Source organism: Xylocopa sonorina, chromosome 13 (genome assembly GCF_050948175.1).
Source record: "Xylocopa sonorina isolate GNS202 chromosome 13, iyXylSono1_principal, whole genome shotgun sequence".
Taxonomy (NCBI): Eukaryota; Metazoa; Arthropoda; class Insecta; order Hymenoptera; family Apidae; genus Xylocopa; species Xylocopa sonorina.
Window position 1 is genome coordinate 1,646,298 of NC_135205.1, and position 70,214 is coordinate 1,716,511.

Genomic DNA, 70,214 nt, shown 5'->3' on the forward strand with positions numbered 1-70,214 from the left:
CGGGTAAACTTGGAAGACGTCTCTCTTACCTTTTTCTAAGTCTTTAACAAGCTAAGAAAATTCTTGATCAGTTATTGCAGAAATTAAACTCAGTTACGCAAAAGGTAAAAACGTGTCGCAATTCTTTCAGAGAATTGAAGATATTTCGCCTCAAATTCTTGTGCCTATGCACGTTGGAACAAGACAATAATCATTTGTCAAGAAGCAATGGTAAATAAAATGACCCTTAACCACTTCAATTATCATAGCCATTCTCACATCTCATAAATTTCAAACGATTAATCAGGATTTTACTACCACCTCAATAAAAAAGAATTGGCACTTCGAATTCCATATAATAATTTTTCAAGTTGCACTTATCGTAGTAGAACCAGTCACGTAAGTAGTTATTGCCACTTCAAATATTTAGGATGTAATCCTTCCAGATCTCAACTAGATCGATTCATTCTAGATCGACTGATTTTTCGTAACAAAATCGAATTAATTCGAATTTCGATTATTTTATTAATTAATTTAAATTTCGATTATCGAATTAATTTTAATTAATGAACTTTAATTAATCACAGAATTCAATTCGGTTTAATAAATAATCCAAAAATATGGGCCATTTGATTGACGAATATATAAACAGACTTGTCGCAAACGTTATCGTAATAAAACAATCACTAACATCGACCTCGTCGAAAATATACAAACCAGAAATTAAATACGAATTATTACGAGTTATTACAAAATTATTACAAGATAAATAAATAAATTTTTTATTATTACACACCAAATGGTACACGAGCACTTTTGAAGTACTCACTATTGTGTTGATAATGTTCATAGTTCTGAAATGCTACGGATATTTTTCCTGGTTGCACCATTTATGTTATACATATAATTACAGACTTAAAGCGAAGAAAAATCAACCCTGCGCTGATGATAAACTTCGTTGACTACATCTTCGAGTAATCATCATCGTTAAATTTACTATCCATACCATTGGACCAGGTAATCAACTACCAATCAAGACGAAACCAACCAGTCATCGCTAGCTTAATAGTGAAATCTCTAAAGACGAAGAAATGGCTCCTGTAGTTCGCCCTTAGGATACATAAAACTACCACACCACTCTAAAGTATGTGTATGTATATTTTTTAGGACCCCATATGCTTTTAGTATTAATCTAAATTTGTTATTTTAAATTGTTCCACACTTAATCTCTAACTATTACTCTAAAAAATGGATATATCTTAACAAATCCAATACCGACGGTTTAAAACAAGTGTCTTCAATAGCCTGCAACGTTTGTATAATTATAATAAAGATTAACTGAAACTGAAAAATATAAGAATAAAAAAAACACATTTCAGTGTTACCATTATTATTGTCATGACCAGGCGCGCCTCGAGCGTACGCGCTGCAGCCTCCTCGCCCCGTCTGGTATTATCGCAAACATTTAATATATAATTAGTCTCTTTTTTCTTTAATTCTATCTTTATGTTAAAAAAGAAAAGTCGTTCTATTTTGTGAATAACACCTACACTAATTGTAGTCACGAGCCGCCACTGGTTATGACTTACCGTTTGGATTATCGGTTATTGGAAAAAATTTTAATATCAGATGAGCGATGACCCACATGGCGAGTCACCGGCTATACGAATAAGATTTTGCATGATCCACGTGATGAGTCGTCGGTCTCGAATGTGTTAACACGTTAAGTGCATAACCGATTTTGCTAAGCATTCGTTCGACAAATGTTTGACTCATATACATATACTATATAATATATATAGTCTAAACGGAAGATACACGTATATTGCAATAGTAATTTTATTTCACTTTCCGTACGAGTTATGGTAATGGCGCAGCGAATAAAGAAGTATACAAAGTATAAATAAAACGTAGTTATAGTCTATAACAAAGTATAAGAAAAAGCTTACAAAAGTGTAAAGATTCTTTAAGCAGAAAGAATAAATAATATTTTTTCTTAGAATATATTAATAAGCTCCTTTAAAATTGCAACACTTATTTTTTAATCTTTATACTGCTAGTTTCAGGGATCGATGCCGCCCGAACGTAAAGTTCACTGTTAGTCCCCAGGTATCGACGTGAAAAGGTATCGACGTGACGCTTAACGTGTTAATCTTACAATTATACTATGCTTGTACGATAATTGATATCATATTATAGATTTCTAGTCTTACAATAATTTTATTTTACACAGTAATTTAACCTTATATCAAGTAAGAATATTATTTCTACTTAACACCGTAATAATTTTGATTAACATATATATAAAAATATTGGAACCAATTTTTGCAACGTGTATGGTATACACAATTTACTAATTCTGTTAACAATCTTGTGATGAAAAGTGTTGTATACCAACGTTATCTAGTATCTAAAGTTAGTTATAGATAACCGGCTCCCTGTTTTCCATCCAGAACAAACATCCCGAAATCTATTGTATCTTATTCAATGATCTCATTCCTGATTCCTATTCATCTTGGAACTACGTCGTTACTGTATCACCCTCGAATATTGTCCTCAATATATCAACCCTTGTAAAGTCTAAGCTTAAAACGATTGTCATCATTTAACCCACAAAATGTACGTTATAAGTCATTCCTTTCAACAGTAACACTTTAAATTTTTCGACTTACTTCAAATTTCTCTTCGAATCGTCTTAACACTTACTTTGTGGATAATCTACTGATCAAACTGCACTGTTAAACGCGTCCGCGTTTAATTTCAGTTGCACGTCTGTTGTACGTAATTTTTCTCAAATAAAAGATATCCATGGAGTGTAACACAAATAGATAAAAACTGTTATCGTTTGTAATGAAGATAAAGTAGAGTACACTAGACTCACGTGTAACGCAGTTAATACGTTGTGTTGTAGAAAATCGTGCTGTACGGAAATTTTTCTCGCGTAACGCATATACTGGTATCGCTATATGAAGTGTGATTGCGTAAAAAAACAAACTATGAAGTAGAAGTCGGTACTGATGAAGAAAACAATGTAATGCTCAATTGAACATCTTTGTACGAACATGTAATTAAATAAATTCATGTATGCGTAACGTGGAAGTATGTAAATATCTTGTTCGTGCTAGAGTGGAACCAAACTTGGTAAATTTTTGCTAAATAGATTCTTGCATATATACTAGAGTGGGATCAAACGAAGTAGATCCATATTTTTTATTAAAAATGGCTGCGGGGTGTACCTCTTGTTCTAAGATACGATTAAATTCCAGACATACACTCTTATTTTCTTTCTGGTGTCAATATTCCGGCTAATAATACGTTACAACCAATATAAGCCTTTCATCCTGACCATTTAGATTTGCGTCTACCGCCCCCCTCCCCTGGCTTTCCCTCTTTTAAGCTCTATATGTGTAAATAATATCTGACAAAATAAATATGAAAAATAGATCAATTCTCAGCCGATGTGAGCTTAGATGACGGATGAAAATACGGAAATCACTAGAGTGTTTAATGATGGTATGTACGGAAAAGGGTGCTTTAAACTTATGCGAACCAATCAAATTATGTGTACAAGTAAATATATAGTCGTATATACGTATACATGTAAAATGCGTAAAAATTACTAATCATATACACACAATTTTTAAACCAGTGGATTTATAAAATAAAAAGCTGCATTTTTTAGATTCTCGATCGCGCATCGAGTAATATTAGATAATATAAGAAAAAAGTTTGATCCCGCAATGTAAAGTTTACCCTTTCGTGTAAAAATAATGATACAGGAGTATGTATTTGCAAAATTCACGATAGACTTTTATTTAGACTTGTGCAAGTAGATACGGTTCTGTCTGACAAAAAATGGATCGATGTAGAACCATCATGTGATCACACATAGGTATATTTGCTCATTCATAACGCGATTGAATGAACTGTATATCGATATAGGAACGAACCATTACATTACTAGGGAATTCAACGGAACGTTAATCATGAAAAAATACTTTATTTAAATATATACATATTTATTAATAAAATTCAGAAATTCTTGAAAATTCATTTTCGTTATTATAGTACGATCTAAAGGGGATAATACGGATCCTGTTGAAGCGCCTCCCTTGTCAGCTTTTAAAGCATTACGATAGGATTCTATAGTGAATTGTATTGCAAACAGCTGTTTGCGTCCAAACGTTTTGTAAAATTGATGAAAACTTTTTTTATGCATCTTAAAATAACCATAATAGAATAATTAAAATAAATAACATCTGAGTTATAAATGTCTAATTTAATCAAAACGTCTTATACTTTTTAATTCTGAGGATATTGTCACTTGCGTGAAAGGGATCAGAATGGTATTTTTGAAGGTTTTATTCATGTTAACTGTCAAATAGACATATGTAACCTAAAACGTATGAAGTTGAATGAATTGACGAGAAATTATAGAAATGGATGTTGTAACAACAAGCCTAGAGGCTCTGATACGTAAGCTAACATTTATTACATTCATTGCTATCTATAAATGTTTACATTTAAGTAGAATTTGTCTGTACGATAAACACCAAATTTTGGTTAGTTTATTAATTACATTTCCCTTCTTCTTTTTTCCCTCTTTCTGATTAGAAAGAGTAACAAATCCACAAAATCAAAGACCTGATGTAGCAGCGACTGAAGCATTCTGTGTAATGCTTACCAAAGAGCCGGAAGGTATTCAAATTGGCACTAAATTGTTAGCATTACGTATTCAGTCATCTAATGAGAATGAAGCGCTTCAAGCTCTTACTGTAAGTTTCTCCACCGAATAATTTTTTAGTAATCTTTAGTAATAATTTAAGGTTATCTAGTTGTTTTATTGTAAAGAAGAAACCGTAAAAGTCATTTTATTTTTACCAGATTTTATTCAGTAGTTATTTAATAGTTTATATCTACTAAGAACTTAAACTGGAAAGTAATTTTTGCTAATAAATCAGTATATATACATATTAAGCTAATAAATAAAGTGATAACTTTCATCTAATATCTTTGGCTTTTAATCGCATGGCAGTTATTGGACACGTGTATGAGAAGATGCGGGCCATCTTTTCACGCAGAAATTGGAAAATTTCGTTTTTTAAATGAAATGATACGTCTAGTTTCTCCAAAGTATCTAGGTGGTAAAACTCCAGCCATGGTGCGCCAAAAGGTATTGCAATTGTTATATGCATGGACAAAAGAGTATCCAAAGGAATTAAAGATTAAAGAAGCTTACGAAATGTTAAAGAAGCAAGGTGTCATTGAAGTAAGTCCACTGTAACATTCTTGCCTTAATTTAATTTTCTTCTCTTAATTTTTTTTTTAATATTATTTGTAAATGTTCATGTTTTTATGTATATATATATATATGTAAGCATGTGCGTAAACATGTCTATAATATATGTATATACATATATTTATATAGGATGATTCTATATCTATAAATAACACACAAGATGAGGGAATAAAAGCATCGAAAACTAAAAGTACAATATTTGATGATGAAGAAAAGTCCAAATTATTGGAAAAATTACTTCAAAGTAAAAATCCTGATGATTTACAAGCTGCAAATAGATTAATTAAAACTATGGTGAGAGAGGTGTGTTAGATACTTATTATTTAAATTATAGAGATTTATTTATTAATTGTCATTTCGTATAATAAGATTACTTATTGTATGTATAGGATGAGAAAAGAGTACAATTAAACTCGCGTAGGATAATGGAATTGGAATCAGTCCATAATAATGCAAAATTATTATCAGAAATGTTAGATTCATATAACTGTAATGAAACTACTAAAGAAGATCTTGAATTGATGAAAGAATTATATCATGCTTGCGAACGATTAAAACCAATTGTACTGAGGTTGGCAAATGAGATCCAAGACAATGAGGAGATGCTTAGTAAATACCCTACAATATCAACATTTTTTCAAAGATTCCCAGTAATTTACAGAAGCATCAGGATATAGTACAATGTGATTTACTCGTAATGAACTGAAATTTTGGTGGAGTAGGAGGGCTAGTGGTGAGGACGCTACATTACAATTTTTATTTTCAGTATCTAATTTCAAGATATTAATAAAATATGTTGGTACAGTACATAAGACGTTATAAATGCAGACGTTACTAATAAACCGTTTTTGCTCATAGTACTAGACAGTTTAACATGCATACAGGGACCGACAATATATATAGCCCAACCGATACTGCTCGTATTTTTCTTTAATTGAGACACTCTATAAATACTGAGACTGATATCTCTGTTTGAGTTGTCGGACACTCGGTACTCTCGACAACTGACGGCGATAACTAGTACAATGAAAAACGTTTCTATTAGTTATGTCTGTATAAGCAAAATTCAATGTATTGTACGAGAACTTTTTTTATTAATATTTTATGAACGAATAAAGACCAGCAACTAAAATTTTACATTCAGGGTACTTTGCCACTTTCCCCTAACTTCTTCAAATTTCGTTTCATTATGATCTACGAGTTATACTATATACTAAAGCTTCTTATTAAGTCAATAAATTAATTAAATACAAAATTGGTAAAATGATTTTACCATTACTAATTAAACCAATTATTAAACTTGTATCATGTTTGAATAATCTGCGCTAGGTGATGTACTTGCTGCAAATGATGAATTGAAACAAGTATTTGAGAAGTATACTGCAATCATAATTCGTGGTGAATCTGTAAAACCTAAAACAGGTTCCAATGTTAATCCGTATTTATTAGACTTATCTTCTCCATTGGAGGATGTTCCTCTTGAAGGTGGTGGTACAGATGCAAGTTTTAATATGACAACAAACCACCAATCAGATATGGACGTTTTAGGAGATATTTTCAATTCATTAGGAAAATCAGAAAATGTAGAAATATCTTCAATTTCAAGTGCAAATCTTTTAATGACTGATTCAGTTATGCAGCCACTTAATGTTTTACCTAAAAATAAAAAAGGTCAGTGAACATAAAATGTTCAAATTTTCAAATTTTCAAATTGTATCATTAAAATGATACAATAATATATCCTTTTGATTAAACAACACTAATACATTTAATGATTGACTATACCAAGAAGTAACTAATTCATTTATTTTCAGATGAATTAATTAATACATCGGAAAAGAAAATTGATAGTAAAGCAAGAGCATTGGAAGAGTTGAATGAATTGGGAGAATCAATGCTTAAACAAAGTTTATCAGGCACAGTATCAAACACGCGTTTAAAGTCAGGAAGGTTGGTAAAAACTTGATGTTACACACTTTAAAGTATTAGTTTTTTTTTTTATGATATGTTACATGTCTCTTTTCTATTTGTTCCTTTTACTTTTGATCGTTGTAGTAAACAAAATGTAAATCGCACACCAAATACCGAACCTCTTTCGGAACATTACGTTTCGACGGCATTTCCTCGCAGTGGTAGTTCCACCAATTTTTCTGATCTATCGGAGGCTACAAATATAAAAAATAGCAAAACAAGCGACGTTCGTTTTGAAGTAAGCAGTAATCTTCCTTCTCACGATGGTGCAAATTCTCAAAACATTATCGAATGTAATGCAAATGACAAAGCAGATAAAAATCGATGCAATGATCGACTAAGCACATTCCACGCTGTTCCAATAACACTGTCATTAGAGAACTCAATTAGCCTAGAACCTGAAATTAAACCGTTAACCGATATTAATATTAACCTTCAAGATATTAAACCAGGTAATTCCTGTTGTTTTTTTGCTCGTTTTCATTTTATTAGAATTCTAAACATATATTACATAAAGTTATAATATAATGTATAATAATTATTTACTATTTAATCCCAGATATCCAATTAAATGTACATAATAATAATAAGCCAAAACTACATATACATATTTCATTGTTTCTTTATAGGTATTACTCCACCTATGACAGTGATAGAAGAGAAAAATGGTATATCGGTTGTGCTTCATTTTGCTCGAGATAATCCAAGAGAAGACGTATTTGTGATAGTGATTACAACAGTGAGCAAAAATTCGAAACCACTTAGCAATTATTTGTTTCAAGCAGTGGTGCCAAAAGTATGTTCTGAATACTTTTCTAATTACGAGTCATTTCATATTATCTAGATCATTTTGGTGTTTGTTATATGGATTCTGAAGTATCGTTCCTATATATGTAAATATATTAGGAGTTGAAATTCATGTCATATTGCTAATTTTACATATTTTAAAACATACAAATTTTCAAAGTATAAAAAATATTTATCTTTCTAACTGACAGCGATACTGACTTCATATTTTTTTCTTCTATTCTTAAAAGATTGTTCTATTTCGATCAATTGTTCATTTCATATATAAACATTATATCATATTTCGTACATTGTATTTTGTGATCCAAAAGTATTTAGTATATGTTTATTTTGCAAATTTGACTCCCAAATTCAAATCTAATAAAATGTAGACAGATATGTTCGTATTGTGTAGTTTTTTTTTGTTTTCCTTTCATTTAATTTGCGGATTGTTGTATTACTTCTGAAATTGTGATAAAGAAATATTGAATTTGAAATGTCTGATACAGCATGAGAAATGAAAAATAAGACATTTAAGCAGTAGACTGAAGAAATGTAGATGAAAAAAGTGGTTGATCATCTAACAAAGTCCAACTTTATATATTATACACTGCACCTTTTGTCAACCAACTATAATAATTCCAGAAGGTCTACAAATTAATCAAATGGAATTTATTTTGTAATATTTTTAGCCTTTGAAGTAAAATCGATGTGAAATATACGGAGTAAAAGTATTTTTAATTTTATTAGTTATTTTACAAATGAAAAAAACAAGAAATTTGTATCTTTGCACTAGATATAATTAAAATAAAAAATTATTTATTAAGATAGTATTTGTGAAAAGCAGTGAAAATTTCAAATTCAATATTTTTTAAATAATTTCGAAACAAGCAAAATTATGTTAAATACTACATATACATTTTTATACAAAACTGAGTACGAAAGTGATTTTAATATGAAATGGCTCTTACTATGTATTTGTTGGTAAATTATTGGTAATAAAATTAGTAAATAGTGTTATATATTCGATAATTTTATTGATAACGTTCAAAGATTGATCGATTGTGCATTTTGTTTTCAGAGATGTAAATGTAGACTTCAGCCACCATCTAGGACAGGATTGCCTGGTCATAATCCATTCCTTCCACCATCGGCAATTACTCAAATTATGTTAATTGCAAATCCTACTAAGGTGAATTAGTATTTTTGCTTTTGATATCCTAGTATTTTCAGTTTATAGTTTTTATTTTAACTTGGTATCTTTCTTCTGCAGGAAACAGTATCATTAAAATTTATGTTAAGTTATACAATGGACGATGAAACCTTCACAGAAATGGGTGAAGTAGAAAAGTTACCCTTGATTTAAAGTACTTAAATTATGATTATAACAGATATACTTAAAAGATGCAGAGTTCAATGGTGCAAAAGAGAATATGTTATTTTCCAGGATTAAAAACTTTACTTTTTCCTATTTTATTTATCAGATTGTAAACTACAAATAATTTTATGTTCATTAACATATTCGAAACTAAAGTTAATGTTATGAAAATATTTACAAATTAGTTGGTGATTTACATGTTTTTGTGTTTAAAGATCTGCAAATGTGTATTAAGATTGGAACTTTGAACTCGATAGTATATGAGGCAACACGTTGTAAGATCGTATACAATGAAATCGAAATAAAAAGAATTGAAAGAACCGCAACAAGGAAAAGAAACGAGCACGACAACTAAACAGCTATTTTACTATAAGCTATGGATTACGACGATATATATACTTTTACTATATATAAAACGCAGTGATTTTCCTTAAAAATTTAAATGAAGAACAATTCTTCTAGGAAGCGGATAGTACTTCGTCGCGAAATGCGAGAGCAGTGACAGCTTTTTGATGACCTTGATATTCTCTTTCCACCGCTCCTGTAGATACGTTCCATAATCTTGCAACACCGTCAGATGAAGCTAAATTGAACAAAAAATGAAAATATCTATAAAGAGGGGAGAGAGCGAGAAAGAGGGAGAGTGAAAGATTGATATATAGAAAATAAACAGTAACTTATATTATTACCGGTAAATATGTATTGCGAATCTGCGCTAAATGCTGCATCCCAGACCCATCTTTTTGCCTCGTGTTGAAGTACTTGAACTTCCGAAAAGTCCGTAGTTTTCCAAACTCGAGCACTTTGATCTGCGGATGTAGTTACTAAAAGCCTACACAAAACAGGTACCACATAAATAATAAATAAATTCAGTTTATTGTCCTATTATATGCGTTAATTTACTCTACTTACGTAGAATCAGGACTAAACTTGCAGCGAAGTGCGTAACGTTTATGTGCAGAAAGCTTATGACGAGGATTAAGACGCGTAGGCTCATCACCTATACCACCTGTGAGTGTCCAAATATAACAATGACCTTTGTTATTCACTGCTGCCATATAAGTACCATCCTGATCAATTGCAACGTCTTGCACAGATGCTTCAGCTTCTGGTATCTGTCCATAGAAAGCAAATTATTTTGCATGTAGAAAGAAATGCGATCAATAATTAATCGATCGATGGTTAATGCGAAGAAAGAAAACATTTCATAAATATGTTGCCCAGTTATTTCACAGATTTACCAATTGTTCATTGTGGTCTGAACGAAGATCCCATAAATGTATAACACCGCTTTGATCTCCTACGATAAGTTCTGCTTGATTAGGATGTAAACATACACAATTTACAGGAGCTGAAACTTGAAATATTCTTTGACATTGGAAGCTACTCGACCTGCAACATTATTGTTGTTGTTGTTTTTGTTATTTATCTCATTACCGTTGTTATATTTTAATCTTTTACAACATATGCATTTGGCAGAAGAAGAAAATTAGTATAACATTTAAATTATATTCATGTTTACCTAAGATCCCAAATCTTTGCTGAGCAATCTTCACCACCAGTATACATCCATTTGCCCTCTTCCTAAACAAAATGAGATGCTTATAAACGTATAACATAAACGTATATCAACGTATATCAACAAATTATATTGAAAAACACCTGAAACCCTAAGCCAGTAATATTTTTTGATACACCTTCATAATTGATGATCGGATTTGGATTATTCGAAAGTAAATCGTACATCCTGATATATTGGTATCCAGCAGCAGCTATTAGATATTTGTCTGGAGTAATGTCCAACGCATTGACTTGCTAAAAAGAAAAAAGTTTTAAAAGAAAGAAAGACTTTAAAATATTCAATATTGGACAATTACAGAGTCTGGGTGTTCTAGAATACGTTGACAAACTCCTGTGTGAGGTTGCCATATTTTAATAGTATGATCATAACCACCAGTTACAAGGATAACTTGTTCGTTACTGTTGGTATTATCCACAGTCATTTGATAAAAAGTAAAGGTGGCTTAAAAATTGATTTCAGTATTTGATATATACTTGTAATTATAGATTTTTACAATTTATATTGTGGTACTTTTTCTCCCTCAATTATTTTCATTGTTATAAATTTAACGAAAGCTTGTTTTTCACTATTTTCAAATACGCGTGACTGAAATATAATCTCAATATTATTAACACTTTTCCTTTAATTTTATCGCTTTTTTATGCTTTGTTTTAGCGTAAACTTTAAACACACTATCAATATTATTATCACACAGGAGGGCGCTCGCACCTGAGATTTAATTGTCCCTTAGGACAAGTGCTGCACCAAGCGGCTAATATTAAGAAAAGTAGAAATCTACTCTGTTTGGTTCTACCACTGATATGGTACGCGGATAGACCAGTCATCTCATAAGACTTCTTAGACAACACACGGCAAGATAGTATCGACGCCATACCGGCATTGCATTGCCACTTCCGAGGAGTGTCGATAAATCCGTAGCCATCTGTGACCGGATTCGTTAGCGCGCCATTCGCTGTGTTGTCTGGGAATTTGTATGGAAAAACGGGTTCCTCATTAACTAATGTGACGCTTACGCTGGTGCTGGCGCTGTGCGATTCGCACGGCGTGTTACGTTGGTGACTGGAACGTGCTAGCAACGCGTGCACAGATGGCTACGGATCTGCTGACACTCCTCGAAAGTGTCGCTACCATCTTATCGTGTGTTGTCTGGGTAGTTTTGTCGAATATAATAAACATATATGGATTTCTTTTTGTAATTATTCTCTACGGACCATATTTCCGTATGTGTTAGTTACCCAGACAACCAGCGATTGTAGATATATGATATGATGATATACAATAACCCAGACAACACAAGATAAGATGGTGGCGACATAACGACACTTCCGAGGAGTGTCAGCAGATCCGTAGTCATCTACGTCCGCACTTGTTAGCTAAAATGCCGGCACGCAGTGGCAGCACGTTCTAGTCACCAGCGTAGCACGCGTGCGAATGACACTGCGCCAGCACCAGCGTGACACGCGTGTCATCGTTCCATTCAAACATTTTTTCTGCATTGGCGTAGGCGTCACATTTGTTAATGGGGAACCACCTGTTATTCCGTACAAATTAAATACGTCAGAGTTTAGATATCCGCATACGAGTACTGACAGACGTTTTGGTAGTTGTTTGCCAACATTTATAGTTACTGAGAGAGCCATATATATTTTTTCAATTCGTCAGGAAAATTCATGCCAATAGAGAGTATTAAATACGATTGCAGCATATTGCTTAAGGAAAAGTAATAAATGATACATTTACTTATAAAATGTTGAACTAATTAAGTTACGTTTACTTTACTAGCGTATCACTATTTTCAGGTGAAAATATTGAACGTAATTATTTGTTTTCCTTTGGTACATATATTCTTGTGGTAAATGGTTTTATCGTTTGTAAGGATTATTAAATATAAAATATACCTTTGTTACATGAATTTTTAACGATGAGTTGAAAAAAATACTTATAAAATAAGTGTATGTATTTTTGCGATAAAGTAATTAACGACTTTTCTGAAAAAATCGCTGTATTAAGTTATAGTTTACAGAAAATAGTAAAAAGAAGTTTTTATATCTTTCTTTCGTGTCAGTGTATCTATTTTCGAACCGAAATAAATAAATTGCTTAGTTTAGTCATTTTTAATATTTGTTTATAATTTTCATGCAAACAGCTTCTTCATTGGTATATATTAGCCTACGCCACTGCCACGCGTGTCACTATGGTGAGCTGATAGTGTCATTGGCACGCTGTGTCGCCCCTGTGCTATATCGCCGTGCCTTGATAGTGCCATGACACGCAGTGTCGCTCCAGTGCTAGCCCTGTGCTGTTACGAGAACTGAGAGGCAGCACCGTGCTAGCACAGTGCATAGAGTTCCACCCGGTGCCATTGGCGCTACAATCGCTGGTTGTCTGAGAAAGGTTTAAAAGCTCTTTTCCTATTAAAATTGCACAATATATAGTATTTATTATTAATTCTTATATAATTTAATTTAATGTTAATCTATTTTAGAATCAAAACAAATAAACTACTTAGTTTTGTCATTTTTAATATTCGTTTATAATTTCGAAGGAAAAATGTGATCCTACGCCACTGCTGATAAAATTCAAGAATGAACGTCATTGGCATGCGGTATCAGCACTGGAACAGCACCGCGTGCTGTTCTGGTGCATTACAATATTGTACATTACAATATTTAATTCTGGTGATATCTTTATGGCATAATGGAACGTGGAAGCGCCAACGTGATACGCTGGTGCTTCTTGAACTGTTATGTGTTGTATGGTTATGCTAGAATCTAACCTAGTATAGCCCCAACGGATAAAACCTAACGAAATCGTATTTTCCCGAACCGGTAGAGAAGAGAAACCAATTGCAGGTTAAAAAGCGTTCCCTGGCACACCGCTTGCCGTTGAAATCGCTTCGATAGCGTTTCGATTAGCCATAAACATCTGCTGAGATCTGACGGTTTTAATTTGAACGGAAACAGTTCCTCCGTTAACAAATGTCATCCTACTCCACTGGTTAAAAAAATTCACGAATGAACATATAACACGCGTGATACGCTGATGCCCTAGAACGTGCAGTTACCGCGTGCCATCGTAATCATTGACGAGTACGGACGCAGATGGCTATGGAAGTGATATCACAGTGCTCTTACTGTGACAAACTTGTGTTGTCAGGGTATATTTAACTATACATAAAAGATTGCAAACATCTGTTTAATGAATTCAAAGTAATGTTGATGTTATTTTAAAATCGAGCCAAGTATTACTACAAACTAGAAATACAAAAACTATTAAAATGATATACTAATACAAGAAATGTTGTTGAATCTGTGTTTTAAAGTTAATTCCGAAACGTGATTTGAATTCTTGAAATTTTTGGAAATTCAAACAATTCGTTCGCGAAATATTGCCAAGAATTCAGCTAAGAAATCTTAATAAAAGTCCTCGAATCAACCTAATGTGGCGAATAAAGTTAAATGTATTCATATTTTATGCACTCCTGATTAGCATTTTCAGATTCTGAGGATTGAGAATGATCCAATTCATTCATTCATCCATGCGCTCGAAATACAATGTACCCTTTAAAGCTTAGTTTTAAGATAAGACATTGCTAAAGTTCTTTAATTAACTGCACTACACACTTTCACATGTTCATGTGTTTGGGTATAGGATAATGGATTTCTAAAAATAAAAATGTTTAATATAAAAGTGCAACTAATAACTGTTTATTTCAACTTACAAGAATTATTAAACCAACTAACTCTGGATGAATAAATTTATCATGTGCGTTTACTAATTACAAATTATAGCAACATTTTTCAACGTCAAAGGAAATTTGGAAAAATTCTTTTTAATTTCTTGCGTATAATGATAACACATATTATAGTGTACATACTATACATTTCACAGTAATATTTGAATACATGTCTATTCGTAAAATAAAAATATTTCAAAAATATTGGTAGCTAACAAAGCATTATATATAAATGTCTGTATAGGTATACATATTCATAAAAAAAAGGAAAAGTAGTCCCCTTTCGTATTAAAATGTTTTTGTTTTGTTAATGTTTCTTTTTAACCTATTTAACAAAAGCTGTTGTTAACATAAGAAAAATGTATAACTAACAAAACACAAAATAAGAAAAAGGAAATCAATGCAATGGTTGGTTGATTCCATAATTCTTCTTCCTTAGCTTTTATTCTTCTTTGTTTCTCCCCTTCTTTTTAGTTTTCTATATATTATATACATATACATATCTTTCGTTTCCGTTCATACACTTTTGTCGATACGTATGTCGTTATGTCGACAGTACTAATGATATATGTACTTTCAGAATGCTGTGTCCTCTTATATGGAAAATTAAACGTCAAATCAGTAAATGAAGTAAAACCAATAATTAAATCGGACAAATCGATTTTATAGAGATAAGATAAATATGTCGCCGTATGAACATTTAATTGCGTTGCGCGAGTTTGTGTACATATTTATATGAAATTCGCTATAATTCTTCCGTTTGTATGGGTACCATACAACTTTAAATAAAGAATGAAATGTTGCTTTTTTAGAGAATGTAATATTTACAAATGATTTATAGAATATGTTACAGTCTTTTCTTTGGTAAAGATCCAAAAGCAGATATTACCGTTGCTTTGGTGCCAGTTGCGGATGATGTTAACGTAGTAAGAGTCGGCTGAGATAACAGAACAGTTGGTTTTACCGAGGCAGGAGCTCCTGTTGCAACTTGATCCCATTTACTTTTCCGTTTCTTAGCATCATCTTCTGTTATGTTAGAGCTATTGGGCCGCTTAGCTGTACCAGAAACAATCTCAACTTTTGCTTTCTCTTTCCTAGCTTTTTCAAGTTTATCCATTTCAGCCTTTTGAACTTTAGCAAGTTCTTCGTAATAGGAATCCTTACCCCACTTGAATGGGTCAAATCTGTCTGGAGGATAATTAGTACCTAGTTCATTGATGCTACAAAACTGAATGAGTTTTTCATAAATGGATGGATTTCTGAAATCCTTTCTTTGCTGTATAACTTTGTTCATATCCAAACCACCACTCTCCATTTTCCTAAAAAGTTTTGTTATTTTCTCCTGCAGCTCCACAGGGCACTGTCCCGGTGGCTCGGGTGGTATAGCGACGCCATAAGGATCCACCTCGCCATCTGAAACTAACTGTTCTCCTTGACAACAGGGAGAGCATTCCATAATCGTGGAAGGCCTTCCATTTTCAAAAGGCTGTCCATCGATCTGTGTCTGCACTATTCCCTCGTCATCGGAGACTATTGTATCATCAAAGTACGAAACCAATCTTTGCACCTTAGACGTAACATTTGTTACTAAGGTGGGCGCATTCGACAAATCGTTATTAGACTTGCCACCGACGTTGGGAGCAACAACGGGACTATTTGAGGCTGATGTGCCAGATTTGGGACTGGTGAAAGCCTGGGGCTGACCGACTTGGGCATTATGCGGGGCGGCCCCCTGGGGAGTGTTCGAATTCTCCTGAAGGTCGTCTTCCACCCCGTCTTCGCCCTCCGAGTCGGTATAGGTGGCCGTGAGAGATGCCAGAGCAACACTTTGTACAGACATGGTTAGTTGGCTTTGAGTGTCCGCCGTACTACCAAGCAATATTTTGTGTTGGAACTCACCAGTCTAGCGTAGAGTTGTACGCCTTTTAGTTGTTGGGCTTTTCTAATTATGTATATAAATATGCTTTATATATGACAACGTTAACTATGCCCCAATGTTTTGGTGGAATATGTATTACCATACCATATCTGAAACAAGAGGTGCCAATTAGAATTTCTTTCGACATTCTTCTTACCTTCTTTAACGCAACGATACGTAAATAGTAAGATTCTGAAAAAGTTGTACATTACGCAGTGATAAGTATATAATTGTCGGTCTACCTATTGATCAAAGAAAGAAAAAAAGCGAAAAGGTAGCGAGTGTCTTGTGATAAACACGATTCGATCATTGTGTATATCATTTGATTTCATTTCTGCTACGTAATTATTCTTAATTACTATTATTCTTAATTAATATTTTCATGAATAATTATCTTCTCTCATAAGAGATACCACACCAAAGGTATTTTAGGCCCACCAATTAACGGATGAGCACATCAGGTTATGTTGCTAGACATCAAAATTCTATGCCAATAACCACAACCAACCTGAACTGTTCGAATCCACAATTTACTTCTCTGCTTGCACTATACCTGATTTTCCGTTCATTACGCTAAACTTACGGCGTGTTCTTCAATCAATTATTATTTCCTTAATTGAACAAGTGAAACTTTAACCATCAACGCTATTAATGCATACCTGTCATGGTATATTCCATTTAAGTTCCCAAACTTTTTTACCAATTATACTACGCGTGCGCGTAAATTAATAAAATCCAGTACATATGTGTAGACTGTTATGTTCATTCCTCGACGACCAATCAGAATAATGGAAATAGATAAAGCTAAAAATTCCCGACTAGTTTTACTTATTTACGTATGGCCGTTATCGCTGCTCCGCATTCGTATTTTACCGATTGTTATCGATCGATTTATGCTATTGACCATTCAAATTTTATACAATTTATTCACAGAGGGAGACAGATCTTCCTGGAATTAATTTTCAAAGTTTATAAATTTTCCTTATCGTTAGATTCCTGCCATTTTTGCATGGAAATGTTGTGCATTTTAATGGAGTAAGAGCGATATGCGTGTAACGAAATAAACTGACTACAAATTTAAGACACGAGTTATCGATAAAACATATACATAAATAAAAAAAGCACAATTTGAACAAATTAAATGTTTTTAGTAGAAAGCGAAACACTTTGGTCTCAATTAAGTTAACTTAAAAGAAATATATATTTTAAACACTTTTTTAAAAATGAAAATGAGGTCAGAAAAGAATAAAGTACATGGAATCACAATATCTCATAAAATGATTTTACTTATATGTAATAATAGCATTTTTTTTACTAACATGTTTCTTCTTTGTTAAGAATATTTCTATTCGACGACAAATTTTAATTATATTTATAGAGAAAAAAAAATCATTTAGTAGCGAAGAAAAAAAGTACGGTTGCAATTGTATTCTAGTTGGCTTAACCTTACGTGTGTTAATCTTACGGCTCGATCGCACGTACACACGTAATAGGTATTTACCTATGTTAATAAAAATGATCGATAGTCAACTATCGATTAAAAAAAGCATCGATAGTTTTCGATGACGTACGTGATTGTCGATAATAATCGATATTTCTCACGCCACTATATATATATATATATATATATATATATAGTGTCAGTATCAGTCAGTGAGAACTGTATAGTGAGTCGAAAGAATGTGTCTTTTCACTGACGTATAGTAAATCGTACAATCCACGTGTAACTCTCTAATAAGAATTACAAGTCTGTACTACAATTTTGACACTTAATCATGGTACTAGATTTAGATCTTTTTCGGAAGGATAAAGGTTTCGATCCGGATGAAATACGGAAGAACCAAAAGAATCGTTTTAAAGAAGTAGATTTGGTTGATACGGTGATTGAGAAAGATAAAATCTGGCGTCAATTACGGCACAAAGCCGACAATTTAAACAAGCTGAAAAATGTATGTAGCAAAGAAATCGGGGAGAAAATGAAGAAAAAGGAGGCAGTGGACGGTGACGATATAGTTTCAGAGGATATTCTTGAAAACTTGGAAAACTTAATGCCTAGTGACCTGAAATCATTAACGGTCGCACAAATTAAAAATATTCGTAGTTTTATCGACGACACCATCCGAACAAACGATAAAAATTTAGTCTCAACCGAATTGGAAAGGAATTGCGCTCTGAAAGAGATAGGTAACATATTGCACGAGTCTGTACCAATCAGTAACGACGAAGAAGAAAATAAGGTACGTAATCGAATAGAATCGATTGTAACTTCTAACTAAAACAAAGTAGGTGAATTTAGTGCTGTTAATTTTAGGTTGAAAGAACGTACGGAGATTGTACACAAAACAAGAAATACTCCCATGTTGATTTAATACACATGATCGACGGTATAGATAGCGAACGTGGCACTAACGTCTCAGGTGGACGTGGCTATTTTCTAACAGGACCAGCAGTATTTCTCCAACATGCATTAATACAATTAGCACTTAGGCAATTATTCGCAAAAGGTTATAAACCGCTTTATACACCATTTTTTATGCGTAAAGATATCATGCAGGAAGTAGCACAATTGTCTCAATTTGACGAGGAGCTGTACAAGGTGAAGAATTAGTAATTACGCGTACAAATGTCTAAATATTAACGATCGTGTGTAATAGTTTATTCGTGTAGGTTATTGGTAAAGGCAGCGAACGCAATGATGATAAGGAAATAGAAGAAAAATATTTGATTGCTACATCGGAACAACCAATAGCTGCATTTCATAGGAATGAATGGATTCCTGAAAATCTTTTACCGATTATGTATGCAGGATTGTCAACGTGTTTCAGACAAGAAGTTGGATCCCACGGACGTGATACCAGAGGCATTTTTAGAGTTCATCAATTTGAAAAAGTAACTGCAACCTCACTTTTATTCATAACATATTATAAGATATAATTCAAATTTACGTATTAAATATGCATGGGTGATAGGTGGAGCAATTCTGTTTAACATCACCATATGATAATAAATCTTGGCAAATGATGGAAGAAATGATTTCAAACGCAGAAGAATTTTACCAAGCTTTGGAGATTCCTTATCGCATTGTAAACATAGTTTCAGGTGCATTGAATAATGCTGCTTCAAAAAAATTAGATTTAGAAGCTTGGTTTCCAGGATCAAATGCTTTCCGTGAACTTGTCTCGTGCAGCAACTGTTTGGATTATCAAGCGAGACGTTTATTGGTCAGGTAATAAACTAGACTAAATACTGAGACAGCGTTTGACTAAGAACTTATTTTATTTTATTTCATTTTTGTTATTTAATACTTATTATTATTACTTAAATCACGAATATGTACAAGTTTTAAGTGTTGCTATTGTTTTAGATATGGTCAAACCAAAAAAATGAACGCTAATACAGATTATGTTCACATGTTAAACGCAACGATGTGTGCGGTTACTCGAGTTATATGTGCAATTTTAGAAGTACATCAGACTGATACCGGCATTAAAGTACCAAAAATTCTCGCACAGTTTCTACCACCAGAGTACGAAAATGAAATTCCATTTGTTAAACCAGCCCCTATCGATGAAAGTAATGACGTAAAAAAGCAAAAAAAACGGAAGGAACGAAAGGACGTCATTTTGACTTAACTTTTAATTCTGTTGTAAATGAAGATGAATATAATAACAACTAATTCGGCTTATAGTTGCTTAAACTTCGACGTGTTCGTTACTGAACCATCAAATAATTACTATAGGACAAACAAATTTCTCATAAACGTATTACGGTATCGCTAATCGTAATATTTACTTTATTAATTATATAACAGCACAGTACACAATTGAATACCCTTTTTGCTCGTGATCTACTACTGTACAATTCGGACATGGGAATTGTACAATAAAACCTAAATAGAGCAACGTAATCGATATGTGTGTACCTATATGGATACTTATCAAGTGCTTTCTGTCGCGCGCAACTTTTCCAAAAATCGTTTCCTTTCTTCGGCTCTTTTTAAATTATTCAATACAGAATGTTCGAATTCAATATCCGACATACTTTGATCTACCTGTTATATAATATTTCTACTCAATAAATTAATCGAAAATAATGGAAGATCCAACAACAATTATTGTAAGCTTACCTCATTTTTTCGGAAATGAATATCATTGTCAGCAGCTCCTTTGGTAAAAATAGACTGTTCTCTTTCTGCATCCCATAATTTTTTAAGTTTAAGCGGATTTTGTGCTAAACCACGTTCTGTATTGAAAGCCACTTCCTAATCAGAAAAAATCATTCCATTACATTTAAATATATACAAATAATTAAATAATTTTAAAAAAGGACGATAAGTATATTTTTATCCTTTTAATTAATGTGGAATATTAGTACTTACCGCATCATTTCTCTTTTTAAACTCTACCAGCGCCCTGCCTTCTGTAGTAGAAGAAATAACCAGGGCAGTTATATCACCATACTAAATATAAATATTTTTATGAGTAAAAATGTTTTAAAATTAATATTGTATATATAGAGTGTTTCATTTTAATCTCTCGGAGCAGATATTTCAAAAAATACAAAAGAAATGAAAAAGTGATTTTAGATGAAAGATGGACAATTTCGAAGGAGGCAGATTATGGCGTCGTCATTTCTTTTACCTTTACACGGCATTTTTTAATTAGAATCTATACTTTTAGCTTGTTGCTGGCATTAAAGAGTTTTTGAAATATTATTTAATTGTAATTTGTGCTTATGTTATCACGTACTCTTAAAACAGACAAACTGCTAGCATTAAAATGGTATAAATTCAAAAGATTTAGCAAATTACTCTCTTTATTATGCTCTTCGCGTTAGGCGACATATTTAGACTTTGATTATTGAAATTTTTGTTAATTGTCTGTTTACTTGAAAGCGAGTAATGTTTACATAACGATGGCACATATTTATGCATTACATTATCTGAATAGAAGACACTTAGATTAAAAAAAAATTAAAAGAGCAAATTGAAAGAGCAAAATTGTGTTGACAACACGTTCATTTTGTAATTTGTATCTGGAGAATTTCTTGTGCAAAGATTATGTTTAGGTAGTGTTTCGAGGATGCTTTGATGTCAACAATAGCAACACGAAATAAAAAGTATAAATTCAAATTTAAATATTTAAAGTTAACTTTTAGTATCACAGTATTAAATAAATGGCGACATGATATGATCTATCTCCCTTGCAACTATACAATTTTTGTTTAAAACCTTTCTCATATCTTTCATAGTTTACAGGATACCTAACCTGGAAGATTAAAATGGAACATCTATATATATGTATATGTATATTTATAATTATATACAAAATATTCTACCTTTGAAAAAATTCGATATAACGTGTCATAGTCATATCCACCATTTTTTATTTGATTTTTATCAGATGTTTTCCACTTTATCTTTATTCTATAAGAATCATTATCAATTTTAGATTCTTTTTGGAATGATTGCTTTTCAAAATATTTTTTCATAAGTTGTATTTCTTCTTTCAGCTGTTTTGATCCCTCTTTTTGCAATCGTTCTATCTCAGCCTACAAAAGTGACAATGAAGTAATAATAATAATAATATATATATATGAAGAATTTAATTTACAGTAAATACGTTTACAGACAGATTCTACAACTACACAATTTTGCTAATAACACAAAAATAAATGTACAAATGTTTTAGATTTCCATTATGGATAGAAAATAAATTTTCCATCCATATGGATGGAAAATAAATAAAATAAAATATTTTAAACACAAATAATGGATCTGTTTGTGGACAAATGGTTGATTCTGTGCATTTGTAGCAGCTACAACTTTGCCTCCCAAATATTTTTTTTCACTTCTTGTAAACTTCCAGTAATTCAATTTGAAGTCCTTCAACAAATTTTTGGAATATCTCATACAATCTTAAAAGATCGTAATACAACTACCAATGTCTTTTATTCCTCCCAGTTAAACTTAAAAATATATAACTATCATTTTTTCTGTTGTTGCTACTCCACTTTTGGACATATTCTTTAAGACTGAATGTATCTTGGTGTAAATATATTTTTTGTTTTAAACAAATATTTACAGCAAAGCATGAAAAACTGTCTCTATACATTTACTTTCATGTATGGGCAAATACGTGTGTTTGCGAATATTTCTGTGCGACAATTATACGTAGACGTAGACTAAAATTAAGGCATACCTGTAATTTATCTTTATCACTTTTAACATTATAATCTACGTTTGAAGATTGTCTGTAAGCATTCTCTCGTGCTTCTAAATCTTCTTTTAATTTCATACGCTTGGAATCATATTGTTTAGCACGTAATTTTGCTTGATACTTGGCATTAACAACCTTGTCGTAAGCTGCCTTGTTTCATAAAAAATAAAATAAAATGATATTAGCACTATAAAAAATAAAGAATAATTATTAATATTAAATCACGAGTTTTAGTTGCTTAAGTTCACATTACACTCTTAATGTCTTCCATATCATGAATACACAGAGGGAGAGAGAGCAAATTGCCTTCAGCAGTCAAGATTCATAATGTTAACTTTATATTTACCCGAGCAGATGTATCGGTAAGAACTTCCAATGCTCGTGACAATTCATGAAATAACTCTGCTGCTTTTGGATTATTTGGATTTTTATCAGGATGGCAAGATAATGCTTTCTTACGATACGCTTTCTTAATCTGAAACGATACTATATATATTATAAAAATATTCCTCCAACTTTATTGAACTTACTATTATAACATATTATATTATATATGCACAATATCTATGCATGCATGTAAAAGTATACATATTTATACCTCTTGAACCGAAGCTGTTTTTTCTACCCCAATCAATTCATATAAATCATCTTTCATCCAGGTGTCCATTTTCGTTCCTCTTTACTTATATTAAATTATTAAAAACTGTTTTGTCTTGCACAAAATGGTATTCAAGTATTGAATTTTTATGAATATTAATTTTTTATTTCAATTCATTGCACGAACTGTTCGTTTCTCCTAACCAAGATGCACATGACTATGATAAACACAAATGCCATATATAAATATAAATAAACAGAATAATGATAGAGTGCTATAGAGACAGAATAATGATAGGTATAGAAATTTTACATGGCGCCATCTTTAAGATTATACGCTTACTAAATATACCTGTATATGTTATCATATCAGGTACAGTCATCGACGAGGTATAAGCACAGTATACAGTAGCGAAACTCTCTGTCGGCACCTTTGATGTCGGTGTACCATAAAATTGATTGCGCATGCGCGACAGAAGCATCCAAATCGCAGTGCCACCTGGATTTCAATCGCACTTGCATTTTTTTACTCTCTATCTGCCCAACTTATTTTTACGTTTAGTTAATTAAAATTTAATAAAAATAATAAATGTATTATTTCTAATACACTGAAAGACAAGGAAAGAAAGCAAAAATCGAAAAAATATAAAATACACATGTTACTATGACTATAAAAATGTAAGAACATAAATATTATACAAGATAAACAAGAGAAAATATAATGAAAAATTCTTCAATTCTTATAGCCCCTTCTGCATATGTAATACTGCAACAAAAAATATGTATTATAGAAAATTACAAAACAATATAAAATATTTATATAAATTAACAATTCCCTTAAATTATTTATCAAAATACTTTTAGAAATTAACAATTATTTTAAATTGATTCTTTCTCGCTTTCTTTCCTTTTTCTCCTAAAATCTTCGAAATAGCTCGAACGTGCTTCAACGCTTTCAAGTAGCTTTCAACAGATACTGAATTCCCTCCAAATTCAGCTTCAGGTTTGGTTAGATATTCAATCGTCTTTTTGTTTGCTAAGAAAGAGAGAGAAAGAAAAACTAAAGAGCAAGTGAGGCAGAAGTTCAGATGGCACTGCGATTCGGAGCCTTGTTTCGCGCATGCGCATTAAATTTTATAACAAAATCGTGCCAGTTGCGCTACTGTATACTGTGGTATAAGATAGATCACTCTCCCAATGCGTTTTTGTGTACGCGGAACTCGAGAGGCTTGAAATCTCTGTACCATTTTAGCCCTTTGCACTCGAGGCCTTTTTCGCTTGCGCGAACCAGCAACTCGAGACGATTTCGGCCAAATTCGGTGAACACATTACAAATAATTGAAAAACATTTATAAGCAAACAAATGTATATAAATAATAAAATTCACTAGTTTATTCATTTATATGTCGAAAACAAGAAATTTGAATAAGTATTACAAAATTTTAATAAATATTACACTCTGTAATTAGTTTTGGTGTGATATTTTGTGAAACAATATCCAAGATGCATCCTAGGTTTGTCAGGACACGTATCACAGTAATACGAAATTTCCCGCCTATCTCCAGGCGTGTTGCGGTCAGAACAAACCTTACAGTCCCTTTTTGGCTCTTTTAGTATTACGTGGAGCTTCCCGTTTAATCGGATTTCATCGAAATGCTACGCTGAGACTAACTAAATTGAGCTAAGATTTGGCCACAATGTAAGCAGAGCCTAGTCCACGAAAGTACTTCCGAGAAAACTATCTTATCCCATATTGTAAATAAGGAGATCCAGTTGCAAAAGACCATAGCGTCGTAGCAGCGTAGTTCGATTTAAAGTTTTAAAACACTCGGGCGCCGCAGCAGCGCCACTTCGAATCGGCCGGGCGCCGTATCGGCGCCGCTCGAGTGCAAAGGGTTAGTATCAGCCGCAATGTTACCGATTCAATACAGAATAGTTGAAAGTAATATTATAGCACCGGTTCTTAAACTGTGTTTTGTAAACAGTTTTAAATGGCAACAAATCTGGGGATCCGCGAAACAATTTTGACAGTAACTTTACATCCCCCAACTTTTCGCTTCTATTCAAATAACTAAATTTTAAAAAGATCCTACATGATCAAGACTTCTTGTATTTGTTGCTACTTAACTAGTTGTTGGGTTTAGGGTTGGAATGTGGTCTGAAAAAAAATGTTGTTCAAAAGGATGTCCTCGAACTATATAAGTTTAAAAACCCCTGTTACAGTAGTAGTCGCAGTACAAATATTTTTTGTTTTTTAACGCGGGGAAATGCTCGTGCAGAGTATCGTGAAAAGTGTAATAGATGGATTTTATTAAAATAAAAACAACCGTTTAACTTTTTTATTTTTAGTTTTTTACGTATGAAAATTTATGCAACACATTAGTCAGATTTTTTCAATGAAGAATTATATCAAGCATCATATAATTGTATAATAATAAATAAGCATTGAGTAATGTACAGTAAAAACAATGTGAAAAGGCTATAATATTCCAATTTTGTTAAATTTTAAAATTTTATCGTAGTCCATTAAAGTATAATAAATATGTATGTATGTAGTTAAAAAAAATTTGTGACTCTTTTCATATTATCAATCATTCAAAGCATACAACACAAAGTCTAATAAGATAAGTATATATCTATTAATTATTGTTCTTACTAAAAATGTAAGACAGAGTAAGAAGTAAATACATTTTCTTATTGCTACGATTTGTGCAACAATACAAAAGATGAATGAAACATTTTTCAGTTACATGTTTATTCAACCTTTTATATTACAATACCATTCAATACCTTATAAACAAGAACATATAATTCAAAAAGGATTTAATGACTTTCTCAATAAAGGTGCATTATATTTTATATAATCAAGTGTGCTAAAATTTTGCCGGCATTGGTTAACAAATAAGACAATAATTACTATGCTTAAATATGACATGACAAGATATCTATGAATTCGTTTAGCTAAAAAAACTAATATTCTAGAAAGATTTAGAGAAAAGAAATACACAAATAGTTTTACTATTGTCCAAATTCACTTTAGTTTGTTTTACTTTGCTACAGTTCATTTAGATTTTTAAAACGAATAAGGTGCATACAATAATCCTATAGGTGCCAACAAGAGATTGGAATAAAGATATGCTAATATAAATATAAACCATGAACATGGAACGACTGGTGTACGGTGATTTGAATGCAACCTCATTATCATCTGCTATTATTGTTGAACTGGCGGAGCCATGGGAAGACTCGATGCACTCACATTTGACATAGCTTTGCTGGGTCCTAACAAAACCTGCTTTTGCTGTGAACGTTGTGCTTCTTCCATTTGCACCCGCTCTATTTCAAATAATATAGGCGCGAATAAAATAGCCGACGAACTGAAGAATAGCCATGCTGCTGAACATGAAAATGCATACAATCCTGCAAAACGATAAGAAAGTTATTTACAATATAATGGTAAGAGAAACTGTTGATACTTTAGATACCTAAATTACTAAGCTGTACAAACCTTTCATACAACTGCACAAACAAGTACCAACATTATATCCCAAATTACGAACGTCTTCGGGAAACATTTCTGTGAGGCCCAACAATCTTTCCGCCAAGCTTTCGTCCTAAAAGCATACTTATAGATACTGTATTTTCTGTTAAAAGCCGTAGCACCGATTATGATGCGTTGTTTACAAAAGTTTTCCCTTTCAATTATTTCACAGCATCAATGGAAAACCATTAAGTACGCATTGTAAGAAATTACACTATACGAAAAGTATAGTCTGTTGAAAATATAAAGTTCATTACTAAATATGGGTTAACACGTGAAGGTTAATTGTCGGTCTGAAAAACTATCATTTTGTAACTTTCTAGATTATTAGTAAAATTATTGTGTAACCATGTATGTACAATGACATACCTCTTCGTCATCCTCGTCGTCGTCGTCGGGAAGAAGCGATTCCACCTCGGGAGAATGTGCGTCGCTAGTACCCATGCCGCTATCCGATTGATCTATTTCTTCGACTGAAGTCATATAAGAAAACAATTGACGATTGATCAATGAAAGAATAAATGTATTTTACTTTCGCGAATGAAATTTTAAAATTCACCTTCCACCACACCGGACATTGTACGCCGAGATAAATATTATATGCCTGGTAATTCACACCGGTGCAAAGTAGACCCACTACAATTCTGATCTCGCTATAGTCGCTCAGCTTTCTGAGCTGTATAGATGATCGCGCATGTTCATACAAATATCAGAGAAAAGTCTCTAGATAAGTACAGGGTTTACGAGTTACTACATTTTTACGAGTTTACTGAAAACGTATGAATATATTATGTAAATATTTTTATTTGTAAAAATCAGTAGGAAGAAAAATTATGAAAATTAGCGAAAAAACAGAAGAATATTTTCACAAATATGTGAACTTCTCTTTCTCTATATCTAAATCTAATAAGTATTTAGATTTCAAAATAACTCGAAGGCGGGAGATGTAAAACAAAGAGCCAACAGTAGTAAACAGATAGCTCCTTGGATTCCTTACGTTTTGTGTAATATCGAACAATCATCACAAGCTGACGGCCAGCTAATAGGAAGTGACTTACACTAGTGTTATTATTTTTAATTGGTCGACAGCGTTATGTTATGTCATATCAACCGCCACAATTATTGCAACTCTGCGTACAAACGAGAACATTGATTTTGCCCTTCTAATCAAACGCGTGCCTTATGGGTCATTCTGTTGCAAATTACTTAGTGATCTGCTACATCATGCGTTTAAATTAGAATACGATTAGAATACGTTTAGTAGATGATCAACGATAAAACCATCGAAAATCAAATATTACACTTTCCTCATTATCGCCATTTTCAGTGTTAAAAAAACGAAAGAAAAAAACGCAATAAAAAATAAAAAAGAAAATAAAACAATAAAATATAGCTGTAATATGAAATTCAGAGGGGTAGTAAAATCGGTAATTATGTAGAACTAGTACCATCTAATCGATTTCTATGAATTTTTACTATATTGCAGAAATTAACATTTTGAATAACTTTTTCCTTACATGTAATCGCCGTTCGATCTTAGTTTTCGAGACATTTGCAAAGCAACTGCTGCTATTGCTAAATCGATCTTTATACGCGTATGTCCGTGGCAACATAGTATGCGACAAGTATGGTGTAACAGCTTATCTACTATTTCTACAAAACGTCTCGGCAGTACGGCAAACAACCTCTATAACGAATGAACTTTAAACTTTTTAAACGCACAAGTCTCACATGCGTTAGTGGCCGTTATTCACGATTATACCAACCTATACTTTATCCTAAGAAAATGAAAATCGAGGTAAGATATGGGGTTTGTGTGGTTTCCAATAGCGGCCGCTGGTATCAAAGCTATATTCACGCGATAACGTAACAATAAGAAATTTAGAGAAGAAGTGTCATATAGATATAGAATTATTTTCTATTGGACGATGGGTGTAGTAACACAATGATCGCGCGTTTAAACGTGCATACAACGAATAACTTCGAACGGTTCCTTAGTTAACGATTGGACGATTAATGATATAGAACGCGGAAAAATCGCACAATTATCACGGGCAAGCCTTCTTCTGCGCTTTTTCTTCAACACTATTTATTTTTACCCACTGTCTACTAAATTGAGTTTATTGTAACGAATCGACCGTATAGCAACAAAGTATTTCATCGTTTGTCAAAAGAAGATTAACACGAACACAATCGCCACTCTTTAGAGATTTCAGCCGGCGACTGATACTAAGTTACTTGCTCCGAGATACGTTCAAAACCGAGGAATTCGCGATATTCGTTAACAGCGGAGATAAAACATTTAACCCTGACACACAAGGTGTGTACCATCTATCTCTACACGGTAGCCACTCCGCGACCGCCAGTTACGTCAGTTTTCTTAGACGAGTTACACGAGGTACGTTACTGTCAGGAATTTTACTAACGTTCGATCGTTGGTTTTTCATATTCTTTTCTAAATGATTAACTTGATGTATAATAATAGTGATTTATAAGTTTTTGAAACACATAACTTGTTTAATATTTAATATAAATCTAAGTCAATAATTATTATTTCTATGCATGTATATAGTTACATACACATTATCTATACCATCTATTCGACTCGAATGCGAAGCAAAGTAGGATAAAAAGGAATTCTTAAATTAATAAATATTAATCAAGTTTGATCGTAATATATTTTTTAAAGATATTTTACTTAAATAATTTACATAACCTACAAGAAGAGGTTATATATTATCATTTGCCTGCCCAGTAAATGATTAACCAATGGAAGATTCATGTGAACACTCTTCAACCCTTGAAGATAATTGTATTTCACTTCTTATGTAAGATAAGGGGCAAAAGTTACTATCCGCCTAGTATATCTTTTTATTTTGACAAAAATTTTCCATTTAATATCGCATAAAACTGCCTAACAAAAACACTTTGACCAAATTCGTATATATTTCTCTATTTTTTAATTTTTACAATTTTTTCTTTTTGCTCTTCAATAACATGCAATAAAGATTTTCAATATGATTATGACTTACACATGTAATCGTTCCAGAGGAGGAAATACATAAAAAATTTAATTAATTTTTCTTTATGTAAATAAAATTGTACATATTTTAACAAAATTTAGGAACTTATCTGAAAATTTCAATCTTAATCTCGTTTAAATATTTTTTAAAAAGTAGAGTACTGATTTTTGTTTCACTTTATACACTGAATGCAAATAGGGTAAATATGTACATAATTTTCTAATAATTATACATATAGAGAGAGAATATTTAATAATTATATATACTCCCAACTTTCAAAGATTATGTTGAAACTCTTGACAGAATAAATGCATCAACAAATATTATATTTTACTTGATCTTTTTTTTTATATAGTATTACCACAACTGTCGATTTGATGACTAATCATTAGCAATCATTAGTGTTAATTGTGTGTGAAAAATACAAAACAATGAATATAGATATTATGGTTCTGTACTCTTTTTATCACTCTTATGTAGAAATAATTACATGTAGATCTTTATCTTGATTGTTTGTCTTTTGCATCACTTACACATTTGACACATATAGATATTTCATTGCAAATCAAAAGTGTGTGAATATCCGAAACAAATCAAGTCCATGTCCAAATATCCTACTTTGGTAGCATTGAAGTTGGTTTAAAATTAAATAATAATTTTACTGCTAACAGTCATGAAAATCACAAGGCAAATAAAATTAACTTCAGCTTTTCCATTTGACCGATGGCAATTGTAATGCGCTTTAGGCATAAAAATATTCTTATAATTGTGGTTGTAATTTGGTTTTATATCCCAGCAATGCTATACGATCTGCTTGTTGTACTAACATCTGTAGAAAAAGCAAGAATAATATGTCGGTTTGTCTCATTCCAAATATTTTGATATTTTTTTGTACTTTCATTGATGGCAATTCTAAAGCAGTGCATATTTTTTGCTAATTCCAACCGTCTTTCTACATTATCAACATATTTTAGATACTTTTTAAAAACCTCAGAGAGTGCATTATTTTTGTGTAATACTTTCAGCACATTTTTAATAGGTAGATGAATTTGTAACTTTTTGCTTCCTAACCATCCCTAATAATTATGAATTAATCAACTTTTATACAGACATGATATTTAATACAAAATGTATTACCTTTGTTAAATTGGCTAATGCTTTAACTTCTAAAGCAACTTTCTGATATTGTCTTGGTACAGTAGCGAGAAACGATCTTTCTCTTTTGACAACAATGAAGTTAGGTTAATAAAATGAAAGAATAATTTGTGGCGGCTACGATTCCGAGTATTTTTCTGTCGTAAATTTTCTAGCTAGATAACAATGCGTTCCCACGACATAGCGCAGGTCTGGTTACCGCGGGCTAGCACTTGACGACCAGGCCCGCGCGCTTCCTAAACCCGACACCCGTCTGGTTCGTGTCCATCATTCGGGCCAAGCAATTGTTTCCCTTTAAGAATTCGTCGCGACTGAGCATTGCCCAGTCGCGTACGGCAGATCCTTAACCTTGGTTTATTTATGACCAATTTCCGTCCCTTGCATTTTCGTGGAAGCGTTCGCTCTCCCCGTCCGCGCGTCCATCCTTTTCATTCTTGGCTTTCCCATCCTTTTCTGTACGCATTTTTAAGGGGCGACGTTTTTGCCCTCGCGGCAGTTCGATTAGAATAGTTTGGTCAGAATAGTTCGTTTAGAACATTCAGTTCGGCTAGAGCAGTTCGTTCAGAACACCCATTGCATTCGTCGAAAATTGCAAATTCGTTTAGAGTTCCAATAAAGACGTGAAGGAATCTTGGCCACAGCACCGCCCCCACTATAAGGAACTTTTTACACCACTATTGTTATTGTTGTTTATTATATTAAAATTGAGAGCAAAAGGTTGAGTGTCATCCTTTACTTCCGGTACACGCCCTCAAATTCAATAACAATTTTGATTGGTATATAAACAAAATTGATAATGTTGAGTTACATTTATAGGTGGATCAGCTGTTTGGAGTATTCAAAATCGATATGGATAAGCTACGGGCGGAGATATCAAATATACCGTGATCAAAAATTTTTAAATTTTACAAGGTGGCTTCAGAAAAATGAATGTAGATAAGGTAAGCAAAGCAGCCATTTGTACAATTTTCTTAATAAGTGTTAGACAAAAGGTGTCCAACGTCATCAAAGATTTTCCTAGTATTCAATTGTCAAGATGTTAATATTAGTATTTTATTCATGAGCTGCATGAAAATTGGAACTGAAGGTTTTTAGAATTCTCCTAGCTTCAGAAGAGAGTAAAAAAGATGTTATTATTAATTATGTTATTATATATATAAAGTCTTTGATGACTCTTTAAATACAACTGACAAAATATGGAAATCTATGAGTAAAATTCATAATCTGTTAATTGGAAAATATAGATTTGACGATACTAGAATTGAAAGCATTATTTACATTCATACAGTCTGATTTGCTAGGAAGTTTATAAAATGTAATACTTTAAAGTAGTCGTTAATGAAAGGAAATACTAGTGTCAAGATAAGCAGAAGCATTTAAACAATATACATACCTACTTTGTGGATATATGAACTCGTGTTGCTTCAGTACAAAGTGTTGCATAAAATTCAATACACAGAGAATTATATAATCATATTGTTATAGAAATGCTTCAAGTAATACCAGTGGACAAATTGGTAAAAGGCTGATTTCAAGAGAATTTCGAATTTCTGTAATGGTTTAAAAAGTTCTTGGATATGAATTACTTTTCGGGTTCTGGCGTTGATAGAATCCATAATTTGTCGAACCCTCAGTTGGTACCTTTACTGTCACAGTCAAAGTATATGCAAATTCAACAAAAACATATGCAGCAACGTAACATTACAACGTACCCTCGCCAACAGGGTACAACAATATCATGTCAATTTAATATCGTTGCTTTTTGCATGTTATTTTTCTCTGTATAATATTCGACAAATTATTTAATTAGATTCTATGTATCATACTATAACATTATGCGTAATTGCACTTGATCTATACTTATTTCTCGACTTATTTATGGTACTTGATACGTGTAGTACTTCTTTTACATACTTCAGAATCACATAAATGGAGTGTAATTGTACGTAATGGAGTGGAAATTGTCTACATTTCTACATCATTGTACTACATCATTGTATTGTTTCTAGTAAGTTGACAATGTAGAATAAAAATGCTTCGATGAGGATCTTGTTTTTAAAAAAATCTTTGGGTGAACAAATTTTATTCTGTGGTACTTACGTTAGTACGCCCTGTATATACCTGTTAGTAAGTTTTAATAACAAGAAATGCATTACTTTTTCAATCTCTTCAGTTGATTTCTTTTTTTAATAACAAAATGATTGAAAAAGGATGCAAATACTCAAAATTGGAAAAGGTAGTAAAATGTTGTATTACTTTCTTCAAATTATTAATATATGAATATTACAGAATAATAATTTAAAAAATTCACTGGTAAATAATATTCGAATTATATAAACTGAGAAATGGGAAAACTCAAAGATTACATATTACTTGAAGAGTCATATTTAATAAGTACTGGGTAAATCGAGAAATGAGGGATGTACTGTAAAGTATCCTCAGTAAAGTAGAAAGCACTACTTGCTTTGGCAATTTTAATTACATAAAAAGTGTACAGTTACACAAGTTGAAATTAGTCTATAGCATAATCTTTTTGTATGTATCACTTATCCATTTCACATATAAACAGATATCTTATTTTTCTGTTACGTTCAGTTTTGCAATAGTAAATGCTGCACAGGCTTTAAGTACGGGTAGTTCATTGTTCGCGTTCATCAATGTATCATTGTATCAACATATTGTTTACTATAGTAGTGGAATGGTATCATGACTGTTATTTTTAACAGTCTATAAATACATTGAAGTAGGGAAGGAAGAGGAGGAGGGGGAGGGAGATACAGATTGTTTCAGGGGAATAGAAAACATTAGATTTTCTTTTCCTCATTCTATTTCTAGGAAATAAACTTTATGGATGTGCAATGTAAATAATTTTCAATTGTTAATTTTTTTTGTTTGCTAAAGTTTTATCGGTAAACAATTTTATTCAGTTTCTTAGATTTGTCACATTTTATCAATTAACATGTGAATATATAATTTTTAACCGAAACATGCGATTTAAACATAAATTTTTGTAGAAAAACCTTTTTAAACTTAACATTATATAACTCCCCTTTTCATCCTTTTTATTATTTTATTTTCCGTTTTATTTGTTTCATTTATTCTTTTAGATTTTTGTTAACAATTGTTCGTATTCATTGTCATTTGTAATTTTTTTTTTCAGTTATCTTGTTCTATATGGCTTTTCTTTGCGAAGGTTAGTGTTAAACTTGACTCTCTTAATGGTACGCTTCCAGGGAAAAGCATGTCCATGTATTGACAACATACAGCACGAGTGTATAACTCCTCGATTTTAATGACTGCAGATAATCATTTACCCACACCAGTATGTCGTGCCTACTCAAATTTTCAGTGGTATTTTATTTTATTTCATATTATTTTGTTGTTCATTTTGTGTCAGCTAATTTATAATTATATAATTTTTTATCATATATTTAAAAATCCTTTTTATTGAATCTAACAGATTTAAATATTACAGAGGCACATCTGCTAAGGAGCCTGGAACGAGCCTGGTGACGACTTATACAAAGAAATCATTAGATGATAGTTTCAGAATAAAAAAATTATGTAAACAAGTTAAAAGATTAAAAACGCAAAATAATGCATTGCGTACACAAATTCGGCGATTACATGCGAAGAAAAGGGAGAGAAAATTAGTCAGCACGAGTAGACAAGACGAATATAACAATTTGAGGGAATTAGGTCGTAAGTTATTACCATAAGATTTTAATAGATTATTAACAGCACAAATAGATGCACAATGTAAAAGTAAATATGGCAGAAGATATGATTCACGGTCTAAAAAATTTGCCTTGTCATTATTTTTTTCAAGCCCACGAACTTACAAGGAGTTACAAAAATCAATGGCATTACCTTCAATACGTACTTTGCAGTTATTTACACAAAAATGGAACCTGGTTCCAGGAATGAATGAAAAACTATTCCAAGCTCTTAAATTAAAAGTGAGAACATTACCAGCCATAAAGCATCACTGCTTATTATGTGCTGATGAAATGAGTTTGAAGGCTCATTTATTTTATAGTGTAGCATATGATGAAGTAGTTGGATTTGAAAATTATGGTGGAAATCAGACATCCAAAACTGCAAAGAGTGCCTTAGTTATAATAGCACGTAGTATTGCAGGTAATTGGAAATTGCCAATTTACTTTTGTTTTGTAGAATCTGCATATCCTAGTTATGTATTAAAAAATATAATATTTAATACTATAACTAAATTAAATAGTTATGGCATTATGGTGCATGCACTAATTACAGACATGTGGGCTAATTTTGTACAGTTGTCCCGTGATTTAGGCATATCCATTGGAAATTCCACTTTCTCAATTAATGAACAGAATGTGGCTTATATGTTTGATACGCCACACTTAATGAAGGCGACACGAAATAATTTATTAAAACATAATTTTCAAATTAATGATAAAATTGTTTCGTGGTCGCGTATTATTCAATTTTATAACCGCGATAGCAAACAATGGATCAAATCGGCTCGAAAGCGCATATCGGGCCAAATAGTTTTTAAAAAATGAAAGTTAAATACGTTGTACAAATATTTAGCAACTATGTGGCTGCAGGCATGTATACACTACTGTCTGCTAACTTACTTCCAAAAGAGGTCAGCGGAACGGTAGAATTAGTCGATCAATTTGATAAATTATTTGATATTCTAAATTCGTCGACCAGGACTAATTCTAAGGAACATGGTAAAGTCTTTGTTGGAAGTAAGGAGCAGGCAGATTTTTTGCGTAAATCATTGCTATTTTTAAATAATATAAAAGTAGTTGGTAGCAACGATAAACACGTACAAGTGAAATGTTTTAACTGCTGGCAGATTAGCATTAATAGTGTTACTTATCTTTGGGAAGTGTTAAAAAATTATGACTTCCCGTATCTATAAACACGCAGATTAAATCAAGATTGCGTCGAGAATTTTTTTGGACGTATTCGTCAACAAGGTAATAATTGTATCAACCCAACACCGGTACAATTTATGCGCGCGTTCAAGAAATTCTTTAATATGAAGTTTCTAGGACATTCAGAAGCGCAAAAATGTACAAACGATTTTGATGAAATATTGAATGTCATTGATACTTTAAATTCTATAGAGTCCACAGAACGTGTGGCACCACCGACGCGTCCAATTTTAAACATTCCGACGCATGATTATCGCACAATGGATCTGCCGGAAGCAAATGCTTTCAAGTACGTGTGCGGCTATTTAAAAAAAAAATGTTTGAAAATGCATTATTGCATAACATGTACAGAATTTCTAGATAAAAACAAGGTTGTGTTAGATGAAACTACAATATATTATTCCTTCATAGTTGATGAAAATCAGAAAGGCAATATATTTGGAAACTTGAGTATGGCGAATAATAATTTTTGTGATTATATCCAAAAATTAGAAGAAATATTTGTTAAAAATTTTGAGAAAAAGTGTTTCCATAAAAATATTGGTGGTTATTTATTTAATTTGGCTGAAAAAATAAACTTTAAACCATCATGCCCAAATTTTCCACTTACTTTTTTAATAAAATTGTATTTCCGCATGCGTATATATTATACGTTAGCCGAACATAATAAAGCGCATAAAAATATTGGCAAAAGAAGTAGAAAATTATTAACTATTTTACATTTATGAATTTTCTTTTTGTTCTCTTTTATATCTATGCAGTCTTGTTTTTATAACATATTTTGTTTGTTATATATATGCTGTATATAGATGTGCTTTAAATGCATGGGTGTGCGTTTATACAAGATATTTAATTTTTTAATAATTGTATTATATTTATAATTTATTTATCTCTTTTTTTAAATTTGTACATCAACAAACGTCTAAAGGAAGTTGAAACGGAACTTAATATTATTATATATTGTATAAAAATGGTTTTTCACACTTTTATTGACTTTCTTTTCTTTGATTTGTATCGAGGTGAATCGAGTAGCTAAAGAGAGATATAAATCGATCAAAAGATTGTACAATGAAAGTATATGCAATTTTATTTTTGCTTTTACCTCCTTTTTTGGTTTGTATTGAGGTGGATCGAGTAGTTGAAATATGAAACAAGAAAGGAGTTGGAAGAAATGAAAGATAGGTTGCAATATATATAATTGTATGTATATATCTCTACTTTAATAAAAAGTATATTTTTATTAAAAATATGATATCTTCGTTTTTTTTCATTAATGAAACCTTTACTTTTAAGATATATGTTTGTTACCGATATATTTGTATACATAGGTATTAAGTATATATAAAATAACTTTAAAATAAATTTTAAAATAAAATATGCAATGTATAATATATTGTATTTTTCATTATATTTTCTTTTGTTTATCTTGCATAATATTTGTTCTTATATTTTTATAGTCATAGTAACATGTGTATTTTATATTTTTTCGATTTTTGCTTTCTTTCCTTATTTTTCAGTGTATTAGAAATAATACATTTATCATTTTTATTAAATTTTGATTAACTAAACGTAAAAATAAATTGGGCAGATAGAGAGTAAAAATGCAAGTGAGATTGAAATCCAGATGGCACTGCAATTTGGATTTTTCTGACGCGCATGCGCACCCAATTTTTTTGGACACCGACATCAAAGTTGCCGACAGAAAGCTTCGCTACTGTATACTGTGCTAGTAGTGTCACTAGTGTCGCACGAGCAATATACATTTATGGGTTGTCTCACACAGTGCGATAAAGTCATTGAAACAATCTTTACAGTATTATTTAGTCGAAAAGAAGTAGATGTCAGTATGACTTCCTAATAAAGTTTCAATATCACTTTTGCACATTAACGAAACTAATTTGTGATTCGATTGACGTATAAATTGTACTTATAGTTTGATGATACTTTGTTTAAGAAAATTTGTATGAAATTAACACATCGGTAAGCACGACAAAAATTGAGTGTTTTACGTTAAAAATTGTTAGGTGAATCATACTATTTTGCATTAATTGTCACACTCTTTGACAATCAAATGTTTTTTATCCATTTAATCAGAACTATTAAAATTCAAGTATGTGTATATATTTAAAAGCATTACCGAATGACTGATAGAAATTATTGCGACATTGTTTTTAATTTTCGTCTGTTTTTCGTACAATTACTTAATTTCTTTTTGTTATAATACATAAGCACAATAAATATGATTATGCATGTATATTGTGTATTTGTTTATCATTTCATTTTTTGATCTAACTACATATATTTTATAAACGATATTAATGTATTATAGATGGATTTATAGATGTGTCAAGTGTACTAGCGTACGAATTTAAAGGTTACAAAGACATCCTAATTCAAAAGTAATGGCGAATACAGGGGTTTTACCGTTTGTACGGGGAGTTGATTTTAGTAGCAATGACTTTGGCGTAAGTATGGCTCTGTCTATCTCTCTCTCTCTTTAGAAAAGTTAATTTCTGAGAATTTATATTTTTGCTTTTTATTATAGGGAGGCAAATTTCCAGAATCTGTACGTTTAATGACTGGTATACAATGGATGAAATTGAATGAAACCAACTTGACGGAGATACCAGAGGAAATGGGAAAATTGTTGAAGCTGGTAAAGCTGCTTGCGTACGGATATTTATTTTTTAAGCGTGCACAAAGTTCAGGATGAAGCTATTGTAATCGAGGTTCTTATTGATGGATAAACAAGATGTGAGTGGTAAAAATTAAAATTTCCTCCTTTCCAAAAATAGGAACACCTTTCGCTAGTCAAAAATAAACTGGAACGCTTATATGGAGAATTAACAGAACTTTGTTGTCTTCGGACATTAAACATAAGGCGCAATATCATTAAATCAAGTGGCATACCAGCAGAATTGTTTCATCTTGAAGAACTGACCACATTGGACTTGAGTCACAATAACTTAAAGGAAATACCAGAAGGATTGGAGCGAGCACGTTCTTTATTAAATTTGAATTTGAGTTATAATCAGTAAGTATTATATGCTTTTATTGTTTAAGTTGTTAGAGTTACGTACAATTAAAAATTGCAATTGATTGTGATCTTTTCAGCATTGATACAATTCCTAATACACTGTTCATTCATCTAACTGATTTACTATTCCTGGATCTTAGTAACAATAAATTGGAAACACTGCCTCCACAAACCCGTCGTTTAGCAAATCTACAGACTTTAAATTTGAATCATAATCCATTGGGACATTTTCAGTTAAGGTATGTACTGAAAATAAGGCATATAATAAACTAAATTGTAACTGTCGAATTCCGAATGAGGTTACTAATTCCCAATTATTTTTTTCAGACAATTACCATCTCTGATGAATTTAGCAGCCCTACAGATGCGTGACACACAGAGAACATTGAATAACATCCCTTCAAGCTTAGAGACACTGACAAATCTACAAGAACTTGATTTATCAGAAAACAACTTACCTCGAGTGCCAGATGCGCTCTATTCCTTATTGAATCTACGTCGTTTGAATTTAAGTGATAATCAAATAACAGAACTGTCTACGGCAATTGGTAATTTTGCTCATCATATCACCGATTTTATAATTCTGGGCTATCTTGTGTGCCCAATTTGATTCAAATATATCATTGTTTTCGTTTTAGAACTTTGGACTAAATTGGAGACATTAAACATTTGTCGCAATAAGTTGTCTACTATACCTGCCTCCTTATGTAAAATTGTTACTCTCAGAAGATTATATTTGAACGACAATCAATTAGATTTTGAAGGAATTCCTTCAGGTATTGGTAAACTGTCATCGTTACAAGTATTTTCAGCGGCTAATAATCGTTTGGAAATGATACCTGAAGGCTTATGCAGGTACGTTAACCTCTTTATTCATTCTTATAGATTGTATTTAAAACGTGTTGATAAGTAAGTAATGAAGAAAAGATACAACTTTTTCTGATCACCACGAATGTACTTAGTCAGTGCTATGAACGTCTATGTTTTTTTCCAGATGCGGATCGTTGAAGAAATTAATATTATCGTCCAATCGGTTGATTACCGTACCAGATGCAATTCATCTACTTACAGATTTAGAGCAACTGGATTTAAGGGATAATCCAAATTTGGTAATGCCACCAAAACCGATGGAAGTTCAAAAGGGTTCTGGCATTGAGTTTTATAATATTGACTTTTCTCTACAACATCAATTACGACTTGCTGGTGCTAATATACCTGCACCAATTCAAACTGCTGGTAAATTCATTCTTATTTCACTCATTGAGTAGCTATAAATAATTATTTGTGATCTGTATTTTTTTTTCTGTTCGAGATTATTTTATATTTTGTAGGACCATTTTATGTTTTTTAGGTAGTAAAGATCCGATAGCTCGCAAACTGAGACTTAGAAGAAGACGAGATCAGGAAGAAGCTGACCAAGATCAGGCCAAGATATTGAAGGTATGTTACGTTGTCAGTTTTGTTTTGTATCACAGGGATGGAAAAAATTGGTAAGAGTAGGAAAATAAGCTTAGTTGGATTAAATTCTGATTTTCCTCTAAAATTTTATTTCTTAGGGTATGAAGGATATTGCAAAGGAGAAAAACAAAGACAAAGAATGCGAAGAATCTAAAGCAGAATCATTGAAGTAGGCACAAAATATGCACTATAAGAATTCGTTATTCAGTTCATCGTTTGAGAACTTACAGTATCTTTTATCTTTTCTTTTTCCCTCCTTTTTGTCTTGTTTCCTGTTTCAAGACCAAAACGGTGGGACGAAACTTTAGAAAAACCGCCATTGGATTACTCGGAGTTTTTTGACGAAGATGCTGGTCAAGTTCCTGGTTTATCAGTATGGGAAATAGAAAATTTTTTACCCAACGAAATAGAAGAAGTTGCACATGGAAAGTTTTATGAAGGCGATTGTTACATCGTTTTAAAAACTGAAGTAGATGAGTCTGGATCTTTGGTTTGGGCCATTTATTTTTGGATCGGGGAAAAAGCTACGGTATGTTCACTACATTATAGGCGTTTTATACGATGGACAAATCAGATAAAATATATCAGTGTTACCAGTTATTCTCTTTAAAAACCGTTACAATTGTCGACTTGTTAATAAGTAAGGTAGAATAAATTTTCTTGCCGGGGGGAGGAGGGGTGAATTTTCCGCTGGACAAACCTCTTCCATTTTTTGTAAATGAAGATTATTCAAACAAACCATGGCACGTGCTGTTCAAACAATCGAATAACTTTTGAAGTAATTTATGTATTAATATTAAACAAAGGAAACTAAAACTTCTTAGATAAACAAGTTCTACTACATATATATATTTTGTGCAAATTTAATGCGCATGTATGCATATTGTGTATAAATATAACAAAATTTGATTTATCTGAAAAAGATATGGAATTACATTTAAACAAACATTACGGAATTATGCACTCGAAATGATTATCTTCCTTGTCCTATCTAATATAAAATAACTTTAACGATAATAAAGACACGATATCTGCATCGATTACAAAGAAAACTGCTTGTAACACTATACATGGTATATTTTAAATAATTGAACTAAAATCGAACAAAAAAATGCTTTAATAGACACTATTCACTTTAATGCAATTTTTCGTTATATTTACAGCTTGATAAAAGGGCTTGCGCTGCAATTCACGCTGTAAATCTACGAAATTATTTAGGCGCGCAGTGTCGTACTATCAGAGAAGAGCAAGGCGAAGAATCAGATGAGTTTCTAATGTTATTTGAATCTGGTATTACATACATCGAAGGGGGACGTACCTCGTCTGGTTTTTATACAGTTGAAGACACGGTTTGTATTATACTTTAAGTGTTCTACAGAATGTTCATTTGGAAACTGTTCACTTATATGTCATAAAAAAACGCATTTTTAGGAAAAATGTTAAATACCAAAATTTCATGACCTTAATATAATGTTTTTGTTGGATAGTTTCAACATTATTTGGAGGTCAAGTTTTTTTCATATAAGAACCTTTTTCTTTTAAAGACTTATTCTAAAAGAGAAAGCAAGGAACTTTTATGTTTAACATTTACTTTTTTATGAGTCTCTCTATTTAAAAAAAATATATTTAATAAGATGAAAAATTTTGTTTTATAATTGCTAATGTAGAAGGAAAAACAAATTATGTAATATGTAAACTAAACTTATTTAATTATTTGTAGTAATTATTAGATGCTAACGTAAATTAGATAGAAATTTCAGTTCTTAATGTAACCTTCTACTTTTATGCAATAATATGATCTATCTTCAAATTTACTTTTCACTTCTTTGAAAATTTCTTTTGTTATACTATTGCCAGATTAACAAAATTTGTTATTTTATTAAATACTTTTTTAACCTTTAAGTCACAATAACCACGTACCTAGATGTGGATCTAAGTAGATTGTGTGAACATTCCCTTTCTTAAATAAAAAAAATTCTTGAGTCAAAGTTTACATAGTCCTTGGATATATATTCTGTTATCGAATATATTTATAATATTATTGAAGCTATTTACAGTACTATAATTGCAGAGATGATTAAATGAATGCAAACTAATGTCCAAACAATAGTAACTATTTATTCAAATGCATTCTTTCAATTTGGTAATATGAATTTTGAAACTGGGTAACCAGACAACTTTGGGTACTGAATAACAACCAAAAGAAGTTGTATCTAAGAATTTCTTCCTCTTTTCTCTGCAAAATAAGTATTTGCAAGAAAAAAAAAAACAGGTTTCTATTTGTAAAAAGAAGTTGGCCTACAAATAACATTGAAAAGGTCTAACAAATAGTAAATAGTATAATTGTATTTTCTTTTTGAAATCATGAATCTTTGGCATTTAACATTTTGAAAAAATGTGTTGTTTTAAGATATTGAAGTAGGAAATTTTCAAATAAACACTACACGTATATGCTTTTTGTTAATTTGATAACATTGTTTTTATCCTTCATATTCGCATATCATTTTTAATCATTTGCATATTATTATAACGTAATATATTCGACGTGCTCGCTTTCGTATCAATTGACGCATAGCAGCCGTCGGTAACACGATTGTATAGGGTACATTCGGCTGGTGCTTCAATTCACTTAGAGCCAGTTCCTGTCTGTTTCGACTCCCTGGATTTAGGCTTCGTATTCGTCCTGGATACTGGTAACAAAATTTTCATATGGTATGGTAAAAAAGCGAAGAGTACATTGAAGTCGAAGGCAAGGTTAATGGCTGAGAAGATCAATAAAAATGAAAGAAAAAATAAGGCGGAGATTATAACAGAAATTATGAATTCAGAATCGGAAGACTTTCTATCGTGTTTAAATGTTAAAGATACTTCTAGCTTGTCACCGATCACTGTAAGTTACAGTTTCATTATTTGATTGCAATTACAAATCTAGGTAAATTTTCTCCCTATTTTTACTAATTCTTTTTACAGGAACACGTTGATCCAAATTTTGTACCACTCACACCACGTTTGTATCAAGTCCAACTTGGTATGGGTTATTTGGAATTGCCTCAAGTCGAAGTACCACATGGAAAATTAAACAACACACTTTTGAACAATCGTAATGTTTATATATTGGATTGTCACGTAGATGTTTATGTATGGTATGCATTCAGAACGTTTAATATTACTTATTTGTTGTAAAAATGATATAACTCAAAACTAATATTTTTTGGAAAACGAATGTGAACATTTTGAATTATAATACAAAAGTAGTGTTACAATAAAGTCATTCGGTGCAATGAATTTTGAAAAATTGTTTGTTCTGTATTAAAAATTGAAAAATAGTAAATTTATAGATGTCATTATTTGAAGCAAATAGGTGATATATAATCAAGAAATTTGGAATAATTTTTAAATTATAATATAGTACAGTTCAAGTAGTGCAAGTGTGTGTGTATATAGGTTCGGCAAAAAATCTACAAGACTGGTACGAGCAGCTGCTGTTAAGCTATCTCAGGAATTATTTAACATGATAGAGCGACCGGAATATGCTCTGGTAACTAGGTTGCAAGAAGGAACCGAGTCGCAGGTAAAAATCATGTGTATTTTATAAAAAAGTAAAAATAATTCGTTTAATTAAGCTTACTGGGTGAGAATTACGTGTAACTAAAATTTTTCAATTAGATTTTCAAATCTAAATTTGCTGGATGGGATGAAGTTATAGCAGTCGATTTCACTAGAACTGCGGAATCAGTCGCTAAAACTGGCGCGGATCTTACGAAATGGGCAAAACAACAAGAAACAAAGGTAGAATGAAAAAGATATGAAAATACGTGATTTTTAGTGTTGCTGAGATTATTTGCACAACATAAAATTATTCTTTACTTCAATATAAAAAAAAAACATTTTATTTTAATAGGCAGATTTAGCTGCGCTCTTTATGCCGAGACAACCACCTATGTCGTTTACTGAAGCTCAGCAACTTATGTCAGAATGGAACGATGATTTAGAAGGAATGGAAGCATTGGTTTTAGAAGGGAAAAAGTTTGTACGTTTACCGGAAGAAGAATTAGGACATTTCTATAGCGGTGATTGTTACGTGTTTTTATGTCGCTATTGGATGGTACGTAATGATCCTTTTTTTTGTACTTTTTTTTCATTGATTAGGAACTGAGTGGCGAATATTATACTAGTTGTGATATTTTTGTGTTTGATCACTTCAGCCATTAGACACAACAGAAAATGAAGATGGCGAAGAGCAGTTCGAAGAAGATTATCAATGTACAGTATATTTTTGGCAAGGCAGAGATGCAGGAAATATGGGATGGTTGACGTTTACGTTCAGGTAAAAATAAAATTTGAAAATTTCACTCATTTTCTTGATTGTAATTAACAATTAAAAAAATTATATTACATACATATGTGCATATCTAATGATGTGTATAGTTTGCAGAAAAAATTCAAATCGTTATTTGGTGAAAACTTAGAAGTCGTTAGAACGCATCAGCAGCAAGAAAATTTGAAATTTTTAGCGTACTTTAAAAGAAAGTTCATTATCCATCACGGTAAACGCAAGCAAGTTAAAACCTCTGGTAGTAACAAGGTCGAGTTTTATCACTTAAGGAGTAATGGAAGTGCATTGTGTACCAGATTGATACAAATACCAGCTGACTCAACACTCTTGAATTCTTCTTTCTGGTAAGAAAGTTTTAAATTTTAAATGTTATTGTTTTAATTCTTTTCTCCTTTCCAAATAATTGATACTTATATTGGATCATATGCACGTATACATAGCTACATCTTAAATGTGCCTTTTAATAATGATGATGAAACGGGAATAGTATACGCTTGGATTGGATCTAAAGCAGATAATGACGAAGCACGTTTGATTCAAGAAATAGCTGAAGAAATGTTTAATAATGTGAGTATTTAATTCTATTGCATGGTGTTTTAAACAAATATAATACATACAGTGAATAATCTTATTTGTGTTTGTAAAATGATTAACAGCCATGGATAAGTTTGCAAGTTTTGAATGAAGGTGAAGAACCAGATAATTTCTTTTGGGTGGCTCTTGGTGGAAAGAGGCCGTACGATACTGATGCGGAATATATGAACTATACTAGATTGTTTAGATGTTCAAATGAGAAAGGATATTTCACGATTAGTGAGAAGTGCACCGATTTCTGTCAAGTATATCAAATACAAATTTATTAGTTTATATTTTGTTGAATGTGCCTGTGTAAAATTATGCAAGCCGTAGATGAAAGCGTTGTATGTGTGAGAAAGAGATTATTCATTATTTTATTTACTTTGAAATTATTTAAGAAATATGGATATTCAAAGTTGACAATTTTCATTGATTTTTTTACTTCATTTTCTTTTTATTTTAAATGTAAATGATAAACCTTTTAAGCTAAATTTCTATCTTATTTGTGTAATCAATTTTGCATTGAAAAAATGTTAACAAGATTTTTAACTTATAAATTTTATTCCTTTTTTGAATTTAAACAAATTGAAAAAATGTCTATTCAAGTGATCTTTTCCACCCATTTTTTAATTTTTTAATTTGTAGTTTCTTCAGAATTGTAGTTAAATTTTGCCGATAATGATTACGGGTCACAATTAAAAAAATTTAAAGAAAAAAGATGGTATGGTTAAATGATAACCATCATGATGCACTTAGCGTTAGAATTTATTCTCAATCAATCAGTTCTTTCATACTTGTACGATACTTTCATTTTTATCCTGTATAAAACAAACTCCTAATCAATTGATATTGTTCTAGGATGATTTAGCAGATGACGATATAATGATACTTGATAATGGTGAACAAGTATTCTTATGGTTGGGAAGTCGCTGTTCAGAAGTAGAAATTAAGTTGGCATATAAATCTGCTCAGGTAAAAATGTTAAATATAGTAAAAAATATGCGATTTCTGCAATTTTTTGATGAAACAGTTAGTACAACTATAATATATATATTTAAAGAGATTACAAAAGAAATTTACATGAATTTTTAGGTATATATTCAGCATTTACGAGTGAAGCAGCCAGATAGACCACGCAAATTATTTCTAACTGCAAAGGGAAAAGAATCAAGAAGATTCACTAAATGTTTTCATGGCTGGAGTTCGCACAAAAGACCACCTCAGTAAAATATTTAATATACTATTTAATTTTTTGCAATTCTAGTATCATTTATACTAATATATGGTCAAAAATCTATATTGAAGTGTCGATGATAAATTTTATTATATTCATTAAATAAAAAAGTCAGTTGACTTTCTACAATAATTCTAAGAATATTGTAATTCTTGAAAACTATAAATATCTAAAATCTTGCTTGAACAATGTTAATAATATAAATATTCTTTGTACTTTTTTTGTTTTTCTATGAGTTTATTTTTTCAATTTTATTGAAGCATCATTTACAAAATTAATATGTGCGTTTACGTATCGAAATACATCGTATGCGCGGTATAAAAGAATATATCTATCTATATATAGACGTGTATATACATAAGCTATGTGCCTTTTGTGAGAAAAGATAGATACATATATGGATTAAGTTTCAAGTTTTTCTGTAAATAAACCTATGAAAATCAAAACTGTATATGTATTAAATGTACAAATGAACAGTCGAAATTTTGTTGAGTATGAGTAGTATAAAAAGTGAGTAGCATTTAATTTAATGGGAAAAGCAAGCATACAATAAAGAAACATAATTATTTAGAAATTTTTCTGTCTCATTATCTTTGTTAATTTTTTTAATATGTGGCAAAAATCAATATTTTAAATAATTTCTTCTTATACGTATAACCTGCTGGATTTGTGTAGTTTTCGAGAGAACTGCAAAAAATTGCTACTACAAACAATAAACTTTGCCTATAAATGCGCCAGTATTGGTTGTCAGCTGCTTCACAGTTTACCTCTCATTTATAGATTATATAAACCGAGTTTATGTGAGATACATTTGAAATGAAAGAACACCTCATGCGCTCCTGCATGCAAGGCTGTAATTTATAACAAGCTTGAAGAATAACTCGATGCTAATCCAATACTTATTAAGTTAAATTAATTAGTTGTATTAATTAGATATATTAATGTTGACTATATAGTGGCTGGTCACATACATAACAAACATATTTTACAGCCTTGTACATACTGCAGCGCACATGGGTTTAAACTGAATCAAATATAATAATAAAAAGATAAGTTATAAAGAGGCAAAATTCATTGCAGTGGTAGAATATATATTGAGAGGTATTCATGCAGAATATCATCTAAAATAAATATGAAAAACTTAAATTGAATAGATTTCATAAGACTAGCTTAAATTTTTATGTGAAGAGGAATGCATACTGATAACAGGCTAATCGTCATCGTCGTCATCAGAAGGTATAAAAAGTTCCTTTTCTTCAAGAAAATTAGCCATCATTTTGCTTAGAGTAGTTCCAATAATTAGTCCTGTGGTCACACTGCAGATAACACCCAGAAAACCAAAACGCGTTCTCTTTGGTTCTGGTAAAATAGCACCCGAAGGTGTCGTTGTTCTTGAACGATGATGGATTTTCATTTCTCCACTAATTTTCTTTAAGCTATTAGCAATTTGCCGTGCAGCCAAGGTACGTTGCAGTGCCATTCTCCGTTAAAAGTCTTAACTGTGTTATTAGTATAACCACTAAAAACAGTGATAAAAGTATATCGTCTATAAAAAATTATCCTAAGGGAAAACACAAATATCTAATATAAACATACATAGACAATGTACGTATCTATATACAAATACGTACACTTGGCACAAAATTAATTCTTGTTTAAATATATCTACTGTTGGTTGGAAGACAGAAAAAATTGTAACGTCAATAGATACAAACTGAACGCGCTGAATTCGAAATATTAGTTAAAACACTCATTAATAGAAGCACACACCGTATTCCGATTACGGTATGCCGAGATTTAATATCGGCAATCAACAACAATTATGACATGCAATCGCTTGAACAAACTCTGTGAAGTCCATAACCAAACAGGCAGGGTCTGATCACTTTCCTGGTTCCAAATTTTGTACTTGCGCATGCGTTTGTTGTAGAATCTATAAACGGGAGCATGATTTCAACCCTCCCCATAATTCACACTTATGTTAGCTTTTGCCAAATAAATATCTACGTGCCATTATTGTTTAGTTGGAAATTACTAGGGGTATCTACAGGATGTTCCGTTTAAGTTAGTATTTAAGTTAGTCATAACGATTAACGTTGAAAAAAATTATTTGATATAAAGGGGCACATTATGTATATGGTAAAGCCGTCCTAGATTCCGCTTCAAAGCGTCAAAGCGTTAATACGCTTCGACAGTGCCGATGAACGTACGTTTGCAGAGCTTGTAAATAAAAACATAGGAAGAATAGTTATTTATTGTTATGAAATACTACTACATACATTTAATATGCATATTTATGCTTGCATAGGTTGCGTACCTCCAACAACTAGGCGGTTTTAGTGCGAAGGAAGCAAAGTACAGCTATGAAAGAGACATTGCACGAAACAATTTCGCCGCATCTCTCCTGGTACGGCAAGGAAAGGGACAAATTGGACAGGCGATTGACATTTGCAATATACAGTACGTATTAATTTTCCTTCGTATTCATATCTATTGTTTCCATGTTTTATTGCAAGTAATGCATGTTCACTACTTTTAATTATTTTGCAAAGCCTACCAGGAGGGAATTTCAAGAATACGCGCGGCTGGCTCTGCGAGCTTGCAAGGAAAGATATAGAAAAAGAGGGGAAAGGCATGGACCAGGTACTGCAGTCCATTTTTGGAACCGAGACGAAGCTGACGCCAAAGAATTTTAAGAGGTACATTTTATTTCTAAACGAAAGTACTCTCAATAGCGTAACATTTTTTTAAATAACATATCATATTTCACTGTTTTGTAGGAAAGCAAAACCTAATATATATATATATATATATATATATTCGACGAATATTTATTAATTATATCTTTATTATTGTCTATTAGTTATATCTTTATTATTGTTTATTAGTTATATCTTTTAATTTTATAGTTTAAAATACATATATGATAATAAGAAGTAAAACCTTTTTTTGCATCCGTCTCACATTCTACAGTAAAACATTTGCATGATTACTTTACATAAAAGCACTGTACAGGGATGATAAAAAAAAGGAATCGCGAAGCAGGATGGAAATGAAAGAATAAAGAATTGAAGTGAATTGTCTTCATTCCATTGTATTTTATATATCTCTTTTATAATTCCTACAAACAGTAAAACCATGGCATATATATATATAATAATATTTCTATTACTCCGTTAAGAATTTTTTATTTTTTTTCCTTTGGTCGACTTTTTAATTACAGAATCAACTTTGTGCTACAGACGCAATTAACTAGCTATTTTTGAACTTTAATTCTTCTAAATGCAGGGAATAGGGTCTTAAAGATTGCTTTGAAATTTATAAAGATTCGCATTTTTAGTGCCTTAATTCAATGCCTATGACGTGCCATAAACCTAGTAGGTTTAAGTGGCTGCTTCGGTTTTTAATATGTAAGATTGTACAAGTGTAAAATAATCAGTATTAAATTAAGTATTAAACTAAACATTAACCAAACTATTAAACTATTCAATCAACACAAAAAAAGTCATCTTCAGCATTTCAACCGAGCAATTACACCAGGCGAAGTTAGGGATGTAACAGGATGAATTTTTATTTCATAAGTAATTATTATTTTATAATTTTATTTTATAAGTAATATTTTATTTTATAAATAATATTTTTATTTTATGACGAGTTGAAAAAAATATATATATGGCTTTCTCAATAATCATAAATATTGGAAAACAATTATCAAAATGTCTATCAATATTCATGTGTTGAATATCTACTGATATCTAACGATTTTAATTTGTATGAAAACACAGGTTCCCCGTTAGCAAATGTATATTAATTAAACAAAACGCCACTGCTGAGAAGATTCATAAATGGAACGATGACACGCGTGTCACGCTGGTGCCGACGCTGTGCGATTCACACGGTGTATACGCTGGTGACTAGAACCGTGTTGGTGTCACATAAAATGTTCTAAAGTGACTTAAAAAAATGTGAGTGAGCAATTGTTCATTCGACTCTTTATTTAATGTTTGAAATATAAAGTTTATTACAATATCGCAACGACTCTTATGTAGAGTTTCACAGTATAGACCGAAGGATTAATCAAGACTATATTAGAGTTTCATTTGAGAGTCTATGCTGGTTTTCTTGTCCAGATTTTATAAACATTTCTCAACAGAATAATTATTATTTTATCATAATTTAAATCACCTTTTTCTTTCATTTATTATCAATTCGTAAAATGATTTAGATAAATATAATTGTTGAATTTTCTTTCAAATAGTCACAATTAGAATTAACCAATCAAGAACACGATTTGCGATGTGCGGACAGATTTTCGTCGATTTCTTCTTTCTCGTCGAACCTTCTTCGCGAGTGCATCCCCTGTCATAAAGTCCATTTCATTTTATGAAATATCAAGTTGTATTATGTGCTTAACGTCAATTTTGCGTTACAAACGTTAAGAAAAGAAACAAAGTACGTAAGTAACATGATTTTATACTTATTCACGCAAATTGTTCAACATTTCGAGGCGTCATAGCTGGCGATGGCGTCACTTTTTATCCTTGCCCTAAATTTTTATTTTTAAGTTAATTAAACAGTGTTTGAGCGGTTAAAATATGAAGAAAAAGTTGAAATGTAGTTGTTAGAACATGTTGTGCTAGTTTGTCATGTAAATTCCTGACTAATTTAAAAAAAAATCCAAGTTGAAGTATTTCGTCTTTTCAACTCGTAGCTTTTTCTATAATATTCGCAATAGAGTCATATAAATGATAAAATGACATAAATAGTTGCGTTGTACATCATAGTATATATATATATATATATATATTTAATTTGTTTTTTGGTATACCATACGTGAAAATGTATTACTTGTAATATATATATGTAATATGTATATTGTAATATACATATATATGCTTTTGCTAAATTATACATTCTATAATACGTAATATTTTATTTTTAATGGCTAAAATTATTCAAAACTTTCTATAACATCACATTTTGATCTATATATGGTATTTTTTTTATATATAATTGATTATTTTTCTTTGGTGAAGAAAAATAATTTTATTTCGTTAATTTGCAATAATCCTTATGATAGCCATAATGGATCAGACATTTTTGACCAATCATGTTCAAGCTTTCAAAGCTCTTGTAGACTAGTCCAAATTTTCGTACTGATAGCGCCTCTTTTCGTTCTTCCTCAATTTTGGCATTTTCAAATTAAATAAAACGTATTTGAGTAGTTAAATTGTTACAAAAGTGTGAAAATATATAAATAATTATTCAACATTCGAGAATGAATCGTGATAGTTTGTGATATAAATTTCCAACAAAATACCGAGAAATGTAAGTTGAAATATTCCTTCTTTCTGATAGTTGAATTTCGTCTTGAAAAAAAGAGATTTATTGCAATAATTTCGTTCTTACGACAAGAATCAGAGTATTTCAGTATATAATGTATTGTAATAGTCGCAATTAACACCATAAAGATAATATTTTTTCCTTTCCATAGTTGAAGTTTGCATTGAAAGAAATTTATTGCAATAAATTCCTTTTTACGACAAAAATTGGAGTATTCCAGTACATAATGTATTACAATATTTGCAATTAACTTCGTATAGATAATAAAATAATGTGTAGAGTGAAATATTATATATGTTATATGTGTTCTACACGTAGATATACATATACGATAGGACAGTACAAATGTTTCTGTGCAAATTATGTAGGAGAATGTCACAAATCATAACACAACAGTGCTTTTTTTCTGAGAAAAGTTCGCACGAGAATTTATCTAGAACTCTTATTTTGAAAACGTGTTTTTTGTAGTAGATTTTCAATTATCTGATTTATTTACAGTTGAAGTAGATAATGAAATACCAAGGCCACGGAATGAAACGTAGCAACGTAGTTCAGAAACTACGTTCGAGCGCCTTCGATCTCGCTCGGATGTTTTCGGTCTCGCTCGGACGCCTGTGGGACGTGCTGTGTGTGACACCGGCAGTCAGTTCGCGTCGTCGTCGACTGCTGGTAAGGCGTGTTGTTGTTTGTTGTCGGTAAAACTTCTCGAGGTACGTTCACACGCTTGCTTATCAACTGCGTAGTATTCTCAATTACGATTCTATTATACTTTTGTTCTATTACTAACTTTGTTTAATCATTGCATACTTGCTTAATTATTTATTGAACATTATTATTATAAATATGAATATATCTTTGATTTTTCTTTTTTGCTTTTCTTTTTATTATGCGTTTCATTATTCATAGTTGTCCATAGACTTTGTTTGAATTTTGAAAATATGATTTATTAACTCGTTTATTATAAAATGTTAATATAATTAATTTTACATTTGTATATATATTTTAATTGTTTTGTTTTGTTTTGATACAGATTTTTAATCAGTTATATCTTACAAACGATGGATATAATGAGTAACAACGATCATAATCAATGGTACAACAACAGTTATTGATGTCTTTCATGGAGAGTGGGTAATATTGCTGAAAGAGCTGTAATCCAAAGACCATAAAAACGTTCAACGTATCGTATAAATTTATATTACCTTTTTATCGGTTATATATAATTTGGTATATAATTCATGATGAACACATGATGTATGCCATAAGTAATAATTTATTTGTTTAATAATCATACTCGCAAGTATTTTTGAATCTTTATAACATATAATATAGCTCATTAATTAGGAATATTAATTATGCTTTAAATTTTCATACCAAATAATCATATAGAATTTTTATATGTATATCAAGTATGAATTCTTAAGGTGTTTATAAATAGCTTAAAATATTTGGATATATTTTACAATATATTCAAACTTTATAATCTCTCTCTATATATATACTTGCATAGTTCAATAACTTAAAAAGGAAGTAATATTCTATTGAACAAATGCTCGATCAGGAAAAGATGAAGAATAATAGGAAAGTAAATTGTGTGTTGTTTTTATTTACCCCTTGTTCCCCCACTAACAATGTTTTTTTTCAGAAAATTTTAATGACTGCGCATAATGCGGTCGATAGAGTCAGTGTTTGTTGCGGTGAATAGTTTTAGTATTTCTTAGAGTAGAGCTGCTCTAATTACAATTGCATTCATTTTTTTGTAATAATCATATGTGAATGAGTAGAGTCGGTATTTGTTTCGTAAATGGCAACAGTATAATAGTCTTTTATTTATATATTTTTTATTCTTAATTTTTTTTTAAATACCTGATGCCACGGTATTAGAGTCCTATGGCTGTTTATCTAAAGGATCTAGCTGTGCTTCAAAAGCCAAAAATGTAAGTATCTCTCGTACTGTACTTACAATACAATTTCAAATTTGTTAAACCTTTAATCTTTTTGGTTACAAAATTAATGTAATTCGGATTAAGTTATTGTAATCAATTACAAAATTAATTACAATAAAAGGAATTAATATACAAACATTTTAACAAGGACTTTTAAAGGCCAAATTATAATAACGTGGTTTCTGTTTAAGTTTTTTTCAGTTACTTCTACTATGGATTTGGCTGCCACTTCAACATCGAGGCTTCAGCATCTCCTGATGACTTCGTGGAGTCTTCAGCATCTCTGATGACTCCTCTCAGGTGCCACCATCATCTCTGATGACTTCTGCCTGAGTTACTCTACTCATAGTTCGGTGAGTCGCATGCATTTAAGTTCCTTTGGTCACCCAATCATGTCGTAGGACGAAAGGGCCAAATCGGCACGGGTGACTGGTTGTAATTACGTAAATTTATTTGATGAGCATAGTGACCATGAATATACAATGGATATACCCATGAGTAGTAATATTTATTTTATGTGTGTCATTTATTAGGCCAGGCTAGGTCCTCTTGCATTTTGCGGTTTTGAATGCCATAATCAGTAGTAATACTTGATAATTATTAAATGAATAAGTAAGAATATTATAACAGTTATATTAGATATGAATATATATAAAAATGCAATATTCTTATGAATATTAACAATTATATACATCTATGTATATGTAGTAATAATATATTTTATGGGCAAATAAGTAATATTGAAAACTGCTTTGTCTTGCTGTATATAGTGGTGAAATCGGATATCCTCCGACTTCGTTTCTGCAATAATTATAATTATTGTGCAATAATTTTGACAAAGTGCATCAGTATTGATACAATGATATGTAATACTTACTATTTAATATATTTAATATGATAGGAACTATTGAATTTGTATTTATTGCAAATTGAATGCATAAAATAAATCATATATATGATAAATTATTTAATTAATCATATACATGTTAAATATCATATATATGGAATAGATTACAAACATATAATGTAGCTTTATATAATATTTATATAATATAGCTTTTGTTGTAATTAAAGTTTGATTGCCGAAACTATATCATATACATGTGCAAGAAGAAATTTCGCGACGAGTGTATTTCGAAATCGAAGCATCAAACTTGAATACTATTTCCATATTTTAGGATGACTGCTTTAGAATGACATTTATTACAGAATTATATACTGCTCTACAGTTAAATTGAATATTGTTCGAGGCAATGAGAGAGAAGCTTTCCAATTCCTTTTATCATTACAATGTACGGAATGCAAATGATCTACGGAATATTGATTTTAAATTTAATTATAATTTAAAGTTTAACCTTAACTTTAAATTTACTTTTAATTTAAAGTTTTACTTGAGTTTGAAATTTAATTTTCAATTTAAATTTAATTATTCTTATTAGTCAATAAATAAACATTGAGTTCATGGTCGAGTAACGTGGTGTTACCACTATAGCGTCCCAGTATTGGCCTCTACCCCGTTGCGTAAGATCCCCGTTTATTCCGACGGGCAGACGGGATGGTACGCCACCCTCACCAAGGGCTTTGGTAACAATGGACTGCGTACTTAGATTACTACACTGGGTTCATAGCCGGCTGATTGGGCGTATCCTAAGATACACAGATTCGTTCGATGTCTCAAATTTCACATTAAACATTCAAGTATAGGTAGAAATGCTTTACTGACACTGTACGCAATGGTCACTAGTATTCGTCAGTCGATTGCAGCCTTGGTACATACCCTTAGAGTGTGCGTGGTTGTATGAGAAGCTCGGATATCGGAGGCGACCCGGGGCGTTCTTTCTAGTATAGGATTTTTACGCCCGAGTGGCTAAGTGAGAGTTTCCGGAGGTTGGACGAATGTGTTGGTGTGAATCTTCTGCCATTTTTAAATATAGAGCTAGGTAGGTAGGTAGTTTATTTCTGGTATGTGTGATAGTGATAAGTAGGTAGGGCCGAGCAGATTGACCACACTGTCCGATCGGGCAGGCGCGTTTCTCGCGTGGTTCAACCTGTTTCAGGAAGTCAGATTTGAATAATTGACGGTATAGTTGGCGTGAACGGGGGATGCCGTTCGCCACTGGCTTTACTCGATCAATTTTTCGAATCGCCTCACGGTCGCGGTCGCGGTTTGGTCGAAATAAATGTGTTTTCTGCTCGAAGTTTAGCACGTTTGGGCGCACAATGATCCTTTACAATCGTTATTTGTCTGCGTATGTTGAGAAATTTCGCGATTTACATTTTTATTTCACCTTTGTATGTTAGTTTTTGGTTTGCGATCAGAGAATCTTGAGCTTAGATGTAAGTTTCAGGATTCTGGGTTTCAAGCCCGAAGAAAGAAGAGGCTACATGCCGAAGAGGCCCGGAGAAGAGGGCAACTACTAATGATTATGCATTCGGAGATAATTCTCGGAATGTAATGTCATTCTTTGTTACTACTTTGTCACTGTGCTCATATTTGTGTAGTAGTAGTATATTCTAGTCAGCAAAATGCTGGGCAAACCGCGGTTTCAATTGTAGCATTGCGTACAATTAATTACGGTTCCTGTTAGAGTTGCGAATAAATCCGAATATCGGTTGCATTAGAGTCGCGTTTAACTCCAGATCGTGATTTTTATTAGAATTACGTATTAATTAATGTATCACGTTTTGAATTAGAGTTGCATAGAAATGATAATCGTGATTGCTCTTTTAGCGTTGCGAATCATGAGATCGCGATTGTTTGCTGAATATATAATTATTATTTGCTAATATTTATCTCGCGAATAATGTTAAATTGTATTTGCTATTTTAATATGTACTAATAGTTTGTAATTAGTTTTATAATGTTGCGATTTACATATATCGCGAGTAATTTCATCTTCTTGTTTTCTATAGAAGTAATAGTTTTCAATTATTAAGTCTCTGAGTCTATTTAGTGTTGCGATAATGATTGACGTGATTCTGACGATAGTGTTACGATTAACGAAATGCCCAAATCTTCTACTTATTCTTTGGAAACATTATCCTGTGCAGTATCACCACCGTAGTCAAAAAAGCTACGTCGCACTAGGGTGCGATATCGCATCTATAAAATCTTCCATTTGCGCTATGGAAGTGTAATTTTGCATAAAGAGTCACTACAGTAGCCAAAGGCTTACATTGCACTGTGGTGACATTACACTTATGCAGATCACTATTTAAAAATCTCTTTTATTAGTGTTGCGTATTTAAATTATGGGTGTATTTAGCGTTATGAATTAAGTAAAGCGCCCTAAGGTGGCTGCTCGCACATTGCTTTCTCATAACACACTCCGCGATTAGATTTCAGATTTTCTTTATTTGATATTCAATGAATTAGTGTTGCGAATTCTGAAGAGCACTAATACGGTTGCTGTCGCGATTAATTTTGCTAATTTCTGTTTTAATAAATTATTATTGCAAGTATATTGAAACATTTATTGCGATTAATTTTGAGGTATTCTTTGTTTCACGTTTAATAAATTGATGATACTGAAAAGAAAGAATATTTCATTCGCGATATTTAATAACTATAATAATGAAAGACGATGGATTGGTTTCGTTTTTTCAATTCTTCATTTCATATCTTCTCTATTACTAAATAGATACTTTAGTTTTACAACCTTTCATTTAATGTTGATTTCTGATTGATATTTAAGCGTTCCATTGTGTGTTTTGTGTATCAGAATGCATAAGCAATAAAAATTGCAAATTATATTAAAATACAATTATCTAGGGATAAATGTTCTTTGGTTTTTACAACCTTTCATTTAATGTTGATTTCTGATTGATATTTAAGCGTTCCATTGTGTGTTTTGTGTATCAGAATGCATAAGCAATAAAAATTGCAAATTATATTAAAATACAGTTATCTAGGGATAAATGTTCTTTGGTTTTTACAATCTTTCATTTAATGTCGATTTCTGATTGATATTTAAACAATTCCATTGTATGTTTTGTACAATTAAAAAGCATTATTAAATTAGTAATATTTCATATTAGAAACGATTCTTTTCGAGCGAATCGAAATTTAATTTAACGAAAAGTAATAAGAAACGAGAGAGAATGGAATTTAGATTTTTGTTTTATTACCAACGTATATTATAACCAAACGTATTGTTTTTATTACATGTTACATACATTGTTTTTTATTATGCTATTTCAATAAAATGATGCTTTTTCATATTTGATTTATACTGTTTGTTCGTTAAATTTTTATACATTTACTAATCCGTATTACTAATCCATTGTATAACTTTGTTGCAACTTATAGCTTTGCAGAGACAACGTTCATTTGATTGACGACGACGTGAGTTTTACTGAGTCTAGAGTTGACGGTAAGACAGAGAAAGTTCTGTTGGTGTGCAAGTATTCTGTGTGAAGTGCCTGTGAGGTGCGAGGTCAGTAGAGTTCTGATATAACGATCTCTCTTCAAGATCGGAGCGGCGTGAAATTTTTAAAATGGACAGATAAAAGACCCCTGTGCATGCTAACCATTTCCAAATCTCACAATTGCGCCATTATTCGTGGCAAAGACGATAAATTAAAACCCGATACAGTTTTTTCTTACAACAGTGCGAAAAAGGGAGTTGACATATCCGACCAAATGTGTTTGTATTATAATAGTTTACAGAAAACAGTAAAATGGTACCGAAATGTTGTCGTGGAACTAATATGCGGGACCTCTTTAGTAAATGCGTGGTACATACACAGAAAGTGAGGAACCAAGCGTTATAAAATTTTAAAATTTAAAGAAAAAATTATTAATTATTTATTGAAGAGTGAGAACCCCCCTAGTGATGAACTAATAGTAAGACGGAGTAAACATTTTTTAAGTTCACACCAAGGATCCGCGAGGAAGATGAGGAAAAGATGCAAGGAATGTTACAAACGCTTAGTAAATTTAAAAGGTACACAGTACGCCACAAATAAAACTAAAAAAGTCATGACCTTTTGTAGCAGTTGTCCGGATAAGGCGGCACTTTGTTTAGAATGATTTAAAAAATTGCATCGGTAATATAAGTAGTTATATTTTGTTATATTTTATGTATTGATTATTATAAGTTATGTATTTTGTGTTAAATGTTTGATTATAAGGTAGAAATGTTAATGTATAATGTTAAATCAATAAAATAATATTTTATGCTACGTATTTTTTGATATACAAACGTGGCCCACCGATGATGCATGCCGTCGCACGGAACAATTTAGCATGGCCCATCGGTGATGCATGTCGTCCCACAGAACAATCTAGCATGGGCCACCTTTGGATCAGGCCGCCCAATGGAACAGACAAGCATGGGCCACCGGTGGGTCATGCTGGCGTCAACGTGTTAAACTAATATAACATGTGATGTGGTGACGTCACAATGTCCCTACCCCCTCGGGTCACCGATCACCACCCGTGCACGGAAAGCATTTGCGATAATTGCGGTGGCGATAGCCTGAAAGTTTGCGATAATGTAGCCTTCTTCGAGTCCCCTTTCTGGTCCCTTATCTCGCCAGCGGTAGGAAAGAGAAGAAGAGTCGCCGTCGAGAAAGACGTTTCTAAGGAGAAAGAAGACAGCACCTCCCAGGAGCGGCTGTGCGTTGAGGCAGCGTAAGAGACTTGACGGTGGAGAACTGTGGATTATATTTGGCCGAGGAGAAATGTCCCGGGTGGATGAAGACCAAAGAGGTCTTGCACCAACCCTGACTGCGAATCCGCCGTCCCAAACGGCGAAGAGTATTTCATAGGGCGTGAGAGAAATGTCCTTTCCCTCCTAGCCTCTAGAGCAGAGGAATCAGTCAAGTGATCTTACGATTAAAGGGATCGAGAAGACTCCAGAGACATCTGTCGTCATAGGAAGAAATGATCACCGAAATCTACCGATCAATGCCCCAAACAATACCGAAATGCACAGCCCACTCCACCGAGGAGCTCTGAGAAGGATCGCGGAAGTCGGAGGACCGCAAGCAGATCAGATTCTAGCGAGCGACAGTGCGAGCGAGTAGGAAAAATTAGTGAGCGACCAGCCGATTGGTAATAGAGTGAGTGAGAGATAGAGAGAGTCAGGAAAATCCCGTAAACAGCCAGGGGAAGATAACGTGAGTCCTTATCCACTGAAGCGTTTTCTTTTTTTTTTATTTTCTTTTCAACCTGTATTGCGTTCTTGTATCTTTTTCCGTAATTAGCGTGTACAAAGCACCTCTCTCGCGCGGTAAGTGTGTGGTGATTGAAAATCGCTTGGCGCGTTTATTCTGTGATTTGTGTCATTCCCGTGGCCCTTTTGGCCAGTCCGCGTCGAAGCAATAGAAAAAAAAGCCGTGACGTCAATATCCCGCGGCCGGTATGTGTGTTATCCTGCTAGCCGTTGGATGAGATAAGGAGCCCTTCGAAGCCTCGAGAGTTGTTCCGTCCCTTAGTTTCTGAATTGCGTAGTCCCGTTTTCGTGCTACACCCCGTGTAGCTTGCGTCCTAGCGTTTTGCGTTACCTCGCAGCTTCAAAGTCCTCCCATTGAACCGGCTATTGCGCGTCCGCGAACACGCGAGAACTTGTACGTAAGCGAGTATCTCGTAGCGAGAGATCGATTTGTATTAAAGTATGTTTTAATGCTTGTCATGTTCGCCTAATTAGTTTCTCCCCGCGCTTCCCGGGCAAAGAAACGCCGTCACAAACATCAGGATGAAACTATATCATGGAAGAATGATAACTACATATACCTATATTCAAACGATACTGCGAAAATGAAGGTATGATCATACATATATAATACTAATTGATGTCATTAAGTTTGCTTGTATATAAAGGGTACGTATATTTTCAATTACGATTATATTTTTCTATGTCATTTTTTATTTGCGAATGTGTGTGTTTCTGTTCTTGGATATAGAATATTTTTGTGAAATTTGTTAATCTGTATGTTACTATTTTGCTTGTTGTACATTTCTGTTTTAGATATTGCAGCGTTTCCTGTCCTATTTATATTATTATTATTATATTTACTTTTAATTTATATATATATATATATATATATATATATATATATATATATATATATATATCTTTTTGGGTATATTTCTTATGTACTCTATTAATCTGTGTTATGGGTTTACATGTTGTACATCTCTGTTCTAGTTATTGCAGTGTTTCGAATCCAAAAATAATGAAGAGAATTCTTCCCCCATCACCGAATAGTTAAATCTTTCATTTGTTCACTCACCAATCGGCACGCAAAAGTCGTTATCATTACTGTCCACCGTCGTCCACAATCGTTCACAATCATTCACCAGTATCCACTATCCTTGACCACTTCACCGTCATCTACCAGTGTCCATTACCCTTGACTACTGTACCGTCGTCCATAGTCGTCCACCACCGTCCACAATCATCCACCAGTGTTCATTACTCTTGACTCCTCCACAGCTAGCCACCAGTAGCGAACAACCCCATCCTCACTCTGACCTTCTCGTTATGGCATCCAAACGGCCAAAAAACTTGACCGCCTCGCACTGCTTATATACACCCGTCTCCATAATCGTCAACCACCCCACTCTTCTGAAGGTCACGAGTTAACAAAATCAATTTTCTTACTATAGCAGCAAATCATATAGCAAATAGTCCAAGCTAATGATTGCCATAGATTTGATTGATTTAAATTGATCGACAATAGTAATTTTTAGAGATAATTATATAGGCAGTAGAATGATACAAAATTTTAAATAATATTGTTCATAGTGATTATGTAGAATTAGTTTTACATTTATTTTCTGATAAGTCTTCTATGATTAGCTAGATATGTAGCTTCCTTTAATTTAATCTTTGGTAGTATCAAATAACTAATATATAATAAATATAATATCAAATATATTTATACAATTTACTACACACTAAATTATTTCTTATACATTGATTGTTCCCGTAGCTTAATTAGTTCAATGTTTTATAAGTAAATGTATCATTTATTACATTTCCTTGAACAATATGCTGCCACGGTATTTAATAACCTCTCTTGCATGAATTTTTATGAGGATTTGAAAAAAATATACAGGGTTCTCTCACTAACTATTGATGTTGATAATTAATTAATTAATTTTTTATTAATATAAATGTTGGCGAACAACTACCAAAACGTCTGTCAGTACTTGTATGTTGGCATCTGACCTCTGGCGACTTTAATTTGTATAGTGATATCGATTTTTAGATAAAATTATTTGGAATGACTATGTAAAATACTTTCGATGTATGAATGAATTTCGATGTAGAATTGGCCAGTGTTCATGAGTTTCATAGAAATGCTATTAGCTGTTTAACTGATCACTTGTTCCATTGTTTAACGACTTATACTAAAGTAAAATATTGTCTTAAGGTAATATAGTTCTAAATTGAATGTCGAATAGGTAACGATGATAACGATTGATGTTGTCTTTTGTCGGTATTTTATGCGCTACATTTTCTTCATTTCGCTTGTACGTTTTATCGATAGATGACAGCAGCAGGTAGTTTAAAGAAAAGATAAATGAAATCCATGCAGAAGGACAGTTTTGCAAATCGGTTCATTTTGCATAAAAGCAACGTCTATGGAAAGGATTCTTTGTGACTCGATAGTTAAGACAAAAAATCGGATATTAGAATGACAAGTTCCCAGAAGTACGGCCAATATTTTCTTTTATCTATTTTTATTAAGCGGCACAAGATTCTTCGAGCCAATTATTCAGCAATTATTGTAGTGGTAACCGCGGGAACGAATTAAAGGTGGCTAAAACGCGTTTTCTACAACGATACTTCCAAGATCTATAACTTCTTACATTTCTTCGCAAAGAATGCTCGTACACTTATATGTACTGCTCGGTAACTGTTCTTAAAACGACGATTCGAAGAACGTAATTGATCCACGTTAAAGCTCCACTTAGTGACTTTAAGAATTCCATAAATTTTGCTAGGCATATACTGTAAAGTGCATTTACTTCCTTAGTAATGCCTCTACTTCTATTTTCAAGCTTCTCTAGAGAAAAGTACGTTTATCTTGTAGTATGTCTCAAGCACAATAGTATTTCGTAAAAAAATCATAAATGACCTTGAAATCATTAATCTCAACGATCATGGAAAACATTCTTTCCGATCATATCAATGTTTTACTCGTTCAAGGCGAACAATCGTTTCTTTTTTTCATTAGAAACACGGATATTCACGGTCATTATCTCATACATCGAAGTTACATATATATTATTTTTTATGAACAAATCGAAAAAATATGACGTGTCTATAACTTGCGATCTTGTATCCCTATTACGCGTCACACATCGTTGCCATTGTGGGAATCGATCGAAGCATTCGCAATGTCTTTCCTCGAGCTCTCCGCACGTTGTCACGCTTTCATCGGCTGTACCTTAGTTACTTCCAGCGGTGAGCGGCAAACCGCATTCGAACTGATTTTCCGCTCTCGTTTCCATTTCATTGTTACGTTTCGTATGGATCGTTTAGCTTCGTTTAACTTTAGAAGGATGGAAGTAATAGCTATCTTTATCGGTATATGCATCGTATATGTATCGATATATGCCCCTCCCCTTAGATCTACCGTCTAAAAGCCTTAGATATCTCATTCGGCCCTTGGAAGTAGGACTCTTAAGTTCAAATTGAAATTGAAATTTTAAATTCCAATTCAGATTCGTAAAAATTTCATGCAATTATGTGTGTAACGTACGATAAATATTTTCAGCTGTACAGCAGAGCAATTTCCGGTTATAATGTCGATTTTCGTTTGTTTGAACTTTGAAAATCGAGTATTAACTCTCTGTTGGTATTATAGGTCGTTACATCCTGAGTATGAAACTTTCGTTACTTAATTTTCTCGTGAAGTTTTTACTTTTATTGCAAAGAGATCTAAACGTTTACCTAAGATACCACCTGTATAATCAATTGAGAGATGTAACAAGTGCTTCAGAATTTTTCTAGATGGAAGAACTATTTTTTCAAATCAATGTTGCACGTAACAGTAAAACGTTCAATTATTCAATTCGACTGCTGGAAGTTTCATCGAATGACACAAGTGCAACCGCACATGATCTGCAATCTGTACTATCAACTAACATCTAACAGCGTTTATCTTAAGTTTCCGTAATTATTATCTTTCGCGTAACCCATCACGTTGCTTTCTCCTAGAAGAGTTACTACATCCGCTCTTGGTAGCATTTTTATTAGTTCTGTCTTCACTTGTCTAGCAAACGAAGCGTAATTATAAACTTTCTTACTCCTTACGCTTTTTTTTTCTTTTCATTAGCATTTGAGGTTCTCGTAGGTATGCCCACGATAGTTATTAAATTTTGATACCATCATAATCGCTGACCATGTCCTCTTTTAATCCTCGAGTTGCATTTTAAGATTAACATCTCTCTTTTTTTTTATCTTAGTCATCTTTATTGATCCATCATGGATACTGATTCACGCGATTCACCGTATCGCAACACGAATTCGTCATCGCCATTCTTTCCGTATGCGCGGTGAATTTCTTTCAATGACGCGGCCATCTTTCCAGTCGAGATTCGTGAATTTGCATTCAGTAAATTGTGCAAAACATCGATTGCATCACGTCCCCTGCGAAACGATCAAAAATATTGCATTCTCACAACAATCAACCGCAGCTGCTTTCTCCGTGGTGAACGTAATATCGCGTTCGTCCGCGAAGTGCGGTTTTAGGCGTCTTAAACGTAACTGGACTTCTTCAACGCCGATCATTTATCGCCGTCTGTGTCGCATTTTCATCGCCTCTCGTTACGGTAACCTGTAATAAAGGATCATTTAACGATCGCCAGTTAGTTTGTCTAGAATGACTAGTTTGATACACGTTGCATATATAGCGTAAGATATTTTCTAATCTTTCCCTATTTTTTTCTTTTCGATCTTTCCCGTTGAATACAAAAAGAGTCTTTTGTTTCTGACGAACCTTTCGTTTGCTTTGAAAATCGCGAGTGAGTCAAACTGATAAAACACTTGGGGTACTAGGTAAGCATTGAGGTTAGGGAATCTGTTTGATGAGAGGGAGAGGGAGAATTAATCTGTTTCTAATAGATTCGTATGCTCGTTACGTATAATCTTACGAATATCATAATCGGATCGTGTGTTGGCAATGTATTAAACTTTCAAATTAAGTTCGACTTTTTCTCCTTTGTCATTGACCTTTATTTTTAAAATAACTATGACGCAAAATATTCTTCAGTGTCTATTTTGGTTCTTAAATTTCTTTAGTATGTAACGGTTTGAGATCTTCCATCCTGAAAATGATAAATTTTACCAAAATTTTTGCTACTCTAGTGTACTATGGTACACTAACAGTATATCTTTATTATAAATAACAAACGTTTCTAATCTTCCTTAAGCCTGACTCTGCACAACTGTAAATATACGTAATAAGCATATAGTATAATATAAATAGTAGGCTCTCTCGATCGAAAGAAATCACGAGATTTCATTAGTCGTTTGGCAAATATTACGTAATAACGCAAAGAAACCGCATTAAATCGATAGTGTTCAAGTTGTAAAGTCCCTAAATATTAGTCGACAATTTTCTAAACTTAGTAACAGCGGGAGGCGAACATGCCCGTGGGGTATGTAAATATGCAAATCCTCATGACTGGTCGTGACGAGGAACTCTCGTTCGAATATTTCGGATGATAGGTTGGCATTGACCTGCCTCCCGAAGTCGACGGTGCTGCATCGTTCTTCCTGGAAATCCTCGCGTTCCATGCCTCAAAGAATTTTCTAGCAGAATCGAATTCCGATAACGGACACGGTACCCTTGGCAGCAGTTTCACCATAAGGGACCATCAGATTAAGACCCGCACGTACTCGAACAACACGGGCTCACCTTACCACCGGCAAAAGTCTCCTTGTACAGGAAATATCCGGATATTGCGCATACGGTAGTTACAAAAGCTGCATATCTCCGCGTGCCCGTATTTTCGAATATGGCGCGCTTTTTAAGTCAGCTTTCGTGTTCATTCTTCAATACATTTCGTTTTTAATCGAACGTAACGTTGTGTTTTATTAAATGATCGAGGACTGGATCCATATGTTACAAAATAATTCTCGATATGTAATTTCAATCTATTTTCTCCGCTTTTTCACGATAATGCAAATGTGTAATTAATCGTTTGGAAAGAGAATTCTAGTAATTAAAGATAACTGTTTCACCCAGCCGAGAATTTATCGTGATATCATATGTACCTATATAGTTATCAGCGCACGGATTAAAAAGCGTTGCACACATCGTTAGACAGTTTCACCGCATCTTATCTGTCAACGAGAAACATATAACTCGTTCTGAATATGGAATTTATAGCGTGTATCGTATACGGATACGTGGAGACATTTATCCCGCAAATGTGTAGGTTAGATTGAGTTAGGTAAACGCATGAAATAGAAGAATTAGATAATGTCGTAGAGAAAACGATGCAATGCTCAGTTATAGCAGACTTAATTTTTATTAATTGTTGCGTTACACGATAAATTAGATTCTACGAAAACAATAGTCGCAACGACTTTGTCGCATTGTGGGAACTCTTGATTGTGATACGAAATACTTTTGGTAACTTTTGTACACGTTCGAAAGCAGTTAAACTAGTATTCAGTGACTTTCGAAATGAAAACCTTGAAACCTCGAAGCTTCTAGCACTGGAACGAGAATAAAAAAAGGCAAAAGGAAGGAAATAGTTTCGAAGCGAATCGGTTCTCCGATCCATCAATGGAAAATCCATCTGGCGTCCGGAAAATCGATAAATGGCCTGGCGTAGCTGGTACCCGGTCGCGTATCTTCGCGCGATTAGATCTCGGGGCAGGCTTTAATTGCGGGCAGAGCCAGGACGGAAGAGAGTTCGCGTGCGTGCTGGCAGCGTAAACGGGGTCTCGTTCCCTCGAATCGGGCTCACGTAAGCAAACTTAATTAAATAAAAGCGGCGCGGAGGTACGCTCGTATCGGGCAAACGAGGCCCCGGCTTGTTCGTACCGCGCGTACGATACCGCGAGCACCGCTTTATCGTAGCTATGCGCCTGCGCACCGGCCGAAATAAAAGGGTTTCTAACCTTAACGATCCGTATTTCATCCGTTTCTAATTTGTACATACGTTAGCGGTGCCCCTGGCCCCGCCGCGTATCATTTGCCGCCACTTAATAGTCAGCGCGTTCCATCAATCTCCCCGATAATTAGTAGTTCGTATAATGACAGAAACCATTAGCTTTACGGTCACGCTGCACGGTGCACGCCTGTGCAAAACGTCGATAATGCCTCGCGCGTTCCGTCCTTCTCACCCTTATACTACGCGCGAACCATCTTCCTCTCCCTCTCTCTCTCTTTCTCACTCTCTTCATTTTAAATGTACGTTCGGGATTCTGTGCGCGCCGGATAGGTTATGTATGCGCTTTTAATCGAAGGCATTTCCGGGGAATATCAGAACACTGTATCGATTCTGAAGTTGTAGGCTAGGTTTCTTCTTTTTTCTCTTTTTTCTTTGTGGGAACGGGAATATTTCATCGTTAGAGTGCGTGTCGTGCTCTTATTAGACGCTTCGGTTAATTATAGAGTTAATCTGTAAATGCGCGGGAATGCGTGGAAATCGCGTGAATGTGGCGGATTACGCCAGAGTAACTCGCGTTTCTATGCTTGAGTCACACATATATGCTTGAGTATACATGGAAAGAGATTCTAAATGAACGAATTAGGAGTCGTACTGTTTTCTATCGGTATTCATTTAAATAGTCTATTCATTAGAGTATCGAGACATAATCGCTTAGAGCAACTTAATCTGTTATTCTGCAAAGTTAGAGACTACAAAACAAGTTCACAATTTGTATAATAAAATCGTTGGAGCATTTATTACAATTAAATAAAACAAAAACCAAATATTAATTTCTTCTTTTTCTTTGATATATTTTCTTCGTAAAGACCCTCAACATTCGGAAATTACTTGGATTGCAAACAAAAGAGTTCGCATTGTAAAGGTACAGACTGTAACGGTTGCAGACAGAGGGTTGAAATAAAACAAGCAGAAAAAAAGCGCACGCTATCGATGCGCGACGAGAACGCATTCAATCGAGCTTTCTACACTCGTTGTCGGCTCTATCGACGGCGAAAGTAGTCCCTGCTCGTAACCAGCTGCAACTAAAACCGAAAGCAAAGCTGTCCGGGTACACTTGTGGCGATATTACATAAATCTCCTGAAAGGTGTATCGCGAAAGCTCGGACGCTTATCGGTATCGTATCGCGTGTTGCGCAAGTCGACACTAACCAACTAAAAAACAATCGATAGAGAGTACGTATACGCATACATATGGGGAGGGAGGGAGATAAAAAACAACCAAGAGCTGCTTTCATCTGGCCTGATCGACGCGCAACATCCGCGTGGCTCGATAAAAATCCTCGTTTCTCATTCAATTATCTTCTTCACGCTCCTCGCTGCCCCGTTACTCATTCAGTCATTTTGCTCGGCTATTCAGCGATCGATCTTCTTGCGCTTAGGTGTGTTCGCGGCCCTGTATCGATAAGATATAGAAGCCACTCTGCCTGCTGATGGGGAATGGTGGCGGAGGAAAAAAAGAGATGGCGAAAGAGAAAAAACCGCGGCGGCAAGATGTTTTATTCGCGTAATTTCGCGCCCCTTGCTGGAAGAGATTTTTACTACCCCCTTTCCTCCCTCCTCCCGAGTTTCATGAAAGTAATTACGAAAACGTTTCAATTTGTTCATTAATACACGTTGAAGAAGGTGGTAGCGAAGGGATGGATAATCAGCGTGAACTTTTTTCATTTAAATCAGTGTTTTCATAATTATAGATCGTGGTTCAATATCAAACTGCGTTAAATTATTAATGAGGCACAAAATAATAATTTCTTTCTGTATTATTTTAATCTAAGAATAATAATGACAATTCTTATTACACTCGATTGAATCGGATGGGTAATATAAACGGTGTTCCCAGTGTATTTATGTATAAATTATACACAAGCTTATATATTAGTTAACAATATTAATACTCCTGTTCTGTTCTCATAAATGCCTCCGATATTTTTGCATAAAACATGCGTACGAACGCGAACAACAATTTTGTCCTTCACCAATGCAGTCGGGAGACGAGGTTGTCTTGTTAAAGCTGGCATTATCTACTGCACAGCCAACCGATTAGAAGTGGTTGTATTCACTACCATCACTTTCTATCGAATAGCTACTGCCACGTATCTGTACTCGCGTCTTTAAGCAACCGAAACGTATATGCAAATACGAGCATTTATTTTTAACAAATTAAGATTATTTTTAGTGAAAAAAATTGAAACGAATGAATAAAAGCAGCACTGAATATGTAATTTAATTTCATAGTTAGAGTCTGTCGAAGATATTGCAAAATATAATAATTAAAGTAATGTACATAAATGTTCTTTATAGGAACAACAAAATGAATCACAAAAGCTTACTATATTAACTAAAACAGATTACTTCCAAACTACCACATATATCAAATCACCCGATAGAACCTTTTTTTAATAATTTGATCTGAATCAACACAGTACTTGTGTTCAAATTCATTCTGAAATACTACTCATGGAAGTCGAACGAGCATTCCAACAATCTTCACCCCCAAAATCTTCGATGTGACCCCACCCTCGACACCCTCCGCGACGCTTTTTGATAACAAGACCCATTTCTACAGAGGGTGAACCCTTTTTTTCTAGCCGCGCGATTCGTGAATGGCCGTATCATACAGGAAATTTAACGTTCGTCCCAGGTTGATCCGGGCGCTCGAACGTACCGGCTGGGTAACTAGCTTCTCTACCGTCTGCCAATCAATGACTCGGCTGTATTAGACAATTCCGCCGGGGATATTAAATGTTGGCTGCGAACGGCTAGCGAGGGGGTAGCGCGGGCAGAAGAGACGCTGGTTGCTCCTCGCTTCCGGAGCCGTGACTTCTGTCGGCCTCTGTAATTAGTAATTACAGGCGAACCGGGAACAGCAACAATATGGTGTCTAGTTGGCGAGGGGGGAACCAGGCATGGATCGATGGGACGTCGATGACCTAACCGTTGGGGGGATTTTTTCGCGGTGTTCCGTAGCCTCGCGGGATGCATCGGGACGTAACCCCGTCGGCTGTACGCGTTCCGCGGATGATCGCGTG

The 70,214-nt window shown here is 32.8% G+C and overlaps 9 protein-coding genes across 18 annotated transcripts; 4 read left to right on the forward strand and 5 right to left on the reverse strand.

The window, feature by feature from the left end:
• The first annotated feature begins 4,032 nt into the window (after positions 1–4,032).
• Positions 4,033–10,614, forward strand: Gga (ADP-ribosylation factor-binding protein Gga). The gene is made up of 12 exons (XM_076906423.1): positions 4,033–4,455; positions 4,594–4,754; positions 5,015–5,248; positions 5,408–5,581; positions 5,668–5,887; positions 6,608–6,949; positions 7,093–7,228; positions 7,334–7,701; positions 7,879–8,045; positions 9,117–9,227; positions 9,309–10,258; positions 10,330–10,614. Exons 1-11 carry the CDS (start codon positions 4,419–4,421, stop codon positions 9,399–9,401), a joined length of 2,043 nt encoding a protein of 680 aa, XP_076762538.1. The 5' UTR covers positions 4,033–4,418; the 3' UTR covers positions 9,402–10,258; positions 10,330–10,614.
• Positions 9,863–11,459, reverse strand: Lst8 (MTOR associated protein, LST8). 2 transcript variants are annotated; one of them, XM_076906450.1, is made up of 7 exons: positions 11,291–11,459; positions 11,076–11,228; positions 10,936–10,997; positions 10,655–10,805; positions 10,326–10,528; positions 10,103–10,245; positions 9,863–9,996 (listed from the first exon to the last, which is right to left on the reverse strand). In XM_076906450.1, the coding sequence occupies exons 1-7, from the start codon at positions 11,414–11,416 to the stop codon at positions 9,872–9,874; spliced, it is 963 nt and encodes a 320-aa protein (XP_076762565.1). In that variant the 5' UTR covers positions 11,417–11,459; the 3' UTR covers positions 9,863–9,871. The 2 variants fall into 2 exon arrangements, with proteins under 2 accessions (XP_076762565.1, XP_076762566.1); XM_076906451.1 differs by having other exon boundaries at positions 11,158–11,228; positions 11,291–11,454.
• A 3,941-nt stretch (positions 11,460–15,400) lies between these two features.
• LOC143430304 (SAP30-binding protein) lies at positions 15,401–17,420 on the reverse strand. 5 transcript variants are annotated; one of them, XM_076906449.1, is made up of 2 exons: positions 17,309–17,420; positions 15,401–16,759 (listed from the first exon to the last, which is right to left on the reverse strand). In XM_076906449.1, exon 2 carries the CDS (start codon positions 16,569–16,571, stop codon positions 15,579–15,581), a length of 993 nt encoding a protein of 330 aa, XP_076762564.1. In that variant the 5' UTR covers positions 16,572–16,759; positions 17,309–17,420; the 3' UTR covers positions 15,401–15,578. The 5 variants fall into 5 exon arrangements, with proteins under 5 accessions (XP_076762564.1, XP_076762560.1, XP_076762561.1 ...); XM_076906445.1 differs by having other exon boundaries at positions 17,233–17,336; XM_076906446.1 differs by having other exon boundaries at positions 17,203–17,323.
• Positions 17,421–18,290: 870 nt separating this feature from the next.
• Serrs (Seryl-tRNA synthetase) lies at positions 18,291–20,556 on the forward strand. Its single transcript, XM_076906435.1, has 5 exons — positions 18,291–18,886; positions 18,961–19,245; positions 19,317–19,538; positions 19,619–19,875; positions 20,014–20,556. The coding sequence occupies exons 1-5, from the start codon at positions 18,425–18,427 to the stop codon at positions 20,279–20,281; spliced, it is 1,494 nt and encodes a 497-aa protein (XP_076762550.1). The 5' UTR covers positions 18,291–18,424; the 3' UTR covers positions 20,282–20,556.
• LOC143430307 (dnaJ homolog subfamily C member 17) lies at positions 20,422–23,747 on the reverse strand. Of its 3 annotated transcripts, none has more exons than XM_076906460.1 (7): positions 23,466–23,747; positions 23,214–23,342; positions 22,850–23,017; positions 21,987–22,199; positions 21,028–21,108; positions 20,776–20,910; positions 20,422–20,700 (listed from the first exon to the last, which is right to left on the reverse strand). In XM_076906460.1, the coding sequence occupies exons 1-7, from the start codon at positions 23,532–23,534 to the stop codon at positions 20,587–20,589; spliced, it is 909 nt and encodes a 302-aa protein (XP_076762575.1). In that variant the 5' UTR covers positions 23,535–23,747; the 3' UTR covers positions 20,422–20,586. The 3 variants fall into 3 exon arrangements, with proteins under 3 accessions (XP_076762575.1, XP_076762574.1, XP_076762576.1); XM_076906459.1 differs by having other exon boundaries at positions 20,776–20,906; positions 21,024–21,108; positions 23,466–23,739; XM_076906461.1 differs by lacking the exon at positions 20,422–20,700 and having other exon boundaries at positions 20,709–20,906; positions 21,024–21,108; positions 23,466–23,737.
• Positions 23,748–26,477: 2,730 nt separating this feature from the next.
• Positions 26,478–27,720, reverse strand: Mge (translocase of outer mitochondrial membrane 22 homolog mge). The gene is made up of 4 exons (XM_076906087.1): positions 27,565–27,720; positions 27,375–27,478; positions 26,973–27,078; positions 26,478–26,884 (listed from the first exon to the last, which is right to left on the reverse strand). The coding sequence occupies exons 1-4, from the start codon at positions 27,581–27,583 to the stop codon at positions 26,679–26,681; spliced, it is 435 nt and encodes a 144-aa protein (XP_076762202.1). The 5' UTR covers positions 27,584–27,720; the 3' UTR covers positions 26,478–26,678.
• Positions 27,721–38,440: 10,720 nt separating this feature from the next.
• Positions 38,441–47,290, forward strand: Flii (FLII actin remodeling protein). Of its 2 annotated transcripts, XM_076906402.1 has the most exons (22): positions 38,441–38,576; positions 38,657–38,767; positions 38,907–39,145; positions 39,226–39,387; positions 39,476–39,696; positions 39,787–40,003; positions 40,143–40,384; positions 40,500–40,588; positions 40,705–40,775; positions 40,889–41,135; positions 41,770–41,955; positions 43,185–43,496; positions 43,577–43,749; positions 44,051–44,177; positions 44,273–44,395; positions 44,508–44,711; positions 44,812–44,933; positions 45,035–45,286; positions 45,383–45,509; positions 45,599–45,781; positions 46,377–46,490; positions 46,611–47,290. In XM_076906402.1, exons 1-22 carry the CDS (start codon positions 38,514–38,516, stop codon positions 46,743–46,745), a joined length of 3,720 nt encoding a protein of 1,239 aa, XP_076762517.1. In that variant the 5' UTR covers positions 38,441–38,513; the 3' UTR covers positions 46,746–47,290. The 2 variants fall into 2 exon arrangements, with proteins under 2 accessions (XP_076762517.1, XP_076762518.1); XM_076906403.1 differs by lacking the exons at positions 38,441–38,576; positions 38,657–38,767 and adding an exon at positions 38,794–38,865 and having other exon boundaries at positions 38,993–39,145; positions 43,185–43,494; positions 43,575–43,749.
• On the reverse strand, positions 45,145–48,529 carry Emre (Essential MCU regulator). 2 transcript variants are annotated; one of them, XM_076906474.1, is made up of 3 exons: positions 48,384–48,529; positions 47,953–48,271; positions 45,145–45,283 (listed from the first exon to the last, which is right to left on the reverse strand). In XM_076906474.1, exon 2 carries the CDS (start codon positions 48,230–48,232, stop codon positions 47,963–47,965), a length of 270 nt encoding a protein of 89 aa, XP_076762589.1. In that variant the 5' UTR covers positions 48,233–48,271; positions 48,384–48,529; the 3' UTR covers positions 45,145–45,283; positions 47,953–47,962. The 2 variants fall into 2 exon arrangements, with proteins under 2 accessions (XP_076762589.1, XP_076762588.1); XM_076906473.1 differs by lacking the exon at positions 45,145–45,283 and having other exon boundaries at positions 47,894–48,271; positions 48,384–48,528.
• Positions 48,530–57,959: 9,430 nt separating this feature from the next.
• LOC143430378 (uncharacterized) lies at positions 57,960–59,073 on the forward strand. The gene is made up of 4 exons (XM_076906615.1): positions 57,960–57,992; positions 58,351–58,414; positions 58,514–58,767; positions 58,858–59,073. Exons 1-4 carry the CDS (start codon positions 57,960–57,962, stop codon positions 59,071–59,073), a joined length of 567 nt encoding a protein of 188 aa, XP_076762730.1.
• The last annotated feature ends 11,141 nt before the right edge of the window (positions 59,074–70,214 follow it).

What these genes read in the sequence shown, in the direction of transcription:
- LOC143430378 (XM_076906615.1), top strand. Translation starts at nt 57,960, where the DNA reads ATGTTCTTTGGTTTTTACAATCTTTCATTTAAT. An exon ending in TACTGAGTCTAGAGTTGACG is followed by an intron (nt 58,415 to 58,513) that starts GTAAGACAGAGA and finishes TCTCTCTTCAAG; the next exon opens with ATCGGAGCGGCGTGAAATTT. An exon ending in TAATATGCGGGACCTCTTTA is followed by an intron (nt 58,768 to 58,857) that starts GTAAATGCGTGG and finishes TATTTATTGAAG; the next exon opens with AGTGAGAACCCCCCTAGTGA.
- Serrs (XM_076906435.1), top strand. Translation starts at nt 18,425, where the DNA reads ATGGTACTAGATTTAGATCTTTTTCGGAAGGATAAAGGTTTCGATCCG. An exon ending in ACGACGAAGAAGAAAATAAG is followed by an intron (nt 18,887 to 18,960) that starts GTACGTAATCGA and finishes TGTTAATTTTAG; the next exon opens with GTTGAAAGAACGTACGGAGA. An exon ending in GAGTTCATCAATTTGAAAAA is followed by an intron (nt 19,539 to 19,618) that starts GTAACTGCAACC and finishes CATGGGTGATAG; the next exon opens with GTGGAGCAATTCTGTTTAAC.
- LOC143430307 (XM_076906460.1), bottom strand. Translation starts at nt 23,534, where the DNA reads ATGGACACCTGGATGAAAGATGATTTATATGAATTGATTGGGGTAGAA. An exon ending in TTACCGATACATCTGCTCGG is followed by an intron (nt 23,018 to 23,213) that starts GTAAATATAAAG and finishes TTATGAAACAAG; the next exon opens with GCAGCTTACGACAAGGTTGT. An exon ending in TTAAAAAGAGAAATGATGCG is followed by an intron (nt 20,911 to 21,027) that starts GTAAGTACTAAT and finishes TTTTCTGATTAG; the next exon opens with GAAGTGGCTTTCAATACAGA.
- Gga (XM_076906423.1), top strand. Translation starts at nt 4,419, where the DNA reads ATGGATGTTGTAACAACAAGCCTAGAGGCTCTGATAC. An exon ending in ACGCGTTTAAAGTCAGGAAG is followed by an intron (nt 7,229 to 7,333) that starts GTTGGTAAAAAC and finishes TGATCGTTGTAG; the next exon opens with TAAACAAAATGTAAATCGCA. An exon ending in CCTTCAAGATATTAAACCAG is followed by an intron (nt 7,702 to 7,878) that starts GTAATTCCTGTT and finishes GTTTCTTTATAG; the next exon opens with GTATTACTCCACCTATGACA.
- LOC143430304 (XM_076906449.1), bottom strand. Translation starts at nt 16,571, where the DNA reads ATGTCTGTACAAAGTGTTGCTCTGGCATCTCTCACGGCCACCTATACC.
- Emre (XM_076906474.1), bottom strand. Translation starts at nt 48,232, where the DNA reads ATGGCACTGCAACGTACCTTGGCTGCACGGCAAATTGCTAATAGCTTA.
- Flii (XM_076906402.1), top strand. Translation starts at nt 38,514, where the DNA reads ATGGCGAATACAGGGGTTTTACCGTTTGTACGGGGAGTTGATTTTAGT. An exon ending in GGATCGGGGAAAAAGCTACG is followed by an intron (nt 41,136 to 41,769) that starts GTATGTTCACTA and finishes TTATATTTACAG; the next exon opens with CTTGATAAAAGGGCTTGCGC. An exon ending in TTTTATGTCGCTATTGGATG is followed by an intron (nt 44,712 to 44,811) that starts GTACGTAATGAT and finishes TGATCACTTCAG; the next exon opens with CCATTAGACACAACAGAAAA.
- Lst8 (XM_076906450.1), bottom strand. Translation starts at nt 11,416, where the DNA reads ATGACTGTGGATAATACCAACAGTAACGAACAAGTTATCCTTGTAACT. An exon ending in AAGTTTAGTCCTGATTCTAC is followed by an intron (nt 10,246 to 10,325) that starts GTAAGTAGAGTA and finishes TGTTTTGTGTAG; the next exon opens with GCTTTTAGTAACTACATCCG. An exon ending in TTCGCAATACATATTTACCG is followed by an intron (nt 9,997 to 10,102) that starts GTAATAATATAA and finishes TGTTCAATTTAG; the next exon opens with CTTCATCTGACGGTGTTGCA.
- Mge (XM_076906087.1), bottom strand. An exon ending in ACGACGAGGATGACGAAGAG is followed by an intron (nt 27,079 to 27,374) that starts GTATGTCATTGT and finishes GTATGCTTTTAG; the next exon opens with GACGAAAGCTTGGCGGAAAG. An exon ending in TTTGTGCAGTTGTATGAAAG is followed by an intron (nt 26,885 to 26,972) that starts GTTTGTACAGCT and finishes ATCGTTTTGCAG; the next exon opens with GATTGTATGCATTTTCATGT.